This window comes from Enhydra lutris, unplaced genomic scaffold (assembly GCF_002288905.1).
Source record: "Enhydra lutris kenyoni isolate GAN:26980312 unplaced genomic scaffold, ASM228890v2 scaffoldscaffold23, whole genome shotgun sequence".
Taxonomy (NCBI): domain Eukaryota; kingdom Metazoa; phylum Chordata; class Mammalia; order Carnivora; family Mustelidae; genus Enhydra; species Enhydra lutris.
In genome coordinates, this window is record NW_019154107.1 from 9,909,071 (window position 1) to 9,981,159 (window position 72,089).

The following is a 72,089-nucleotide window of genomic DNA, read 5'->3' on the forward strand; positions in this document are numbered from 1 at the left end:
ATTCCAGAGTGCAGTGCCTTGATTTAATGCGTACAGCACACCAGTGAGCCAAATTTTACCAAAATCCAACAAATTTAAGGGAGAAGAATAATGTTTCTCCTGAGTATTCATTCCAGAATCTATTTAAATCTAGCCCCCCAATGTGTCATACTTCTCCAGGTGGATTGATTCGAATCTATAAGAAACAAGCCAGCCCTAATTTCTCCCCTAGATATTTCACTGTGCTGCAGTTATACTATCATTGAAAACATCTGGGATTCTATTCCCAGATTCATGAATGGTACACCACAGTCATTAGCATTGTAAAATCCCTCTTGTGGTCTCTGAGTGAGGCTAGACCCTCTTAAGGCCACCATGGATTCTCTGAGTGGTCCAGGCTAAAATGACATCTGTGATGTCAGAGGCCAGTTCAGCTGAAGACCACTTGAAGAACACATTTTCATCTGAAATTAATTCCAGGCACAACTTTTGTTTCCCACTACTTTTTATGTAGCAGAAAAGTAAAATAGTCCATTTTTTCAGGGAATGCTTTGAAGCTCATAAACAGGGCAGATCGATTAAATCTCTAAATATACATACAGTGATTGACAACATCTTTTCCCCAGTAATAATAACAGTGAAGTTTTATTAAGAGTTTACTATGCCACAGACACTGTGGTAAGACTTTACTGGCTTATTTCATTCAATCTTCACAAACATTCCACAACCCAGGTTCTGTTACTATCTCCATTTCACAAAAGTCAGTGAGGATTAGAGAAATTAAGTAAATTTCCTAGAGTCATTCCTAGTAAGTAGTTGAACCCAAGAACTTGGGTGATTTTTCTTTTCAAAAGTGTCTGTCTTGTTTTCCTTAAAGCTGTCAATGAAAGAAGTAGTGAGACAGGATATAAAGGAGGGAGAGAGAGGGAAAAAAAATGGATTTGGCTAGAGGTTGAGTCACTTTGCCCTGTTCCTTCTCGCAGACAATACTTGAGGAGAATTCTGATGCCAGATAGTGAAAGCAAAAAGATTTCAAGAGAAAGAATCTTTTCTTGGCCACTGATATGTCCCTCAAGGCCCAACTTCTCTGGTAACACAGTTAGTGTACTAAAAAAAAAATAGGAAGTATTTTAGAACTCTAGAGATCTTCCTCTTTAACTTTCTACTGTATGCCAGGAGAAAACTGATTCAAATAGATAATCTAAGTGTATTCTAAGAATGGTATGATTACCAAATATTCAGATAATCTTCTCTATACACAGCATATATATTATGTAATGGATACGTATTCTTATGTTACCAAGGAATTTTATTATAACTTAACAGGAAATAACATAGCTAGTATTTTTTCTGTCTTGAATTTAGCTCCAAATTACTAGCACTGGATTTATTTGCACGTGATAGGAATGATAGGAATGAATTTGACCAAAAGAAACATTTTGAACAACACAGGTAGGGAAAAAATATTATGCTGTTTAATTTCTGAAATATTCACCTTCTTTTTCCCTACAACTTTGTGGTTAGCTTAATGATTTCATTAGAAACATTAAACTTACTAATGCCACAGGGAACTTTAAAATACCAGAGTATCCCCATAAACAATCCATATAGCATATGCAATTGGACTGGCTCACATAAAATATTTTACCTCTTTAGTGAGTATGGAGACAGAAAAGCACCCATAATCTTCTCTTGTATAAGTATTCTTACAAGAAAAATCTCCTTACAAAGAACATTCCACTGCTCCCCAGAACTTAAGTTGAATAATTTGCCCCACTGTAGTAAAATAAGGTCTTGGAAATACCGTACTTTTTTTTCCAGAAAGGGAGGGGGGAAATAGGGTGAGAGAAAGAGAGAATCCTAAGCAGGTTCCACACCCAGCACAGAGCCTGACATGGGGCTCAATCTCACAACCCTGAGATCATGACCTGAGCCAAAATCGAGAGTCAGACCTTAACGGACTGAGCCACCCAGATACCCTGAAAATACTATATTCTTAATGGCAATTTTTTGGGGCACATTCTGAACTCTTCCAAGATGTAGAGATCTCACGTTTTCTATCTTAATGTGTAGAGACACTAACAGATCCTACCTTTAGGTTTCATTGCAATATTTTGAATGCGACTAAATAAAATGATTTGTACTGTTATCCATAAAGTAGGGGAAAACCCTGCCTCATAGAGTACTAATCTAGAATTCTACTGCTCCCACTTTTGGTCCCAACTCCAGCACCATGTATACTTGTTTCCATTGTATCACTTGTCTATGACCTCAGTTGCCTTATCTATAAAATGAACAAATGACGGCTCCTCTGTCTTAAAGAGTTATTGTGAGAATGACAAAGCAATGTACCAGTGAAAAGAAGTGTTCATATCATAATTTCATATTACTAAGCTCCCCTTCTCTCTCCAGTAACCCAGACAGCCCACCATCCTCACCCCATACCCTCACAAGTATGTTTTCCTTTATTGGCTTCAGTCTTATCCTTTATCTTTTTACTTTCCAACCTCTTTATTATTTTTCCATTCTGCCTCAGATTGATTTTCTTTCCTCTCTGGCCCTAAAATCACTTGTCTTCCTGTCCTTGGGGGTCATCAGAGCAAGCCACCGTACAGGTCTCTGTGATCAGTTAGGTCTTCCTGACAATCACGTGCTAGCAATATTTACTTGGCATTATGTCCACTAGCTCCCCACACTTCACCTACAGAATTGATTTGATTGAACATTCAAGAATTATGAGTTTATTAGGTAGTTCTTTTAAAAAAAGGAATTCAACTGAACCTAGAATTGTGCCTATGGCACAACATAATGCTTATGTCAGTTATTTTTTAAAAAGTATTCTCTACAGGGTTGCCTGGGCGGCTCACTCAGTTAAGCCTCAGACTCTTGGTTCAGCTCAGGTCATGATCTCATGAGCCATGAGATCGAGTCTTGTGTCAGACTCCCCACTCAGTGGAGCATCTGCTTGATTCTCTCCCTCTGCCCCTCCCCACACATGCTCATGCACTCTCACACTCACAAATAAATAAATAAATAATAAAAAGTATTCTCTGGTGATTATTAGGAATGTAGTGTAACCTTAAGCAAATGAAACAATCAAAACTAGAAGGCAACCAACAGAACGGGAGAAGATATTTGCAAATGACTTATCAGATAAAGAGCTAGTATCCAAAATCTATAAAGAACTCATCAAACTCTACACCCAAAAAACAAATAATCCAGTTAAGAAATGGGCAGAAGACATGAACAGACACTTCTCCAATGAAAACATACAAATGGCTATAGACACATGAAAAGATGCTCAACATCACTCATCATCAGGGAAATACAAATCACATCCAGAATGAGATACCTACCACCTCACACCTGTCAGAATGACTAAAATTAACAATTCAGGAAAAAACATATATTGGTAAGGAGAAAGGGGAATGCTTTTGCATTGCTGGTGGGAATGCAAACTGGGGCAATCACTGGAAAACAATGTGGAGGTTCCTCAAAAAGTTAAAAATACAACTACAACTCAGCAATTGTGCTTCTGCAATTGGATACAAAATGATCTTAATTGCAAAGGATACAAAAGTGCTGATTCAAAGGGGCACATGTACCCCAATGTTTATAGCAGCACTATCAACAATACCCAAATTATGGAAAGAGCCCAAATGTCCACTGACTGATGACTGGATAAAGAAAATGTGGTATGTATATATATATGTATGTATGTATGTATATATATATATATATATATTTATATAATATATATTATATAATTATAATATTATAATTTGTTTAATTATATATTAATAAATATATATTTTATTTATATATTATATTTATATAATATATAAATAAAAATTTATATATTAAATATTATATTTAATAAATATAATTAATAAATGTATTTATTAATTACAATAAATTAATAATATATATTATATATTATAATATATATTTTTATATATTATATATATATATAACAGAATATTACTCGGCAATCAAAAAGAATGAAATCTTGCCATTTTGCAATGAGGATGGAGCTTGAGTATATTATGCTAAGGGAAATAAGTCAGAGAAATACAAATATCGTATTATTTCACTCATATGTGGAATTTAGGAAACCAAACAGATGAACTTAGGGGAAGGGAAAGAAAAATAAAATATGATAGAAACAGAGAGGGAGGCAAACCAAAAAAGACTCTTAACTATAGAGAACAGGCTGAGGGTTGCTGGAGGGCAGGTAAGTGGGGGGGGATGGGCTAAATGGGTGATGTACATTAAGGAGGGCACTTGTTAGGATGAGCGTGGGTGTTATATATAAGTGATGAATCACTAAATTCTATACCTGAAACCAATACTCCACTCTATGTTGTTAACTAACTTGAATTTCAATTTTTTAAAAATGTCCTTATTTTAGTATATACATTATATATATATATACACATTAAAAGTAGATTTTATTTAAGTTTTTTAGCATTTCTTTTTTTAAATTAAATCTCCAGTGTGTACAAAACTAAAGAAAGACTTTACAGATTATTTAAGTTGTGCACAATTTAAGAGCCTATTTCAATGAGTACCTTGGGTAAAACAGTCCATGAGGCTGAGGAGTATAGAATGTTTTGTGCTCTACCAATAGAATTCATGGAATAGAGAAGGAATTTTTTTTTTCTTTTGCTGCTACCAATTCTCTCATGTATGGAAACTTTATATATTTTAATTGAACACATTGGTATGTCTTCTATATCTCTATGAAAACATATATATTATGAAAGTTTTATCATATTTCTAATTTCAAATACTGAGCCACCCTGTACAAATTCCCTGGGGGGAAAAAAGCAATTTATCAAGAAAATATACAAGGCAGGGGTGCCTGAGTGGTTCAGTCTTTAAGCATCTGCCTTCAGCTCCAGTCATGATCCCAGGGTCCTGGGATCGAGCCCTGCATCAGGCTCCCTGCTCAGCTGGAAGCCTTCTTCTCCCCCTCTGACTCCACCTGCCTATGTTCCCTATCTTGCTATGTCTCTCTTTAATAAATAAAATCTTTTAAAAAATGTACAAGGCAATTGGAGATTATGTTTTACCAGCAAAGTCTTCGTAAGAAACTAGGGTTAAATTCTGTGACTTGAACAGTTAAAAATCATCTAAGTACAAAAGCATGTACAAATTCTAAAATGTATTTATTTTTAAAAAAGTGAAATACAGTGCCTCTAGTGAGTTATAAACAAATAGCAAAAAAGAGCCAGTAAGTTTAAAATGGCTGTCTGGAATAATCCTTTCCTTCTGTCTGAAATAGTTCTATATATTTCAAATATAACCAAAAATTGGAGGTAAGCATGATTATATACATTATATTTGAGGAAACCTAGGATCTGCCAGCATGAGTATCATGCTAAGGGTTACTTGGGGTGGCTCTGGTTGTTGCAAAGGCATCTACAATTTTCCAAAGACTGTCCTGTACAAATTCACTCTTGTTTTCATTTGTTACAGAGCTTCACCACTCTCCTGGTCTTTTCAGGAAAGCAGAGTCCTGTTTCCCTCAGCGCCTCCCGGTAGAGATGGGAGAAAGGCTCCTCTGAAAGTTCTAGGACCCCTACAAAAACGTTCCTAGAAGTTTAATAATTCCTGGATCATTACAAGGGAGGATGGCCTCCTGGGACCTACTGAATGCTGACTAGCTACTGTTGGTGTGTGATCATGGGGAGGGGAACTAGAACTAGATGGCAGTGTGCAAATACCAGCTCTGTCTCCTTTTACATGCCCCACTAATCTTCCCCTAAACACATTTATAATCTCACTCTAACCCTCCCACCACTGGATCCCAGTCTTCTTTCTGAGGATAAAGTATCCTAGCTCTTCATCTTTACTCTCATCCATGATGCTGAAATAAATTTAAATCCTATTTTATTTTGGCCCTTCAGTTTTGTTATCTGGTGATAAGTTTCTGCATGCAAAACAAAACAACAAAACTTTTGTTTTCTCTCTCAAAAAACTTGTCTTAAAAATCAAGAGCCTGTGCCTTTAAAACCCCACATACATTAAAAGAGTTTATTCTTTTGTTGTTTCTGAGCTTTTCTGTGCCCTACCTTCCCTAGGGCAAATAATTAAATGCCTTACTAAACTCAATGGACTCAATGGGATCAAAAGAATGTGGGAGAATTAGGGGAAGGATAGTGAAGAATATTAATATTGGTTAATGTCATCCAAATGTCATTCTACCCACAAGAGCATCTATTCAAATGGCCCTCTGGGCTGACCTGAATTAGTGATGAAGATCTGACTCAGTAATAGCCACCTGTAAATGTACCAATAGCCAAGGGTTATAAGGTACAATAAAAGCTCCACCTGATATTAGTCCTCACTGTACCTGGTGAATATTGGAGCTCATCGAAGTATCACTCTAACCTGTAAACAACTGATTGACAGTAACAGGAAAACAACAGCTAAATCACAAAAGTGTCAGAGAACTAGAGAAGGGAAAATAACATCACTCACTAGCGATCTTTCTTATCCAGAATTATCTTCCAATTATATACCAGTGTTTCTAAGCAAATGTTGTCACTACTTCACCCTTTCTCATCCCAAAATTTATATCATAAAATTCCAAAAACAACTTAACTGAGTGAGCCTCTGCATCTTGTAACATGAAAGAGCTTAAATAATTCTGGCTGACTGTAAATCCATTATTCAAACACAATATTTCAGTGAAGCTTGTGTTTACATCCCATATGACCTACCTATGGTAGAATGTTAACACTGGCTCATAATTTGTTCATGTTTCCCTGTATCCACAATCTCAAATAGCATAATACCCCTTTCAAAAAGTTCAAAATTTATCAAAACTAAATAATATATATTTAAACTATTGTGTTTAAAGAGTGTGATAAATACCAAATTCAGGATACCTGAAGGTAGAGGGGAATGGTGGAAACACAATAAAGAAAGAGCCTATGAACTGTAAGCTAATTGTACAGATGTCTTCTGGGGTTGGGTGGTGGGTTCTTGGGTGTTCATTATGTAAAGAACAAGTAAAAATGAAGTCCAAACATGAACAAGTGGTGATAATGCATCATCAACCAATAATTATGTTTGACCAGTTCTGTTCAACCGAGGCTCCACAAAATTAACAAATAAATGAATGGCAAAGTTACATAAACAAATGCAAACAAAATGGAATCAGGGTACTAGTCTTAATATATCAGTTTAAGTGAAATTCAGATCATAAGTTTTAAAGGAGACAAAGAAAGGCATTTTATAGTTTTTTTTTTAATATTTTATTTATTTGACAGAGAGAGATCACAAGTATGCGGAGAGGCAGGCAGAGAGAGAGAGAGAGAGAGAGGAGGAAGCAGGCTCCCCACCGAGCAGAGAGCCCGATGCGGAGCCGGATGCAGGGCTCGATCCTAGGACCCCGAGACCACGACCTGAGCCGAAGGCAGAGGCTCAACCCACTGAGCCACCCAGGCACCCTGGCATTTTATAGTTTTAAATGGTAAAGAAGTAAATGAAATATTATAGTACTAAAGAAGAGAATACAAGTTCTTTTTAAATACCCATTCTGAAAAATCTTAAAATATTTTTTAAAAATCAGTAATATGTTAGTCACCAAAAAAAAAAAATCTCAACAAACTACAAAATGCAGAAATAGGACAAGTGACATACTGTACTCTGATGAGACTACATCTAGACATCAATAATAAGAGCAAAAAGAAAAGGTCCTTATCTACTAAAACTTTTAAAATGCTTTCTTATACCAGTTAAGTCAAAGAAGGAATACTAACCAAAATTGCAGAATATCTAGAAAATAGTCATTAAAAATTACATATCAAGACATATGGGATATAAGTGGAAAGAATACAAATAAATAATTTAAATATTTGACTTATTTTGCTTAAAACTTGAGAAAAAAATCACAACAAACAAAAGAAGAAAATGATAAGGATAAGAGCAGATGTCAATAGCATTATTAATTCAAACTATCTCTTTATTAAAAATGACATAGATAATCTCTGAATTAAGCAAATCAAGAAAAGTAGGGAAAGCACAAATAAGCAATATATGCAATAAGCAAAGAAATTAAAAGAATCATAAAAGGCTATCTTGTTTATGCACAAACAAATTAAAAATTTGGAACAAAATAGGTAATTTTCTAGGAAACATAATTTACCAAACTAATCTAAAAGAAAGCAAGCATATAAAATGTTGGATTTCCACAGAGAAATTAAAGTAAATTTTATCCAATGGCTATTTCATAAAGTGCTACTGAAGATACTTCCAAAGTGTGAAAGTATCTTCCATCCAGGTTCTCCAAGAAGCAGATGTGCAAACAAGACTTGAAGTGTATACAATCTATTGGAGAACTGCCCATGAGAGATATAGTGTGATGGAGCAAGAGAAGACAGGGGGAGCCTTCAGACCTCAAAGCAGGTAGAACACCTCTGATAATGGCAAGAGAAGAAACAAGAATTGACTAGCAAGAGCCTCAGACTGGAAGGCGTTTCTGAGAATCTCTTGGCCAGGTTGATGGGAAATCACACATACATTGCTATTATAAGGAGTCACACATCTGTCAGAAATGGCCAATTTCTAACATACCTGTCACCAGCTCAGAAACATTTTTCCAAAAATTACCTTCCATCTAGCCTACATCATCATTTTTCCTGTCTTTACTAGATCATTCTGATTAGCAGACAAACACACTGTATTATGTCTCATCTTATAAAAATATTTCCTGATACCCTCTCCTAGAATAGTCACTACGTCATTTCTGTGCTATCTCTGGCACCAAAACCTCTCCAAAAATGTTGCCTATGCTTACTGTACTTGTCTCTCCTCCAATTTTCTCTTGAAAGCAATTCATTTGTTTTTGTATCTCCACCACTCCAACAAAAGCATATTTGTCAAGTTCACCAGTGACCTCCAAGATCTCTAAAACCAATGGTTAATTCTCAGCACTCATCATATGTGACAGATCTACAAATGTTCTTTCTTTCTTCTCCTTCCTCTTCTTCATATATGTATATACATTTACTAGCAATTCATATTTATATACATACACATACACACACACACACACACACACACACACATACTTCTTGATTCAATATCGCTTGTAAATTTAGGTGGTTCCTAAGTCAAAATTATAAAGTGTTGCATATTCAGAGATACACAATTTTTATTTGTCTCCTCATTGGTTTTATCCTTTCCCCTTTAATAGTCATTTTAATTGTTTGTTAAACATTTTATGTTTGAAAATATAAGTAAATATGTAAGCATTCATATTTCATTCAGTGTCTTATAAAATGGTGGCATGATGAACATTCTCTTCTGACCCTTCCTTTTTCTCTTTCATGCAACAAATCTTATGAATCATTCCATAGAAATGTCTAGCAACCATATTTGTTCATCTCCCTTTCACTCCATCTCTCCAACCTGCTACAGAGCATGCCCTTGCAGATGTTCTGTGTTTATTTAAACAGCACCTATTTGATGGACCTTTGAGTGATTTGGGCCTTTTTCTCTTGCGAAGAATGCTACAACAAATGCCCTTGTGTCAGGATGACCAATTCTCCAGGTTTACCGACAATTGATGAGTTTCCTGATCATGTGAGGCTTCCAGCACTAACACCAGGAAACTCCTGAGCACATCAGAACAAGTTGGCCACCCTGGTATATGCACACATCTTTTCAGAGTCAATATCTGTCCTTCAAGTTTTGTTGTTGTGGTGGTTTTAATCGAAGTACATGGTAAGTCTTTCTATTTGTTCATACACACTCATTTGTCCTTCAAGTGCACTTTAAGGTTACTTTTTCACATTGCTCTTGGACATTTTTTATTAGGTTTAATTCTTAGGTCATTTTTCTTTTTTGACATTACTGTAGATGAGAGCTTTTCTACCATTACATTTTTAATTGATTTTTGTTTTCGTGCATTCTATAAAAGCCATTGACTTCTATAAATCTAATTTTACTTCCCACTTCCAAGTGTTGACCAAGCCTCTGGGTACCCTTTCCTTGTAAGATAACTTTCCCTCAGGGCATCCTTGGAATTCCTTACTGGATCCCTCTGTCTGGTCTTCCAATTAGCAAAGGGAAAGAGAGAGGTAGGGCTTGCAAGGGACACATGTCACTTCTGATCAGATTCTATTAGCTATAATTCAGCTAGTGCCCCTGATTAACTTAAGCAGGGATACTGGGGAATAAGTCTTCATTTGTGCCTAGGATGGAGAAGAGAACAGTAAGTCTCTACCTCAGCACTGCACTGGAATACAAGTGCGACAAGAGCATAGAATTTTGCATTTTTGGTTCTTTAAAAAATCTCAAACACCTTGAACAGCACCTATCACACATTAAGTGCCCAAGAAAGACATGTTGACTAAGTAATGAACAGGTCCTCAACATGAAAACATTTATCTGTCTCAGACCACTTTTCTTTTTCTTTTTTTTAATATTTTATTTATTTATTTGACAGAGAGAGAGATCACAAGCAGGCAGAGAGGCAAGCAGAGAGAAAGGGGAAAGCAGGCTCCCTGCCAAGCAGAGAGCCCGATGTGGGGCTTGATCCCAGGACCCCGAGACCATGACCTGAGCCGAAGGCAGAGGCTTAACCCACTGAGCCACCCAGGCGCCCTCAGACCACTTTTCTAAGCAGTGAAGAAACACAATTCACATTAAATTCAGGATCAAGGCAGAGATATTCTCATCTTTTTTTTTTTATTTAACACTCTGTGGGAGATATTCACCAATGCAATTAAACAAGAGAAAGTAAAATTGATATGAAATTACCACTACGTTCAGAAAATGTAATATTCTATCTGGAAAGTTCAAGAGAAGCCATTTTAAAAACTAGGAAATTATAAATGGATCCCGTAGGATTACTTCTGGGAGTGGGGAGTAAGATAACTTTTTAAATTAAAAGAATATATAGAAAAACTTGAAAACAGAAAAGCAATATGGGAGAACTATCCATACCAGATATGTACTAAAAAGACTCGGTATTTAAACTATGAAATACTACCAGAGGAAAAGAAAGACTGGAATAAGAATATTAGAAATAGACATGATTCATACAGAACTTTAGAATATGAAGAGTGGCATCATCAGCCAATTGTGGAAAAAATAAAAGATTCAAAGAATAGTGATGGGAAAAGTGGACAGCAATCTGGGAAAAAAAGAAAGTTGCATCTACAGTTTGTACTTCACATGAGGGTTAATTGCAAACAGATCAAAAATTAAAATGACAAAATATGACATCAAAAAATACCAAAAGGAAACATGGGATAGTCCTTCATTGAATCACTATACATTCACAGGTTTTCTAAGTAGAAGACAACATACAGAAATGATGGATATATTTCACATTTTGATTATATATTTGATTATTATTTTGATTATTAAAAAAATCTGCTTCACAAAAAAAATCAGTGGATGAATTTAAAATGTGCCTTATTTTTAAATAAAGTCACATGCTGAAGTACTGGGAAACAAGACTTCAACATGCGAATCGTTAAGGAACACAATTCAGTCCATAACACAAAGAAAATAATAATCTCCCCTGTATATAAAGAGCCCTTCCAGGAATTCACAGAGCATCCTCTTTTCCCTTCCCTCCTTACATGGTCTGGGATAATCATTGCCCGATTATTCCCTCAGACCAAATTCAACTGGGGCCTGATTTTGTAAATAAGATTTTACTAGAACACAGCTACATCCACTTGTTCATATATTATCTAGAGCGGAGTAGCTAAGAAAGAGGCCTATGGCCCACAGTGCCTAAAATACTGTCCAGGCCTATACAGAAAATATTTGCCAATTTGTTGTCTAGGGCTCATCAAGAATAGAGGTTAGGGAATATGTAGGCTGGAGGAATGCGAGCAGCTGAGATCCGCCAGTTTTTATTGGGACTAGAGTGAACTTACATCCCAGTGCACCTGGGACAGCACCAGCTTATACCTATTATTTCAACATACTTACTAATTGCATATATCCTTTGCCTCTCAAAAGTCACCTGGATTGAACAAAATAAGGTTACTGTTTGGGTTTAATTTTGACCCCTAAAAAGATATGCTGAAGTCCTAACTCCTAATAACTGTGAATGTGATCTTAGTTGGAAATAAGGTCTCTGGTTTAAGTATACTCAAGTTGAGATGAGGTCATTAGAGAGTGCCCTAGTCCAATATGACTGTGTCCTTATAAAAAAAAAAAAAAGAAGAAAACTTGGGCATAGACACAGAGAGGAAAATACCACATGAAGACAGAGAGACACACAGACACAGAAGGAAGATGGCCATGTGACAACAGAAACAGAAATTGGAGCAAGGCATCCACAAGCTAAGAGGTGCCAATGATTGCCAGCAATCACCAGAAGCTATTAGAGGCAAGGCAGGATTCTCCCCTAAAAGTTTCAGAGAGAGCCCAGCCCTGCCAACAGTTTGACTACGGATGTCTAGCCTACAGAACTGGGAGAGAATAAATTTCTGTTGTTTTAAGCCCCCCAGTTTGTGGTCTTTTGTTATAGCAGTCCCAGGAAATTGATAGTCACCCGAGTTAATGAGGACCTTGAATCTGAGGAAAATAAGTTAACATTCAGGGATCATTACTAGTTAGAATATCCTGGATTAAGACATGAAGAAGCTAGAGGTGAGGACACCAGTTAAGAGGTTGTAAAAATAGGAGACACTGGAATTAATTGGGGCCTTGTTGCAAACAGACTCAAGCCCATTCAGTGTTGTTGCTTTTTTTAATTGTTCAGTATTTTGCCAGTGATGATCAGCCTCCATATACCACTGGGTTTTTTTTTTAAGATTTTATTTATTTATTTGAGAGAGAGAAAAAGAGAGAGAGAGCATGAGAGGTGGGAGGGTAAGAGGGAGAAGCAGACTCCCACTGAGCAGGGAGCCTGAGGTGGGACTTGAGCCAGGGACTTCAGGATCATGACCTGAGCCACAGGCAGATGCTTAAGCAACTGAGCCACCCAGGTGCCCTACCACCGGGTTTTTTTTTTTTTTTTAATAAATGAATTCATGTTATTCTCTTTTAAATTCTTATTATCATGTGTATTTTTTGGTGACATTTATATCAACCTAAGGACAATGTGTAAAATCTAAAGTCTGTTAAAAATGGAAATTTGTGCTAAAGAAGGAGGCTGATGGCATCGTCTTTGACATCGGCTTGCCTCACTTCGAGGTGGTATATTACAATTTAAGTCTCAGACCAAATACTGCCAAACATGCAGGCAGTTAGTAACAAACCAATAGGGCATATCTTTTGTTTCATGAAGTACTATCCCTTGGACAAGAAGTCTGCATGAAAGACTCACTTGAGGCACATGGACTACATTTTAATAGCCAGGTTCAGCTGACTTTGGGAATGCCACCGCAGAACCTTTGTTAACTGCAGCACACTTGGCTAAACAGAACCTTGGGGAGGGTTTCACCTGCCCATACAAGGCCAGAGTTAACTGTTCATCTGTTTCTAACCAGTGTCTCTATATTGAAATCCCATTCATCTCACCGATGCAAAATAATTTCCAATAGCTAACATGTAAATTATTAAGTCTTCTTATACTGCTTTTATGTAAGACAACTGAAGCCAAAACAGGAGAGAGTACTTTAATTAGACTGGTCCGATGCTAATTAGCCACACCTGAAGTATGAATGCTTAATTAGGGCATTTCAAAGTTAACCAAGAGTATAGGATTAAATATCACCTTCTGTGCCAAGGTATTCAAAAGAAAACTAGAAACTATATGGCAAATCTGAGCTAAGGGTATAAGAAAGTGGCTTTTTTTACCTGACCTTATTTCTCTGGCAATGGAGCAGAGAAACAGGCTTAAATGGAGATTTGATTGATCTAGGTAAAACTCAAAGCCTGATAGGCTCTGAGGTTTGCTACCAATATGATAACCATCTGTCAGGGTGTGTGTATGAGATCCTACCTGAAAGTCAGGGCTCAGTATCCTGTGGAGCAGCCTTCCAGTTTCAACAGGAGCAGAGCGCAATGAAAACCGTTGGTGGAGGTCATCAAGAGGATGTGACTAGACTAGGCAGAGGTGCCTCCCTCCCTCCTCTGTCTTTAGAATGTGCTTCCACTGGCCTGGCCCCATCTACTCACCAGGAGTGGTCTGCCTCCTTCTCTACTCTCTTCCTGCCCTCTATGAGGAGTAGCTGTTTCAGATTACACCCAGGAAGATCCCCTAGTTGCAAACTAATAGTAATGTACATGCAAGAACGATTGTTGTATATTTTAAAATTATTGTCAGTGATTTCTGCCGTGTGTGTGTGTGTATAAAGTCTTCTGGGTTTGCTACAAAAGTTAGAAGTATTTGTGTTGGTATTCTTTGTGATCGTTTTTATCGAGATGACTATTTTAACTTTCTTCTGGCTTTTACTACTGAAGATAGGAATCTTTTAAAATGTATAAAAATTCTATTTCATACCAGACATAACTTGAGATGTGATCATTTTATTAATTTATCCTTTCTACTACAGCATGCTGTGAAATTTCCACACTCCATTTAATTTCCATAGGCATCTGTTCGCATGTAAATAACTCCCAGGATACCTAACTTTCTTTGATGATTTACCCCAATTTGAAACTAATTATTATACATTCTTAATTGTGAGACTTAGCATGAAAAAGATGGTTTACCTGATTTTAATTCAGGATTTGTGTCGCCTCTAATTCAACACAAAGCTATGTCCTCTATCACTTTTTACTGGCTATTAGCTTAGTAGATTAAATTTAAGAAACATCTTTAAATTTTGGGTGTTTGGTTTTAATTTGGGGATTTTAGGTGGGACCAAGTTACAGCAAAAATTCTTATAGTAATGATTTTAAGTTCCAGAAGGCAGAGTCATATTTCTAGGAGACAGGAAATTATACCTGTAGCATGATGGACTCAGGGGAAGAGGCAGAGATGTTGAAGAGGCAATAGAGTATCATGCGGAAAAAAACCCTGAGAATTCAGAGTGAGAATTAGAAGACCATTGCTGCTATTTATTAACTGTTTAATCTTAGGCAATTCCCTTATTTTTGAGACCCTGCATTCTTTTATTCTAGGGTGGGGCAATCATATCTTGCCACACTCCCAGGATTATTGCGAAGTCGAGTGAGGTAATATATGTAACATCAGTTCCATTCCCTCTTCACTGTTTCCTCCATATTTTGAGCTCAACCTTTGACTCTTCCATTGATTGCTCTGTTATTTTCCCTTCTTATTTTGAAAGAAAGAGAAGTAGGAGATCAACATGCACACACACACACACACACACACACAAACAAGGACTGTTAATACATTATGACCATCTTCTTTCAAGTACATTTACACTTTAAAATATAATGCTGAAATTGGGCAAGTCTGCAGTGGCAGATTCCTCAAATTCTACCAGGAAGGCAGGTAGGTCTTTGGGGACAAGTGTGTGCCTCAAATCACACCACCAAAGGAATCATGAACTCAAAGGCATTTTTCCTCAGTTCTAGCTTAATAGAAACCAGCCATTTTAATTTTCAATAATTTATATACTTATTTTTCTTTCTTTAAAGATTTTATTTAAATTCAAGTTAGTTAACATGTAGTGTAGTACTGGTTTCAGGGGTAGAATTTAGTGATTCATCACCTACTTCTAACACCCAGTGTTCATCCCACCAAGTGCCCTCCTTAATGCCCATATTTCTGTATTTATTTTAAAGCAATACTCAAAAGTCAAGATTTAAGGAAAAATTCCATGGATGTAGTATTCCAGGTATCAGCTAACTTTTTCTGTTAGGGACCATAATCCTTTGTGAACTAGCGCACATCTAAGCATTGTAGCTCCAAAGCCATGGGCAATATGTAAATGAGTGGACATGGCTGTGTTCTATTAAAAGTTTACTTACAAAATCAGGCTATGAGCCAGATTTGGCCCCCAGGTCATAGTTTTCTGACACCTATAGTATTCCATCCACTCCTACATCCTTCCCTTTTTTCCTTATCACACAAAAAGTAGGTTTCACAGGAGAAGTACTGAACACCGTAACTTTATCTTTACTTCCAGTTAGCATTTGGCACCAAATAGTGTGCAGAATTTCCCCGGCCTTGTGTTCCATGTGCTCAGCCCCTACTGCAAGCATGATGCCCACAAGCTGTCCTACAACCAACTAAAATAATGATCAGGGACAAATGTGAACAAATCTTTTCCTCTACCTCTATTAGTAAAAACTCAGGTCCTTCGATGCAAGGGTGGGAAACGCTTATAAACCCTGCTTGGAAATGTGATAGTTCTCTTCTTTCTTTGGCTAAGGTGAAGGTACCTATGAATGTGTGCTTCCTATACATTTGAAACCTCAGAGTTCAGTGTACCAGCACTTACTGAGAACCAACTGCCTGCAGAACTGTATGGAAATGCAAAATTAGAGACAAGTTCCCTCAAGGATCAAACAGCCTACTTGGGGAAGCAGAACACACACACAGAAGAAAAATACTAAACAACACTTACAAAGCCAAACGTCCTAGAAGTACATCTTTATAAAGTAGAGGCTGACAGCATCAGTGCTTAGAGGTGCCTCTACAGAGGAAAGATCAGAGTTAGGTAAGAGATTCTAGAGGAAACAAGGTGGAATGACATTTTCTCCCTCCCCTAATTCTTCCCAAAACAGAAGAGAAGAATCTTTCAGGAGAAAGGAATGCCAATTTCCTTTGCTAACAATGCTTACCTTAAGTCCAAAAGGGGTAAGTACCCTGAACTGCTGATAAAGAGGGGAAGTATGGGGATCAATAGTAACATCTTACTTACAAACAGGTTTATTTTCAAATTTCATATATAATTCAGTTGGATCAAAAAATGGATTGGCTGGTCAACACACAAAGCCTATTTAATCCCCAAATCCCACACATCTCATTTGTTGACACAGTGTACATTTTAACATCTACATGAGATTATGAAATTCTATAAATTTTATTTGGAATATAACTTGCAAATTTTCCTTCACACTATGAGTTTTTTATGTTATATTGAGCTGAATGAATATAAATACAAAATTTTCATATGTAAATACTGAGCAAAAAATATATTGAGGGAAGTGCTCCTGGATGGCTCAGTCAATTAAGGATCCAACTCTTGGTTTCACCCCAGGTCATGATCTCAGGGTTGTGGGACTGAGCCCTACTTTGGGTTCCATGCTCAGCTCGGAATCTGCTTGAGATTCTCTCTCCACCCCCCCACCACCCCTCTCCCATGCATGCTCTTTCACTCTCTCTCTCAGATAAATAAATCTTTTAAAATACATATAAATATATATTACATACATTCTAGGAACTTTGGATATTAAAACTTTATATTCTACTGGCTTTTCTTTTATACTGAAGAATAGTCATTTTCTTAAACGTTTCCCAACTACTAAATTCAACTATGTCATCTCTTCTAGGGATTTTTGTTTTGTTTTGTTTCATTTTGGTGCGGGGGGTGGTTTTGTTTGGTTTGGTTTTGCCAGAAACCAGCCTGACACGGAATGCACTCTTTATCAGCCTCATCTTCCCCTCTTGGTGTTTCCTAGACTACATGCAATCAAATCTTTAGTTCATGTTCTGCTTCTAAGAAGCCAAAACTAAGCAATAACTGTGTATATGACCCTGGCCTTACCCCTTCTCTATCCCAAAAACTTGTCTGCAAACTTTCTCTTTCCAGGCTCCATTCTACAGGACTCCCTGGCCCACTCTGTCTTCAGAGTGGCTGTTCAGTCCAGGCAAGATAACTATGCTATTATGACTATCTTTTAGGTGAATTGTTTACATATACATGTCTTTATCACTAATTTTGTCAAAGCCATACATACCTTAAATTATGAAACTGCATCATCTTGGTCTTTATATTTCTACTGCCTAACACTCTATCTGGCACATATGGCATTTCATTATATGACCTCTCCTGCTTGGAAGACCTTCCCTTGCCTCATTCTCTTAAGCGGTTCCCCATATTTACAATTTAAGATTCAATCTGCTGTCTCCTTAGTAAAATTGTCCTCGACTGCTACCTACTGAAGGTTGTACTCCCTACCATATGATCCTGTGAAGACATTGAGAACATCCACTGCTTGAATATAAATTCATATTATCAGGTGTTCGCTTTTCTACTTTCCCCTTTTCTATATTTTCTATATTAGCTTCTCTATGTTTCTGTAAGCTTCTTGAAGAGAGGGATTTGGTTGTATTCCTTTCTGTTTACCCTTGCCCCTACCACAATTCCTTACCCATTAAAAACATCATTGAATATATAAAGCAGAAGGTCACTATTGGTTTTATTGGGAGTTCATACCTCCTGTGACTATCACATTTCACAAATTTGTACAACCACCATTAGGAACAAAAGAAATAGTATCCACAAAACAAAATACGTATAGTGACTGTAATGTATATATTTAGGGCAGAAATTCCTTTGCTCTGATCTGACCTGTTAAAAGCTATAGACCAACAGCTCTCTGAAATTAACCTGATAAACGTGCTAAACTATGAGGCGCTATGATTACTATAAATCCAATACATTGATTCCCATATTATTTCAGAGAAACTTATGTATGAAACCAGAAGGAGTTGATAACCACAAGTTTTGACTCTTTAAGCCAGTCTCACTGGTCATGTCATAATGTCCTTTCATATATCTCCATATATACACAGAATTTTAAGACTCTTCCTATAAAATATTCTTAAACAATATAAAGCAAGTCAGAAATTTGTCTTGAAATAACTGACGACTCATCTCTTCAAGTTTTACAAGGACATATTTATACTTGGCACATACTATAAATAACAGCTGGTAAGTTTGCCACAACCATTTTTCACTCACTTCTGTTTTCTCCCACATTTATTCTTCTGCCCATATTCAGTCTCATTTAAACTCAAGTACCAGTTTAGAGTTTGCCCTGGGTTGTGCCTATTGACTTGTTCTATGTTTTAAATCCTCTTTCTAACCCATTACAAAAGGAGTTCTATATGGCTACTTTCATAAAATTAATATTTTACAAGAAGGCACATACTTATAGACAAAAATATCAATAGTTTATAATAAACCAAAGGGATGGATTTGGGCTTTGTAGACCCCAAGAGAAGAAAAGTTCCAGTTTTAGCAAAAAAATTTCCAAAATAACCATAAGGTCTATAGAGAAGAAAAAAAAATTTTCACCATGCTTTGGAAACTTGGAATCTTGTGAAATGGACAAAAGATGTAAAATTGAATATGAGAGCATGGAATCTGGAAGGAGCGCATCACCTCAAAGATGTGTGAACTGAGGGGTAGAGAAGTAAAGGAAAAGTTAGTGTAAAATCTAATAGGGAGTTTCCGGGAAATCCCATGACATTTAAGTTGGAGGCAAAGGCATCCAGAGGGCAGTAAAGCCCTGTTATGGAGCTAGGGCATGGAAGTTAGAGAAATGGTGAGTCATTGTTTACTCATTTTGGTCCTCTCCTTCTGTTTCCCCCACCTCATACCCATTCCTAGCCAGGTAGCCCTGGACACTATTTCTGTAATGTTTTCCACTACATATTGTGAATTAGTTCACTATGGTTATTATCACATGATTTTTTTTTTCATTATGAGTCTATCTTACATCTCTATGAGGGCAGGAACCAAGTCTTTTTATTTTGTTTACCCAAAATCTATCCTTGGATAAACACTCAATAAATAAATATTACAATAAGAGCTGGAATATTAGGGTAATGTGAATAAAGGAGCTGAGAAATATAATTAAAATTTGGTGACATAAATTGGGAAATCTTTGGATACTAGTCTAAGATTGACCTTTTTCTAAAAACAACAAGAACTTAAATTTTAAAAATAAACAAAAAAAGTAAAATAAAAACAACAGGAACAATGCTAATAATAGCTTCTGTTGCTGTACCAGATCATTTACGTAAGTACTCTCATTCAATCCTCACAACCACCTTCTTGGGCTAAGCATTATTATCTCCATTTAGCAGATGATGAAACCAAGGTCAGGGGGGTTAAATCTGGTAACTTGTCTAATGTCACTGAAAACCTAGTAAGTGATAGGCACTGTTGTAGATGCTGCAGATAAACTGACCACTGAGACAAACCAGGTTGTCACTCTCTGAGCTTATGTTCTAGTTAAATGAGACTGACTTTAAATAAAGCCACCAAAAAATAAATCAGAAAATTCACACATGGTGATCAACGGCCTCAAGGAGAATAAAAGAAGCTGATGTGCTAGGAAGTGAGTGGGGATGATGCAGAAATTTGCCTTACTCAGTGGATCATGACATTCCTAATGTAACACTCTCATCGTACATTATTCAGAAGATGGAAATGATCAAGTATGAGTTTTGAAAGGATAGCTAGTGGTAATGTGGAGGATTATCCACAATAGTATGGATTAGGAGAGAATATATGATCATCCAAAATGAACCTCTGGAAGGTAAAGGAGGGGAAGCAATCATTGTAAGAGAAACCACTGATACGTTCTATAGAGAGTTGAAGTGATTTGACATAAAGAATATAGAGACGGGTAGAGGCAATGATGATGATGAAGATGATAATGTTGATGTTGATGATAACAATGACATGTCTTGAGGATTTGCCCAGTACATATCCAATGTTACACAGTTCTCTTTGATGGAAAGCTAATATTTCATCACTGTAAGAATGTTTTACCACCAAGGTATCCAAGAAGATTTGAGGTAATATTTAAGATAATTTAAATTGCAGTGGGAAAGGCATTGAAGAATGTAACTATCACATAGGAAAAATGCTATTTCCATTTAAATCTCTTTCAATCCCTCTAATTATGTCAAGAAGAAATTCTCAATTTGAGCTATTTGAGCTATTTTGACTTAACACCTCTCTAACATTTGCTAATCTCCTTTTTTAAACAAAGAGTGAGCAGGCCTTATGTTCAGAGCCTTCAGCAGCCAGCAGTATCTAGCTGAAATTTAAAAGTTTATTTTCATTGTATTTATTTTTACAGTTACCCTCTATTTATGGTCAGTGATACTAGTTTACCATTTATGGTAGTGATATATCCTTAACTTTTATGGTAAATTTAATTAAATAAAAGAAGAGTGGATTTAAAGAAAAAAATTAAGAAGATAGCAATGCAGTTGATTTGAGTATGTAACAAAAATGTTGAAGGTGATAGATAGAAGACTAGAATTTGACAATACTATAGTAAGTTACAAAAGCCACCTGGAATTGGGTGAAAGCTCAGAGGTTTTGAGCCACACTATTGAAAAAAGTATAGGTCACTTAGGAATTCTCAGAAGACTGGATCTCTGGGTGAGTTAGTAGTCATAGACTATGATAGATTCTACTTTATGCATATTGAATTTTAGATGACATTAAAATATTCTCAAGAAGTCTGGCACTCGGAGGTACATTCAAGACTAAAGCCTGAACCTAGATCTGGGTCTAGGCTTATCAGTTTGGAAGTCTCATTAGTTTTCTACTGCTGTATAAGCAATTACTATAAACTTAGGGGCTTGAAATAACACAAACATATTACCTCACAGTTCTGAACATCAGTAGACTTTTCTGCAGCGGGTCTCAGAAGGCTGAAATCAAAGCTACGCTTTTTTCTGGAGGTTCTGGGGAAGAATCTGCTTCCAGCATCATTCATACTGTTGGCAGAACAAAATTCCTTGAGATTATGGGACTGAAGTTCCTTTTCTTGTTGGCTGTTGGCTGGGAGTTGCTCTCAGTAACCAAAGACCACTCTCAGTCCTTGCCCAGCACCCCTCCATCTCAAAGCCAACAACAGAGGACCACCCTCACATGAATCCCTCTCACATTTTCAATCTCTCTGACTTCTTTACTGCTATCAACCAGAGAAAACTCTGCTTTCAAAAGGCTGATGTGAATAGATCCCTAGTTAGACTCACCCAGATATTCTCTATATTTTAAAGTCAGCTCATTAATAACCTTAATCATATCTACAAAATTCCTTTTGACATGTAACCTAGCATAATCAGGGGAGTAACATGCCCAAAGGGAGCAGAGATGAAGGGAGCCATTTTATAATTCTGATTACCACGGAAGTCATCTACATACAAATGCATCCATGTATCCATTTATTAACTCAGCAAACATTTACTAAGTATCTATTACACTACCAAGCACTGTGGTTGTCATTTGTGTATTTAACCATGGAATAATATTTCTCATACCTTTGATACAGAGCATAATGTTCAAACAAACATTCTTTGCCAATGGGATATGAGTTGAGCACTGAGAATCTGTTATAATACACCCCTTGCACCACTCAGATCCACTTGTACCCACATTCAGTTTATTCTATCCCAGTACTGCTTCTTCAAGATGGTGGTCAGTCATCATTTCTTTTAAAATTTTAGAAGTTTTTCAGTGGGAGCATCACACTGTTGTAGTTGATTTTGAAGCCAGAATTAGATTTATCATTTCTTTCCTCTATCAACATTCCTGACTCACATTACACTGACCAACACAAGTGCTGGTCCAGGTTTCCTGCCCTGTAGAGTTGGGTCACAAGAGGGTAATCCTTTTTAGGCCATTGTTGAGGCTACGGCCTATTCTCGGTTATTACTGGGCAGGAAGCATCAACGGGCACCCTGTGAGTCCCCTGAGTTTTACAAAAACTCCTCTCTGCTTTCATTATGTAGGAACAATGCTATCTGCTCATGTTCATCAGGGTCAAGCACTTATGGTCATATAGTAAGTCCCCTACAGGCATGAAGAACTTAAATGGTCAGTCAGTATCTTTGACTTGAGTTTTAGTGGATTTTACTGTGTCTCCTGGTACATTTGACACCCACACCCAGGAACTATGATTTCTAGTTCACCAAACCTAAATTTGGAGGAATGGAAAGCACAAATTCCCCATGGGCTCCCTGGGAGGAATAATGATAAAGTTAACTCCAACTTACACATTTTTGTTCCTAAATCTGTATATTCTACCTATGGAGGATACAGTACCATATATAATGGCTGTAGATTCACACATTTCTTGAATCTTGAACAGTGTCCCAAACCTATTACCTATTATCCCTAAACTCTATTTTTGTCACTTCAACATGAAAATAGACCAGGTAATAAGGTATAGAGTAGGACCAGGGAATCACATAGACCTATGCACATACATCTCAATTTCACCAGAAGGTGGATCCCTAGGTCTGAGGTTGTGTTATGTGGCATTCTATAATGGTAGATTGGATAATCCATGAGCCTTCAGAAATTAGTCTTGGCCACACCCCTGAAGGCAAGAAAGCTAAACACTTATCAGGAATATATGCCAACCCCAACAAGAATGGATTTCTGCGTCATCTTGAGTAGAACGGTTAGAGAGGGCTGAATAATGGTCCTCAAATATATTGGGTCCTAATCCCTAAAAACTGTAAATGTTACATTATATGGGGGAAAATCTTCATGGATGTGATTAAGGATCTTGGGTGGAGAATTATCCTGAATTATCCCAGTTGGCCCTAAGTGCAATCACATGTGATGAGAGGAAAAGGAGTATTTGACACACAGAGAAGAAGGCAGTGTGACTGTGGAGGCAGATCAGAGTGGTGTGCCACAAACCAAGGAATGCCAGCAGCCACCAGAAGCTGGAAGAAACAAGGAAAGGACTTTCCCATAAAGCCTCCAGAGAGAGCACAACTCTGCTTACACTTTGAATTTGGCTCATTGATTTCAGACTTCTGGCTTCCAGAACTGTGAGAGAATAAAATTTCTGTTGTTTTAAGCCACTGAGTTTGTAGTAATTTGTTACAGCAGGCATAAAAAAAAAAACCTAATACAATGGACCAGTGTGATCTACTTGTCACAAAGTGGCTAGTTGTACTACTTCATATATGGTACTACATGGAGTGTTCATTGTTCTCTGCTGCTAACAGGATGGATGTTCAGAAGCAGCAGCAGCTAAATTAGCTTGGAGGAGAAAGGCCCACCCTGCTGCACACATATGCAGTCTTCATCCCTGCCACCATGGCTACATCAATCAGAGGCCATTGTGTGCTGGTAAAACCACACAATGGATAAAGGCTGGCTGATATCCACTGGATGATTATCCTGTTTACCTAATAGTTCAGTGCCTTTCCTGCAGCAAATGGTCTCTGATAGGCATTGACATGTAAACCAAAGATTAACATACTTTGTATATGTGCCCTCCCACAGATATATCCACATGCCTTTTCACCTGCCTTTCTCTGTCTCTATTCTTCTCATCTTTCTCCCTCCAAGAGCCTTGGACAACCAACCAAACCTTTTGCCACAGCCAAGGGGTCCTTAGAGTCTTAGCTGAGGCCTCATAACCCTCCATGCAAGTTGGTGAGCAGGTGTATTGCCCAAAATTCTGGAACAATTTCATCATCACCCCTCTCATTTGAGGCAACCCCTCCGTGAGGATTTGATGTGGCAGCAGTTCATTCCAGCTTATACTAACATATCCACATGCATACCAGGACAGAACTTTCCTCCTTTATCAGCTCATCACTGAGAGTAACCTGTGAGGTCATGGGAGAAATGTCAGCACAGAAGTAGGTGATGTGGGGTTTGGACTCCTGGTTTATATAACTTCTAGTTACCTTTGTGGGATACATCATGCCTTAGAGAATTCTCTGGTTTTCCATATTGCTCACTATTCTAAGCCTTTACATGAGACTCTTAATATTCTACCAAGGTATTTCCAGTAACTTAACCTGTTTCCTACAGGCTATTGTTTCCAAGCTTCAGAGAATCATCTCACCTGGGTTTTAGGATCGATTCCAGTATCCTTGCCAGGACATTGAATTCAGATTCGGGAGAGGGCCTCAATAAAATCCCCTCTAGTATTATGCTAAGTGAAATAAGTCAATCAGAGAAAGAGAATTATCATATGATCTGATATGAGGAATTTAAGAGGCAGGGTGGAGGGTCATGGGGGAGGGAGGGAAAAATGAAACATTAAATGAAAAATGAAAAGAGACTCTTAATCTCATGAAACAAACTGAGGGTTGCTGGGGGATGAGGGGATAGGGATAGGGTGGCTGGGTTATGGGCACTGGGGAGGGTGTGTGCTATGATGAGTGCTGTGAATTGTGTAAGACTAATGATTCACAGACCTATACCCCTGAAGCTAATAATACATTATATGTTAATAAAAAAAGATAAAAAATAGAGAAGAATGTGTATTCTGTTGCTTTGGGATGAAATGTTCTGAATATATCTGTGATGTCCATCTGGTCCAGTGTGTCATTTAAGGCCTTTATTTCCTTGTTGATCTTTTGCTTGGATGATCTGTCCATTTCAGTGAGGGGAGTGTTAAAATCCCCTACTATTATTGTATTATTGTCGATGTGTTTCTTTGATTTTGTTAGCGAAATAAATCAATCGGAGAAAGACAACTATCATATGATCTCCCTGATATGAGGGAGAGGAGATGCAACATGGGGGGTTAAGGGGGTAGGAGAAGAGTAAATGAAACAAGATGGGGTTGGGAGGGAGACAAATCATAAGTGACTCTTAATCTCACAAAACAAACTGAGGGTTGATGGGGGGAGGGGGGTTGGGTGAGGGGGGGTGGGGTTATGGACATTGGGGAGGGTATGTGCTATGGTGAGTGCTGTGAAGTGTGTAAACCTGGTGATTCACAGACCTGTACCCCTGGGGATAAAAATATATGTTTATAAAAAATATAAAATTTAAAAAAAGATAAAAAATAAAATAAATAAAATAAAATCCCCTCTCTCCAGCCTTAAGTTTAGTGACTATCCCTCCAGTCCAGAGCCACAAGATCCTTTCCCAAGCACGTTTTCCCATCTTCTACTGGTACATATCTGTCTGGTATGGCAGAAACAGAACTCTCTAGCTTGGGCCATGATGAGACTTGACCGTAGTTATTGGTAGAAGCAATGAAGGTAAAAGAGAGCAGGTCTATGGGCTCAAGATTTTGAAGTGCTTATTTCCATTTGCTAGGGTTCTACTCTTTCTCTTTCAGGGCTTACTTGTAGCATAGAAGATTTGCTGGGGAGTTATATTCACCTTCCTTTGTAACTCCACCACTTTTACAACCAAATCTTGGTAGTGATGCTCAGCACATTCTGCCCTCTGGTTCTGGAGTAGAAGAATCTCCTATTAAGCTGCCAAGTCCCAGTCTGACTTTCACACTATGCCTCTAGTTGATAGTTGACTGACCTCAGATTGCAGCTTTCTTTCTTCAGGGCTCCAGTCACAACTAACAACAGCCATCAGAATCCACAATCCTTATAATTGCCTTTTTTGCCATCTCAGTAGGGTATTCCAGCTCTTGTACCCATATGCCATCCCAGTTCACCATGTGTGCAAGTCTTAGTAATCACAATGTTACAATAGGCCAAGAGTCATCAACAATACCATTCTTACCACCATCAGTGGATACCATCTAGCCAACAAGGGATCAATTCCAGCATGCCACCCTGAGGTTCTGCTTCCTAGGATCCCTTCTGATACTATCTTAGCTTGGGATTTCCAAGAAGTGGATGCTGAGACAAATATTGAAGAGAAAGTCATTTATTTGGGAGACCACTCCCAGAAAATGCCAGGAGAAGAATAAGAAAGTGAGAACAGGAAGGAAGAAAACCAATAGGAGGTATATGAACAAGCAAGCAATACTGTGGCAAGAGTGGCTCAATCCTGACAGGGATCTCCAGAAGACAGTATTAAACATGGATGAGATTTGGCCCCCTTGAATGCCGATGAAGTTGGAATGTCTTCCAACTCCCATCCCCTCTTGGCTGAGGATTTCTAGAAAGCTGGCATTCCCAGCCAGCCCCTTGAATGTATGAACTAAGATGAAACCTGGGCAGAGAGTCACAGATATTTGCGAGAGGACACTGAAAAGGTACTGGCACTCTAACAAAGTAGGTTGGGTTCTAACTGAGATATTAAAGTTGCTATGAGAAAATGGATTCATTCTGCTGGAGAAAATTCCAGCAAGGTTTGAGAAACATGGTACCATTCATCACAGCAGCTGATGTCATGAAGTAGATGCAATCTCCAAGGAGGGAAGAAAAATGTCATGAGCAATTAGGAATGTCTATTTCTGAGGAGTGGCTTGAGAAAGATGAGACAGATGCAGAGTTCCATGTCAGTAAAGCTCAGTGTTATGGTGGCAGTTTACAAACTTTCAATGTCTCTGAGCTCATAACTGTTGGAAACTTTTAATCAGCAGAAAAAATTTATTTAAATGTCCCTTATTGAATTTGTTCAATAGGTGACATTATAAAACAAAGGAGATAGCAAAAGGAAATAACAAATATTAATCTTTTATGCCATGCATAATTTTCTTTTCTTTATGAGGATTCATACAAGCTATTCAGAGGTTTTGAACACAAGCATAAATTTTATTTTGTTCTGACTTTTGTAACTGAAATAACTAAGTGATTTTTAATTCAGTAGTTATAAATCGTTCTACAAAAACATGCACACAATTCTTATTCCCACATTGCCACCCTCTTTACCACTTTGCAGATGAATTATTAGAACAAAGTTATAAGCCTGCAGATATTGGGTATCTGTAGTAGAAAATACTGACACAACCATAAAAAAATGCTTTCGTTTTTGTCTAGCTTTGCTCTCTTCTTCAACCTCTGCTCATCCCCTTTTCCTCTGGCCCTCTAACTATATAAGCCAGTAGTATTTGCTTGGCTTTGCATTTTTACTTGCCTTACTGCTTTTTCAAAAGGAGATGACTTAGATTAAGATATGCTTTAACTCTGTGAGGTTGTTGGGGGAAATATTCATGTTTGATGAAACTGACTTAATTTCTACATGCTACTGTTTTATACTATTTGTTTTGAAGAAGCATGTGAGTAAAGCAAGGGTCCCCATTTTAAAAATTAGCAAAAGAATAGAATATGTTAGTTATAATTGTCACAACTAATTATTTTTAATATCCCAAAGAAACTGGGGTATTTTTTCTTTAATCCCTCACTGTTAAAAATGTATATACACAGATGTAGTGAAAAGAAGAGCCATCTGTACCCCAGTGTTCATAGCAGCAATGGCCACGGTCACCAAACTGTGGAAAGAACCAAGGTGCTCTTCCATGGATGAATGGATAAGGAAGATGTGGTCCATATAACTATATGGAGTATTATGGAGTACATAATATGGAGTATTATGCCTCCATCAGAAAGGATGAATATCCAACTTTTGTATCAACATGGACAGGACTAGAAGAGATTATGCTGCGTGAAATAAGTCAAGCAGAGAGAGTCAATTATCATATGGTTTCACTTATTTGTGGAGCATAACAAATAACACGGAGGACATGGGGAGATGGAGAAGAGAAGGGAGTTGGGGGAAATTGGAGGGGGAAATGAACCATGAGAGACTATGGACTCTGAAAAATAATCTGAGGTGTTTTGAAGAGGCAGGAGTGGGAAGTTGGGTGAGCCTGGTGGTGGGTATTATGGAGGGCACGTATTGCATGGAGCACTGGGTGTGACGCATAAACAATAAATTCTGGTACACTGAAAAGAAATTAAAAAAATAAAAAATTATTTAAAAAAAGAAAAAATGTATATACTGTTTATATTGGTCAATTCATGGATGCATGTCTCTGAAGACTTTTTTTTTTTTACATTTACATCAAATATATGTCTTAATGACTCAGAACAGACCTGGCAATGTCACCCTTTCTTTATTTCAATACATATTTGTGTAAAAAATTGTGTTTTGTGTAATATCAAATATTTAAAGTTATGTCAATATTTTTGAGAGTAAAGATGTTTTAAGGACTTTAGTCTGGCATTGTGGCCATCTTTTGCAGAGTAGTAGAGGAGTATTCACATTATATAACTTCAAGGACATTATAGACGATCCTCTAATGGATGGTAAGGGAAGAAAATTCATCAAAATATTTTGAATAAATACTAGAAGGATATTATATGATATTCAAGCTGAAGTGAGTTCCTAAATTTCCTCTCTGGTGGAATAACATTTTCATTCTATGATTATAAAAGAAGTTAAAGTGCAGATGATAATTATGACTAATGTCTAGAATCTATTAAATGCTTATTCTTGGCCTAGCAGAATGCTAAATTTTTTTTTCAGAATGTTAAAATTTTTAAATAATTATTTTGTTTTATCCTCACAGCCATTCTGACTTGAAAGTGATCATGTCTTCATTTTATTGATGAGAAAACCAGACAGAAATTTAAAGTACTCCCTCAACTTGCATAGCAAGTAAGTGACAAACCTGATATTTAAAATAAGTCTGTAACGAAGGTACATTACCTCTCCAAATATTCTCTGGGAGCCAAGAAGTATTGACTTAATTTTAAAGTGACATAAATTATTAAAATTAGATCCATTTTTTAAAGCAGGATGAAATTGGGAGAAAGGAGCAGAAAAGCATTGGACACTTGAAAATGGGAAGGAATTTGGGATACACCAAAAATAAATGATCTGCAGAATAGAAGGTTACAGAAAAAAAGACAAGCTAAAGTCACCCAATTTCATAATTTTGCTAAAGGCTAACCCTGGAAGCAGGGACTATTAAAACTAAAAATATCTATCAAGACTAAAAATAATCCCATTATTTGACAGAGTAATTCCAAATCTAATACATGTTTTTATACATAAATCAAAATACCAACTCATCAAAAACTGCAACAAAGATGTTTATCATTATTTTAATATTAAAAATAAAACAAAAATATTTAACAGAATAAAATAAATCGCACATTGGGAAATGGTTAAGTAAAGTATAGAAAATTATCTCAACAGAATTTCCAGCAATAATAAAAATTATGTTTAGAAAATGCATGCACCAAAATGGTGTTTTTGAGAGTATTATAAAAAGTAGGGCTCAAAATTTTTTCTAAAGATTTTATTTATTTGACAGACAGAGATCCCAAGTAGGCAGAGAGGCAGGCAGAGAGAGAGGGGGAAGCAGGCTCCCCCGGGAGCAGAGAACACAATGCGGGGCTCAATCCCAGGACCCTGGGATCATGACTTGAGCTAAAGGCAGAGGCTTAACCCACTGAGCCACCCGGGTGCCCCAGGGCTCAAAATTTTATCTCCCTTATGATTACAACTATATAGAACAAATGATACTATGCTCTGGGTGCAGGGACTGTAAGAAATGGACTAAGAACAAATGATACTATGCTCTGGGTGCAGGGACTGTAAGAAATGGACTAAAAATGATTGCTTCTGTTAAATGGTAGAACTACTAATGTTCTCTTACAAACAAATACAAACAAAACCATTAGAAAGTAAAAGGGGGAGAGAGGAATGCACATGATTTTCCCCTTTACTGCATTTTCCCTTCAGAGTACCAAAAGCTAAATCCCACTTCTTTATTGTGATAGGCACTGCTAATTACCCACCCATTCTTCCCCTTTCAGCTTACCAAAAGAACTTTCGTTTGCTTTGCAGGTGGGGTGAACCATATGTCCAAGGTTATCTTGTGGATAGAAGTGGCCTGTCCATGAACAGGTTTTGTATGACGTGTAAATAGTGTTGCCATCTTTTGCAAACCAAAGTACAGGATGCCCAGTGACATTTAAATTTCAGATAAGCAATACATATTTTTTAAGTTGTAAGTATATTATGTGAGACATACTTACACTACAAAAGTTATTTGTGTTTATCTGAAATTGAAATTTACCTGGGTGTCCTGTATTTTCTCTGGCAATATGTAAAGAACTTGGAAATCTAAGTTTCTGGATGTAGCATTTATGAAAAACATATAGCCCTATCGTTTGGATTGTATTTCACTGCCTGTAACAAAAACTAGGCCATAATGGCATAAGAAAATAAGATTTTACTTTTCTCAAATGATGTTTGAAAAGAAGCAGTCCAGAGAGGGTGCAGTTACTTAAGGAGTAAAGCCATGAGGCTCCTTCGAGTGTCCAATTCCACTTCTGTAGCATGCGTCTGGACCTAAGACTAGCAATATGGTGGTTCCACTTCCAGGTATCCTGCATGGATCCTGAGGTGGGGGTGGGTGGAAGAGAGTAGGGATGAAGAGCAAATGATGACTAATACTATCTAGAATCTAACATTTTATCAGCTTTTTCTTCTTTTCCTTATTATTGTTTTTAATTGGGAAAACTGGTTTGGGAGGAAGTTTCACCTAGTAACTTAGGGTTACATTTCACTGGCCTTCTGCCATATTATTCCATTTTTCTCATTAGAAAATGCTTCCCATCCACCACCAACATCTACCCTTTATTCAACACTCTGCTTAAGCTCCAGTCCCTCCCCCACCAAAATGCTCTCTGCATGCCAGTCCTCTGTGATCCCTCAACACTGAAGTACATGGGCGTGTTCTTCACAGGTTAGCTCTAAATTAAACTTTTTTGTTTGGCGCAATTGTGTTTTCCTTAGAAGTGGACTGTATGGTCCTTGAGGGAGGGGACCATAACTTATTAACAATGTGCCTGGAACTTACCAGGCTCCTGATAAACATTTGTTGATGCGTTTACCACCAACTGTCACCAAATCTTAACAAAATGCCATAAGAAAACTTTAAGCATAAGCTTTCTAAAGCTGTAGGTAGAAAGGCTGAAATGAAAGAGAATGAGTTTTACTTTACTTTATTTATTTAATGCTTCATTGCCTGTGCACTACATTGACATGGTTGAAAATTCCAAAGATATAAAAGACCATACAGTGTGAAATATCTCCCTCCTGCCTCTTTCCCTTAGCCATCTAGCTTCTCTCCCCCATGTAACCAATCTCGTCACTTTCCTGTATTCACTCGAGAGAAATTTTATATTTACAAGCAAATACGCATATTTTAAATTTTGTTTTGAATATTTAACATTCACTATTCACTGAAATTCATGCCAGGCACTGCGATAAATGCTTTACATTTAATCCTCCCATCAACTCAGTGAGGCAGGTTTTTCTTCTTTTCATTCTTCCAGCTTTGCTGAGTTACACAAGACAAATAAAAAAATTGTACAACTTAAGGTGTGTAATGTGATGATTCGATATATGTATACAGTGTGAAATGAGTACCATGGTCAAGCTAATTAACGCATTCATCGCTTTACATAGTTGCCTTTTCCTGGGTATGGTGAGAACAGCTAAGATCTACTCTTAGCAAATTTCAGGTATATAATACAATATTATTAACTACAGTACCAAATCATAGGATAAATGCAAATCAAAACCACAATGAGTTATTACCTGACACCTGTTAGGATGGCTAGTATCAAAAAGACAAGAGGTAAGGAGTATTGGCAAAGGGGTGCAGAAAAAAAAAAAAAACACTCATACACTGTTGGTGGGAAGGCACACTGGTGCAGCCACTATAGAAAACAGCATGGAGTTTTTTCAGAAATGTAAAAGTAGAACAACCATATGATCCAGCAATTTTATTTCTGAGTATTCATTGAAATGAAGTAAAATCAGTATCTTGAAGAGAGCTGCATCCCCATGTTCACTGCAGCATTATTCACAATAGTCACAATATGGCAAAAACCGAAGTATCCACTCATAGAAGATGGGTAAAGAAAATGTGGCATATATATATCATAGAATATTATTCAAACATAAAAAAAGGCTATCTTGCTATGTGCGACAACACAGATGAACCTGTAGGATGCTATATGAAGAGAAATAAGCCAGACGTAGAAAGACAAATACTATACGATCTTGTTTATATGTGAAATCTAAAAATGTCAAACTTACAGAGGAAAGTTTCTGTACTATCTCCATTTTGCAGAGGAGGAAACTGAGTCATAGAGTCATGCCAGCAGCATAAACCACGGCTGATATTTGTACCTAGAAGTCTGATTCCAGACCTTATGCTCTTAACCACAAGAATATAGTTCCTTTCTTTGCTCAACATTTTGAGAATCACATAGTAAACCAAGTCTCAAAAGACTATATAGCCCACACAGGGGGGAAAGTTATCTCCGCATAACTGGAAAGAATAAGATATGTGTACTTATACAGTTCTTGATTAAGCAAATGTAGGTGTGAAATCTGAAGATTTCAGACTTGAATCCTTTATCTCAAGACAGAATTTGTCCCTATGGCCATATTACCATAGCTGTGTATGAATACTGTCTATCCCAAAATGGTGTTGTAAAAAGAGAACAAGTGTGTATCAAGTGGACATATTTCTCCCACTCAAGTGAAAGGAGAGTTTGCAGGAAGATCATTCATCATGTCAATGTTTAATCAGAATCTTTGTCCCTTTGCTTTTATTTTGGACTCAGCCATTCCCCTCTGATTTTTGTCCTGCTTCCCTTTGTCCCTGCCCTGATTCATCTGTCCCTACTGCTCCTCTATGCTTACTCCCTTATATTTGTCAATTAGCCCCATGATTTTAGCTATGTTATTCTGCTGTGCTTTCTTTGACTAAGGAACTGCTGGCTGCTTCCATGTAATAGGGGGGAAAGCTAACAGTTGGTACAAACACATTTTATACATAAAACTGAAAAATAAACAATTCGACTTATAGTTAACTTAATGCTAAAAGTGCACAACCAGTTTACAGGAACTTTTAGTAAAGTCTAAACAGTTAATGAACACGATTTTAAATTTTTGAAAAATCACTGGGCTTTGCAAATTTACACTATAAGTAGAAAAAAGGTAAAACAAATTCCAATGTACCCAATTAAACAACTATCTCTGCTTGAAATTATGTTAAATGGGAGCAGTTCTCGTTAATATTTTAGTGCTGATTTAAATAAAATAGTTGTAATTTAATATAGATGGTATTCACAAATAATACATGATAATCAAATGCCTCATAAAGTCATTAAATTAAAAATCGATTCCATTACCAGTAGAAATCTAGGGAAATGTTTAACTTATAAGTAATACAAGATACATTATAAAGAGGTAGTTATTTTTCTAATTGGAAGGAGGGGACTGCTGCTCTCATTTTTAGAGGCAATTTACCTCAAGAAAATTGTTTGAAAAGATAAGTTGTAGATTACCACACTGCATCAGACTGCTTTCCTTTTTTTTTTTTCCAAACTGCATTCCTTAAGCGAAAGTGATTTGCCCAGTCCGCAGTTACAGAGGCCTGCTGAGTGCTTCTCCAACATGCAAATTCTGATATAGTTTGTCTGGAGGAAAGCTGAGGTTCTGCTTTTCTATCAAACCCCCAGTTGATGCCAGTCCTGCCAATCTCTGGGCCAGCATTAGAGCAGCAATGTTCTAGATACTTCTTTTGTTGCAAGAGCTTCTTTACCTGGAATAATTATCTGAGGCCTGAGTGACAAACAGCAAGGGTAAGAGAGATTGACTAGTACTCAAAAGGGAAGGAGGTCAGAAATGTATGTTTCCTCTTATTTGACTGGAAGTGGGGGCAATAATCATTTTCATGGGCTGCAAATTTTTATAAGCCAAGAAAAAGCCAGATTTTTTTAAGGCAAGCAACAGAACTGAATTTGGAAGAGTGATGTGATGAGGTTTGCTCTGGGATAAAAAAAGGAATTTCTCCTACAAATTTGATGGGGTTATAAATTCAGTTTCCACTAATGATTTATTAATCTTTTCAAAAGGTACAAACTTCCAGTTATAAAATAAATGACACAGGGCTGTAATGTACAGTGTAGTGACTACAGTTAATAATACTGTATTGTATATTTGAAAGTTGCCAAGAGAGTTAAATGATCTTAAATGATCTCAACACAAAGAAAAAATTTGTAACTCTGTATGGTGACAGATGTTAACTAGATTTATTGTGGTGATCATCTCACAATAAATACAAATAAAGTATCATTGTGTTACACATCTGAAACAAATATATGTTAATTAAACCTCAATTTACAAAAGAAATTAAAAGGGAATGGGATTGGGGTGTATGGGTCAGAATGAAGAGCTTCAGGATGTGCCACTTTGGCATGTGGGTTATTTCAACTAAAAATAATCATGGTCCAAAAGACTTGGGAAGAAACTCTGACCTCCTCACTAACTGTCTAAAAAGAATTTAGAGAGGACCTGCTCCAGAAAGGGAATTATCGTCACAGATAACAACAGTATAATATGAACTAGGTGTGGTAGGAGACGGAGGATTTTAGCAAAGGCTGTTGTTTAAAATTCCTCTCTATGTCCCATTATTTTTGTATGGCCCAGCCAATACTGGTTTACCAAACATTCACTCTTTCATCATCCTGTGAATAGCTTTCTTTCCCTTTGGAGTCCCAGACCCCTACCCCTTCTCTGTAGCTTGGGATGACACATATACCTCATTTTGCCTGAGTGTCTTTGGAACCTCATAGCTATGTGGATTCCCCATATGTATGTAATTAAATTTTATTTTCTTCTGTTTACAGGTCTCATGTCAATTTAATTTTTAGACCAGTTAGAAGAATCTTGAAGGGTAGAGAAAAATTTTTCCTTCCTAACAGGGGGTTTTTAGACAGAGAAAGAAGAAAAATAATTTGAAGGAAACAGAGCAAAGAAAGTATTGACAACCTAGGACCTGAGAGAAGAGGGACAGGTAAAAGGTTTTCTTTCATCCAGTTTCTGTTTTTAGTGAGATGCTGAAGAGGCCCTCCTGCTGGTTGCTCAAAGAGTTACCCTAGGGAAGAAACTTAAGGGGAATCACCAAAAAGAGAAGAAAAGTGTGAGAACCTCTTGTGGTGATAGATGGAGTAGTATGTTTCTCTGAATTGGTGTATAACCATGGGGATTTAGAGTTTGGCCTGGCTGGAAGTTACCAGAGTTTTTATGTGATGGCGTTTGAAGGGGGAGGTAGTGCTTAAGGAATACTACTCTGGATTCTTTGCATTTGCCTTGTGTCTTCTCTACATGTTTAGCAATTGAGAGCTTGAGTTGAAGTGTAATCAAATAAACAAAACTGGAATTAGTTAAAGCAGTTAAAACAGATTTTATTCAGTAACTACTGCAGAAAAGGGAAGAACTGAGCTCAATTCTGATTTGCTCAGAAGAGAACAGGTGTTTCAAAGGGGGAATATGGAAGCAGGGAAAGGGTAGAGAAACCTGGGAAGAGAAAGATTAAAAAGAACAAGCAAGAAGGTTGGTCAATGCAAGGTAACTAGGTCACCACTGGCATTTATCAAAGTTTGACAAATACATTCCCATAGAAACTGAGACTGAGGTTCCATCCTTCCTGATGACTACATTTCAAAGGAATGGCTTTTAGTTCCTTGAGAAAGACACTCCAGTGTTCTGGGAGATACATATACATCTCAAAGGGACAGAGAAAGGATTTATAATTGTATGTTTTTGTTTTGTTTTGTTTTGTTTTCTGTTGTTGTTGTTGTTTTAACAAATACACTCTGAAAGGGAGGTCAGGGGCCTATCATCATATGTTGGCTAGGACAAATGGTAAATTCTTTTGGCAGCCTTGAGTTTTTCCAAATAGGAATGGGTGTGGTGGGGGAGACCAGGTTGTCCCAGGGATGTGGCCATGGACTGCTAGACACTATGCTCAAGGTGAGTCAAGGTTCTTAGTGCAGGGATTGAGGTAGAGTCATTCTTGTTGAGAGTTTTTGCAGTTCTCAGTGTACACAGGAATAAAATCAAGGCTGTTCACAAGCCCTGCACTCTTGGAGCACTAAGAAAATAAGAGGAGAGAACTGAACTTCTGGTATCCATGTTTCCACCCCTCCCTGTCTAAACACCCAAGCTGGGAGTTTACAACCTCAGGGGTGTCTCCTAATGTCATATTTTCCTGCAAGGGTAGAAGAGATGCCCATGGAAGCTGCCACCTGAGCGAGCAGAGTGACTGGCCTTGGCTATGGTAATGGGATACGTGTTGCCATTCACTTTAAGGCTTATCTACTTCTCTCCACTACATGCACTGGGGCTGAGCGAATTGAGTGCTGGCGTTCTCCTGATGTACTTCCTAACAGGGCAGTCAGTACCCTGGGAGGGTCTGGCTGGGGTGGGTGCAGGGCAGTGGGCACAAACCAAAATAACAGGACACTCTGAGCAGCCCATTTAGTTCAAAGAGAAAACATACCCTGGGATGTCAGATTCCAGTGGAAGTGAAAAGTACTAGAATGAACAAAGCAAGAATTTTTAATTTTCTGAAAAATATCATGTGTTAAAAAAAATGGCTGAAACAGAGGAAACAGAAAAGCAGAATACTGAATTCAGGAATGAAATGACGAATTTGAAGATCAAATTGAGGAAATCTTCCAGAAGTTAGCAGGATAGGAAAGGAGATTATAAAGATAAGTCAAAAGAAATGAAAGAGGGACACAAAAGTGCTAACACTCAGAATAATAGGACTCAGAAAAAGAAAGAAATGAAGATCAGAAAAATATATGAAGAAATATGGAGAATGAATTAACAATTCCAAGACTTCAGATTGAAAGGGCCCAGAAAGTGCCAAAGAGGAGAAGGAGAATCTTTTTTAAATATCACACCTGGACATATTATAGTGGAATTTTAAAAACACAAGGACAAAGACAAAATTCTAAACACAGGAAAAAAGAGCAGATGCCACACAAAGGAGGAAGAATCAGACTGATGTCAGATTTTCAACAACACTGGATGCAAATGGGTATTTTCAAAGAATTGAAGGAAAATTACTTTGAACATAGTATTTTATATCCAACAAAATGTCATTTAAGTAAGAGTATATGATAAAAATATACTCAGGCATACAATATTTCAAAAGCTTTGCCACACAAAGGCGCATTTAAAACACTTTTAGGTAAGTGCTTAAAAGAAAAGGAAAGAAAAGTCTGGAGATGTTGCAAGAGATATATGAAATAAAAGGTATCAAATAAATATCTTAGTAATGGTGTTGTTTAAATAATAAAGATTTTAAAAAACGGGAAAATATATCCATAATAGCCAATTTCTTAAACTCTAGTTTAGTGACTAAGTTTATGAACACCTAGAGCTCTAGTTTACTTGTGGATTCTGATTCAGCAGGTCTGCAAAGGGGCCCAAAATTCTACAATTCAAGTATGTTCCTAGGCCTTCTGATGATGCTAATCCTTATATGACATTTTAAGTAAAAGCTAGGGAATAGGCTTGATCAACAAGATGAGTGTTGGAAGCGGTGGGAGACAAGGAAGGAGAGAACACTTGCTTTAGTCAGGGTAAGACATAACTTCAAATAAGAAAATAAAACAGGAGTAAAAAGAAATGTAGGAAAAGAGAGCACATTGAAATTACAAATTAAATGGTAGCAACAATAACAAAGATATCAATAATTACAATAACTATATAGAAGAAAACTACCAATTCAAAAATACAGATTAGTGAATTAGGTAAAAAGCCCAGTTTTAAATTTAAAGGATTTATGTGAGAAATATTTAAAGAATTAGGACATGCAAAAGTTGAAAGTAAAAGGACGGGGAGAACAAGACCTATCAGGAAAATGCCAATCAAAACAATATTGATAGGGGTGCCTGGGTGGCTCAGTCGGTTAAGTGTTTGACTTCAGGTCAGGCCATAATCCCAGGTCTTGGGATCGAGATCCAGGTTGGGCTCCCTGCTCAGCAGGGAATCTGTTTCTCCTTCTAACTCTGTCCCTACCCCCACTCATGCTTTCTCTCTCTCTCTCTCTCACTCTCTCTCTCAAATAAATAAATAAATAAAATCTTAAAGAAAAACAATATGCCCTTCAACGGACGAATGGATAAGGAAGATGTGGTCCATATACACTATGGAGTATTATGCCTCCATCAGAAAGGATGAATACCCAACTTTTGTATCAACATGGATGGGACTGGAAGAGATTATGCTATGTGAAATAAGTCAAGCAGAGAGAGTCAATTATCATATGGTTTCACTTATTTGTGGAGCATAACAAATAACGTGGAGGACATGGGGAGATGGAAAGGAGAAGGGAATTGAGGGAAACTGGAAGGGGAAGTGAACCATGAGAGACTATGGACTCTGAAAAACAACCTGAGGGTTTTGAAGGGGTGGGGGGGGTGGGAGGTTGGGGGAGCCAGGTGGTGGGTATTAAGGAGGGCACATATTGGGGCGCCTGGGTGGCTCAGTGGGTTAAAGCCTCTGCCTTCGGCTCAGGTCATGGTCCCAGGGTCCTGGGATCGAGCCCCATATCGGGCTCTCTGCTCAGCGGGGAGCCTGCTTCCCTCTCTCTCTCTGCCTGCCTCTCTGTCTACTTGTGATCTCTGTCTGTCAAAAAAATAAAATCTTTAAAAAAAAAAAAAGGAGGGCACATATTGCATGGAGCACTGGGTGTGGTGCAAAAACAATGAATACTGTTATGCTGAAAAGAAATAAAACAAAAAAACAAACAAACAAAAAAAAAACAATATTGGTAGCTATATCATACTTAAAATATACTTTAAGACCAAAAAAAAATGTCAGGACTGAAGAGAGTCATGCCACAACAGAAAGGTTCAATCCACCAAGGAAGTATAATAATTATAAACATGCATACACCAATAAAATGGGCTCGAAAATACACACACACACACACACACACACACACACAAAATGGGCTCGAAAATACACACACACACACACACACACATATATAGCTTTGCAATTGGTGACTCAATAAATTCTACCTCTGAAACTAATAATACAGTATATGTTAACAAAATTGGATTTAAGTAAAGAATTTTTAAGAATTGATAGTACTATATTAATAAACTTGCTATTACAGTGGAGAATTTCAACACACCTCTCTTGACTATTCACAAGTTACACAATAAACAATTCAGCAAAGATATAGAAAAAATAAGTATTACAATTAACAAGATTAATTTAATGGAGATATATAGAGATAGAGAAAGAGAGACAGAGAGAGAGAGAGAGAGGAAAAACTTAGTTATTTCTCTGTCCCCTAGGGAACATACAATTTTCACTTGCACATGTGGAATATGTATAAAAAGTTGAGCATATAAAGAGATTCTCGAAAAATTTCACATCTCAAATGTAATCATAATAGAATTATGTTAGATAATTTTAAAATTAAAATTATCTCTGGGGGCGCCTGGGTGGCTCAGTGGGTTAGGCCGCTGCCTTCGGCTCAGGTCGTGATCTCAGGGTCCTGGGATCGAGTCCCGCATCGGGCTCTCTGCTCGGCAGAGAGCCTGCTTCTCTCTCTCTCTCTCTCTCTCTGCCTGCTTCTCTGCCTACTTGTGATCTCTCTCTGTCAAATAAATAAATAAAATCTTTAAAAAAAAATAAATAAATAAAATTATCTCTGAACATATATAGAAATTTAAAACACACAAGACTAAATAACTCTTAGATTAAAGAAAAAAATTACAGTGAAATTTGAAAATTTAAACAATGGATGACAGAGAAACACTACATATCAGAACTTATGAGATATGATAAAAGTGCTTTGGGGCTTCAAACACTAATATAAAAAAGAAAAAGCCTTAAAGTTAATGACTTATGTATCTATCTTAAGATGTGAGACTGATAGAATAAATCCAAAGAAAGTAAACGACAATAGACAACAGAAAACAAGATCTCAGAGAGATATCCGTAGTCCCATATTATCTGCAGCATTATTAGAATAGCCAAGATATGGAAACAATCTAAGTGTCTGTCAACAAATGAATAGATAAAGAAGCTGTGGTATATATTTACAATGGAATATTATTCAGCCATAAGAAACAAGGTAACTCTGCTCTTTGAGACAACATGGATGGGCCTTGAGGGCTTTACACTAAATAAAGTAAGTCAGACAGAAAAAGACAATTACTGTGGATCTCATTTATATTTGGGGTCTAAAAAAGCCAAACTCAGAGAAACAGAGAGTAGAGGGGTAATTACCAGGGTTTGGGGTGGGGAAAATGGTGAGATATTGGTCAAAGGGTATAAACTTCCGGTTAGAAGATTCATACATTCTCAGTAATATACAGAAAAGAAAGGATAATTATGTGACAGGATGGAGAGATTACCTAATGTATAGTGGTAATCAGTGTGCAATATATACATGTATGAAATAAATATATCTTATACCTTAAACTTACACAATGTTATGTGTCAATTATATTGCAAAGCCGGAACAATTAAATCTGATTTTTTTTAATTACAGCAGAAATAAAAATACAAGACAACAATACAATTAGAAGGTCAATAAAATATATTATGATTGCAATGGGGGATATAATCACAGAAAATATTAGTTAGAATCCAGTCCACATGTGTAACTCGAAGGTGAAACTTACAGTTCATAAACAACTTTATGGGCTCTCTCTTTTGAATTCCTGCTCCTTGTAATCTTTCTGGTACTTTCTGTTCTCTGCTCCCACCCTTTTTGTTTCCCTGGCCAGAAACTTGGGGCTATAATTACTCCATAATGGCATGCTCCTCTGTGGATCTTTGCGATTACAGCATGGCCTGGCATGAGTGTGCAGAGGACAGAGTGAAAACAAAACAAAACAAAACAAAACAATAGTTTGTCCTACCCTCTTGGAACTACAGCTCCATCGAACAGATTTCCTCCCAAGCCTTCAAGTCCAACTGGTTCCAGTAACTGCAGCTGCCACGCCCACCACCACCACCACAACCACCACCACCGATTACTTGGGGCCTGGGGCACAGTAGACTGGAGAAAGGGAGAGAAAAGTTGCGGGATAATGGGGGCAGATTTCTAAGGAGCATTGTTTCCTTTTTCCAGTCCTGCATCCAGAGGCAGGGGGCTTCTCTTGGAGCTACCTCTCTGGGCTCACTTCCATGTTTTGGTTGTGATGACCTCAGTTTGGAAGCTATCAAAGGCGGAAAAATGATCAACTCAATACAAATTCAGTTATACTCCAAATTCTGGTGCTCATTCCTGATCTCCCCACAGCTATTTCCTTTTCAAGGTTTTCAAGTAGTTGTTACATGCATTTTGTCCAGATTTTAATGCTGTATTCGGTGGATGAGGAAGAGTAAAGTGTCCTTATTGCATTTTATCCAGAACTGGAATGAATATCCTTTCATAAAGTTGAAATAATTGAAATGTAAAATCTGTATTTTTGAGGAATACCTATAGATGCAATAACACCATATGACAAAAGAGTCAAAGGAATAATGCATGTGAGATTCAAAATGGTAATTTTCCTAAGTGAGGGGAGGCAGATGGATAAGTTAACAGGGGTACCGTACCGTATGTTTGATATAGGTTATTATCAAGCTGCTTACTTTTGTTTTGGATGGTGCTTTCTCAAGCATGTATAACCACATGAAACAACTAGCCAAATAAGTACATAAATGAAACTGGGCTTCACAAAGACCAATAAAAATGACTATTAACCAAGAATCATGAACAAGACAATTCTGTACACCTGAGAGGCAAACAAGAATGAAAAAGGGGGAAAAAAAGAGGAAAAAATTTTTTTCTTGCCTTTGAATGGGTCAGAGGCTATAGATCAGGGTAGACTAAGCACTAACAAATCAACCTGAAAGCTCTGTGGCTTATAATGCAAGCTTACTTCTTATTCACACAAAGCCCAGGGCTGATGTTCCTGGTTATGCCACTCCTCTCGTAGTAATGACTAGGATCCTTCCTTAGCAAAGACTGGGGGGTATGGATCCTTCCATCTTATGATTCCACCATCTTGAAGCCCCCTCCTTCAAGCCATGCACAAGAAGGCATACACAAAAACAAGGACAGAGGGAAGAAGACAGCTCTGGAGATTTTAGCCATCTACTCTGGAAGATGTATGGAACACATCTGTCTGCAATCCAATATGGCCCCACCTAGATGCAAAAAGACTAGGAAACATACTGGTTTTCGGTATTTAAGAAGGAAATAAACATCTGGTGAACACATAGCATTGTCTCTGTCACAAGAGATTTTATAATAATGATATTCAATATTCTCTTTTTAAGTTATTGCCTGCATTATGCCATGCAATAAGCCCCCTCCAGTACCAGCTGTAGTATCACCTACTCTGTTTTATTTTAATATTCTAATAGTGCTAAACACGTACACATCACACAAAGACACTAACACAAACTGAGTATGGGCACCTAGTTATTAACAACATCTATAATATCTTTCTAGTCTCCTGTATGATTTACTTAAAGAGTTGTTTTTCTTAGTTTAAAAATTAATTCAGAAGGCCATACAGGTATTTACATAATGTTAACACACCCTTCATTGTACTATTCTTAAGTGTTCATAAAGTTGAAATATTAACGTTTTTCCTTGAAAGGTATAATTTCATCACTTTTCTCTTCATTTAACAGAAACATAATAATTCCCTTAGATCTCCTGTGGGAAAAAGATAAACAGAGCAGAGCGATGCACAGAACCAAGAATAACACACTCTGCTGGGGAAAATTGCACTCACTGTTTTTGCTGAACTGCTACTAACTCTTTAGTTTACAGATGGCCATTATTAGGAATATTAAGCCAAAAAAGGCAATATTTGAGCCAAATATGAAAGTGTAATTTTGGCTAAATGTGGCATAGAGGAAATAATCAGATGTTACAGTGGCAGATAAGAGTAGTGATTAAGAGGAGGTACCATTTCCAACTTTGCCACGCAGAGAAACTGAGCAAGCCATCTCTTTGCCTTGGTTTCCTCACCTGTAAATTGGCCACGACAAAAGTACCCATTTCTTTTGAAGATTAAGTGAATTAGCACTCATAAAATGCTTCCAAAGGTGCTTGGCACAGAATAAGCACTGAATAAATGCTAGCTATTATCATTTCACAAAAGAATTAAACAAAGCTTTGATTGACACTAAAAAGTCAAAGCCATGATTATCTTAATTCTCGAGTTCCTATTCTATGTTAAATTATACTAAATTAATTATGTTTCAAAAAGAAATCCTATTTATTTCTTGAAAACATCTTCTTTTTTAAAGACTTTTTTTTTTCAAGGATCTTTATTTATTTATTTGACAGAGATCACAAGTAGACAGAGAGGCAGGCAGAGAGAGAGAGGGAAGCAGGCTCCCCGCTGAGCAGACAGCCTGATGCGGGGCTCTATCCCAGGACCCTGAGATCATGACCTGAGCCAAAGGCAGAGGCTTAACCCACTGAGACACCCAGGCGCCCTAAAAAAAAATCTTATAAAATAAACAAATGTTACCTTTTCACATCCATTTCACAGGAAGACCTCCATATTTTAATATGATAAAATATTTAGCTTTCACAAATATCTGCCAACAGTTTAATTTTATTGATTATTCTTAATAATGTATCACTGGTGTGGGAGTTAGGCTTTTTCTTTCTTCTGGTTTTAAAACAAACTTTTAAAAAAACTCATTGCTGAGGGGCCCCTGAGTGGCTCAGTTGCTTAAGCCTTCCACTCGGGTCATGATCCAAGAATCCCGCATCCAGCTCCCAGCTCTGCGGGGAGTCTGCTTCTCCCTCTAACCTTCTCCCCTCTCATTCTCTTCTCTCTCTCTCTCTCTCTCTCTCTCTTAAGTAAATAAATAAAATCTTTTTAAAAACCTTGTTATTGAAATATGAAATATATACAAAAGTCCACACATCATATGCATACAGCTCAATGAATTTTCACAGTATAAATACAACCAAGTAATCGACATCAGGATCCAAAAAAACCCAGAACACTACCAGCACCCCCAAAGCTTCCCTTGTGCATCCTAGATTAGTTTTGTTCTTTCTATAAATGCAACCTTACAGGATGTACTCTTTTGTGTGTGCCTTCTTTTACTCAACATTTTTGTAAAAAAGCCATAGATTGTTAGTTCTCATTCCTGTATGGTAGCAGGCAGTATGAATACACCATAATGTATTCCCCCATTCTACTGCTGATGAGCATTCCATCAGTTTCCACTTTGGAATTTTTTTTCTCCAATAAAGCTACTGTGAACTTTCTAGTGCATGTTTTTAGTAAATATGTGTATGCATTTCCGTTGGATATATACCTAGAAAGAGAATTGATGGCATCATTGGTGATACGTATGTTCAGATTTAATAGGTAGGCACTGTTGAAAAGTTTTCCATGGTTGTTGAAGCGTTTGTATTGTCATCATGAGTAGATACAAGTCTGCAGCTCTTCCAACTCTTTACCTACATTTCCTATTGTCCATTACTTCATTTGAACATTCTTGCGAATGTGTCATGATACTGCCTTGTTGTTTCAATTTACATCACCATCATGTCTAATGAAGTCCATTACCTTTTTATACATTCATTTACCATTTGGGTTTCCTCTTTTACAATGTGTATAAAACAGACTTTCTCAATTGGCAAATGTGTTTCAGTATTATGTTCATTATTATTATAACTAGCTGCTTAGAAGACGTAGAATCGCCTACTTGGCTTGCAATGAACAAAGCTGGACTGGTCCCGAGACACTGTGTAAATAATACTTCCATATTCTAGTCAGAGAAAGGCTAGTCCTAATCAAAAACAACACCAGTTTATTAAAAAGAAAAAAAAATGTAAGCAAGCAATCTTACTTGAAGGGCTGGTTCCCTTCAACCCTACAGCTAATATAACAAAAGCAAAACACTAACAAAAATAAAAACATCAGGGGGCTCCTGGCTGGCCCAGTCAGAAAAGCATGCAACTCTTGATCTTGGGGTCATAAGTTCGAGCCCCACATTGAGTGTATAAATTACTTAAATAAACATAAAAAAAAATAAGAATGAAACAAAAATAAAAACATCCTTGTCTCTGCCTACACCACTATAACATTCTCTAGGAAAGAAAAGAAATGAAAAAAATTAAAGGTGAAATGAAAACAAAGCATGCTTATCTCAAACATGTACTATGTCCTAGGTTCCATGCTAGGTGCATATGCTACAAGAACCCTCAGGAGAAGGTTACCCTATTAACTTCAGTTGTTGTAGGAGGACATCGAGACTCAGAGAAGGCAAAGAATTTTCTCAAGGCTAGATAGTGATAGGTCACGATACAAACCAGGTCTTATTATATCAGATATCTCGATTATGTCCTCAATTTATCTTTTTAAAGAAAAGGCTGACAGGCAATATGGCTGAGTCTTGCCAGAAGAGAACTCCTACCACTTCCTAGCTTTGTGAGTTTAAATAACTATGTCATTTGGCCGTGTAAGACTCAATTTCCTCTGACTAAAAGAAAGAAATTATTCAAGGTTATCTCTAGAGCCCCCTTCAAAAAAGGATTCTATGATTTTAAGCACTTTTAATTTCTACTACCAGGACCAATGCTATTTCCTTCCAAGTAGAAGAAAATTGGTCTACTCAGATGTTACTCTTCATTCCCAGTCTTCACTCATTTTCTGATTTTTATTTTGTTCATCCCTCACGGTCAGTGAAATGACACCTACCTGTTCAATCTTGCCTGACTTTTTGAAGCTGAATTCAGATATCTCTCTAGTATTCACCACATTGTGTATCACATGTATTGTTGATAGGTCTCTCTCTACTTAAGGTCTTTAAGGACAGACACCGTGCCTCAGTCATCCCTACAGCCCCAACCCCTGGTGCTATCATGCTATCTAGCATGTGGCAAGACATAGAGAAATGGAGAAATGAACAGATTATCTATTTCAGCTTATAGGGCTTGACTATTTAAAAGCTAGAGATGAGGGAGGATGCCTAGGTGGCTGGGTTTGTTAAGCATCTGCCTTCAGCTCAAGTCATGATGGTGGGGGGCTTGCTTGGAGAGCAGAAATCTCCTTCCCCCTTCCCTTTGCCCCCTCCCCTTGCTTGTGTTTGTGCACTCTCTTTCTCTCTCAAATAAATAAATAAAATCTTTAAAAAGCTAGAGATGGGACCTCTATGATTATTTCTTGTTACCCTCTCTTGGGCTCCCGGACACCAAGCACGGGTGTGATTACAGGCAGAGTCCCAGTTTTGACCTGATTTCACAACGGAGTTCTAGACTGTAACTTATGCCTCAGAGTCCCTCTGGAATATAGTCAAAAGTTCAAGGGGTTCATATTCCCCTATCAGTCAGTCTCTGGCTAAGTTGGAGGATGGCTGTAAACACCCCAATCCTTCCAACCTTCATTGTAGGCAAGTCAAGCAGCACCAGCAGACCAAAAACAGTGGTTCAAGAGATTCCCACTGCTGGCCTTAAATGCAATGCACAGAGAAGAGAGTGATGGCTGTGAGCATACGGAACTGCAACCTGAGAGGGTCTGGGCTGAACTTTGACAGTGCCTGCTTTACCCTTTTCTCCCATTCTATTTCCATCCGAAAAATATTATAAAGTCTAGTACATTTTGGATACACTGGTATTTGATTCCATATTTTATGCTCAGAAACATTAGCTCATACCGCTCTTCTCCTTCACTAAACTATTTCATATTCCTTAATTACCTTGAAGTGTCCTGAATCATTTCACTGGAAGCAGTCTTCCATGTACATATAGTAATACCATTTAATTTCCCAAACCCAGAAGACATTTATATATTTTATATACATATATATATATGCATACACATCTGAAGTTATTTAATAGCATTTATTCATATATGGATACATGGTATACTTTATAAAGAAACATATTCCTTTCTGCCCTACGTCTTCCAAATCATTCAAGGCAGGAAATGTTATTGTCATTTTACCTGCTTTGACCACAATATCTGAAGCCATTTGTGTGGGTATGTGATCAATTTGAAGTCAAATACACTGCCACAGGTCATGTGTTCTGGATATCATGAGCCTGATGGAAATACATATAAAAAGTAGCAAGTGGTTTGTTTCTGTAGAACCATGTGCAGAGATCAGAAATTCACCAAGAAATAGGGCTTTTAACTCCTGAGTTCTCATCAGATTCCAATAAAACAAGCTTTAGGAGAGCAGCAAACTTGCCTAGATAGACCCACAGTGGTATCTCAGGACCTCCAACCATGCCTGGCATGTAGTGGGATTTCAGGGCACATTCCCTGAATCAATTACAATTTTACCCACCTGAAATATTGTTCTGTAGTTTTATTTAAAATAGTTGTGAGCATGGAATGACTTCTGCACTCCCTTCTGAAAGTGGGTGAATTTCCATGGTGAGCAATTCCTCTATATACAGTTTGCAAATCATTTTGGGAACCTTCCAAATGAAAGGCACTGTATAAATATACCCTCCCACCGGCAGCCAGCCGGCTTTCCACCGGGGATGCATTTACATCACTTATGTACATAGTGTTTCATTTGGGGCATTGCTTTTATTTTTATGACCATAAAAGAAATATTCACAGTATGAACAATAATGTAAAGTGCATTCAAGAAGATATATATTTGTATATTTTTATGATTTGAAACTTAGAAATCTGAAAGAAAAGCAGGCATGGCATTTTTCTTTCCCATTGCTGTTTGCTTTTTCATAGCATTCTTTATTATTTCTGAAATTTATGGTAGAATTTTGCTGAAATGCTCAAGTCTTTGTCTACACATCATTTGAGAATATGTGGTAGTAGGTTCAAATGAATGTTGCTGGCAAAAGGTCTGAAAATGAAGGGTGCTTGATTTTGCATTTATTCGTATCTGTAATAATAGTTTGCTTTAGTGTTGCCTTTTTGTGCATGGAGTCCTCTGTAAGGGGAAAAAGTGAACAGTAAGCAAACTTAGGTATAAAACATACTTTTGAAATAACTTAGCATGATAATGGGGACTTGCACAGAGAACAGAGACTTTGAAAAGATGTATTTTAGCCTTTATAACTAAAGGGGGGCTGAATTCATAGAACAATACTAGAGAACTAGACTTCGAATTTGTCTCATACAGAAAATGTTTCATGAACTTTTGGAATAAATTACCAACACAGTTAAATCAAAACCTCGATAAATTATGTACTTACCTACACAGAATCACCTGCATACAAAAGATGAACAGAATTATAACTCCTTAATTTATACACTTCCATAATTAATTAAACCTAAACAGAGTGAAATATCCCACGTTAGACCTATTTTCCAGATATTCTAGCCTCAATTTCATTAGGTTTAATTTCATTGAAAAGGAGAGCTACGGTGAATATTCAGAGTATTTTTTGCATAACAAAACATCCAAAAAGGTCGATTAAATAAAACTCTTCTTTGTGGACAATTAAATGGAGGCTACCAATGGTTAAAGGCAGAGTCAATAAGAATTTGAGTTCATTTCCTGGGTTCACAATTCTCTCTCAATACATGCACAACCTGCTGTTTTCTCACTTTGTACTACTAAAACAATGTAAGTGATTTTTGAAACCCCAGCTATAGGGTAGTCATGTTGGGAAATAGCTCGCTCAGGTTATTTGTGGCTTATAAAAGAGATGTTATTGCGTTCTCCATCTCCTCAGTCAGAATATTATTGTAGCTAAACTTTAATTTCATAGTCCCAGTAATACCAACTTTGTTTCATTAAAATGAATTTCTTATTTAAAATATCTTGACATTCTTCTTTTTTATTATAAGAAAATAAAACAGCAGTTCTTTCAGTTGAGAGAAGCTAGAAGCATGGAATTGATCTGCAGCCAGTTTTTACTACAAACCCCATAATGCTTTGGATTATAGCCTACAATCCCCACACTGCAGCACCAAACTTACTGTTAACCCTTGTGATACTGGAAAAGAAAAAGAACAGCACATCTGAAGAATTTTGTAACATGCAAAGATTCTGCTCGAATAGTAAATTATTAATTTTGGCAGTGTTTTCAGATTTGTTGGCCTTTTTCATTTATGAATACATGCACTATTTTTTCACCCTGCATGTAAAGTCATTTATTCTCAAACACTGTGCTCAGGTATCAACTCCCCTTGTCAAAGGCTCTTTTACACCTAGCATTGAGTTGTATAGATTTTAGCACCGCCCACCCCCAAACTTTGGAGGGAGGTCAGCTTTTTTTCAGATTTTAAAATAAAATCACAATACGTTGTTTAATGCTCTAAACATCTGCAAATGAAAATTCGGTGAAGTAATTAAAATTCTTAATTAGATGCACCTTGCAGCTGCTGTTAGTCTTAATTGGCAATAATGCAGCTACATTTTGTTCTGACACATATCTTCAGAAGAGTTAGAGAACTGAAGGGAGGCAAGAGGAAAATGTTCCCACACAGTTCAAGACAGTTCGCACAAAGAGGATCCCATGGCAACAAACAGCGAGGCCCACAGTTGGCTCTGTAAGATCCAGGAATAGACAATGTTTCACCTCGGATTCAAACAAATACTTCCCTTCCTGGATCTGAAGAGAAAGCATTTAAAATCATCTTTTGCAATAAGATTTAAATGGTCAAATGTTCACCTGCGTCTTTAACACACTTTTCAAAGCATCTGGAGAGTCTCTGCCTACAGCCCATGTCAAGGTAATAATCAGGACTCATGCTCTGTGTAAAGTCACAAACTGACCGAAGCTTTGCAAACAAAGGACTTGATTTTTGTACCATATGGGGCTGGAATGGACCTTGGCAACCTGTATTTTTACAGACAAGGAAACTGAGGCCAAGAGAAATTAAAGTGATTCCCTCGGGAAATTATGGCTACTTAGGAGTAGAAATTAGACTCAAATCTAGGATTTGAGCCTACAGTCCAGGACTTTTACTTCTAAACTTTGCTTGAAGCAATTAAATTTGTTAATTGTGCCCCTCCCAGTCCGCTTGAGGTCTAGTTCTTCACTTAAATGGGTCAGCTGAAGGACTGTGACAGGTGTTGAAAATATAGCTCACTGGCTGTGAGAAGAGAAGAATATACGTCCCCCTCACCTCGGTCCTCAGTTTACTCTGGACTAGAGCATGTGGAAAAGGAGCAAGAAGAGAACGACTGGCACACAGGAGGTTAATCTGGGTGAGTTACCACCAAGGAAACCGTGTCAGACTTGCCCGTACACTTTAACCAGATCTTCCCTCGCCTTGGATTGAAAACTTCAATATAATGCTCCTTCCTTAAAAATACAGATTGACCGCCCTTCCGTCTCCCAGTCCCCGCCAGCCTCACCTGTGTCCCGACCGAGCTTGGCTTGCATTTGTTAGCTCGCGTTTCACGGAATACCTGCACGCGTTTCCTTGATCTTCAGTTGTGTTTTACTCTCCAAATTAAATGAAGACCCATTTCTGCAGGGCCCAGGCGGCTTTACCTATTTATTGTTCTACGTGGGGCTTATCCTCTTAAACTTTACATTACAAAAGCTTGTGGAGGTGGGTTAAAGTTTTCTAGAATGGGGGCTACAGGTGGTGTCTGGGAAAGGTGGAAGAGTGGGGCGAGGGAGGGGTAGTGACTGCAAAAGTGTTTCTCAGTCCTTTAAATGCCCTGCCCACACCACTGTCAGAAACTAACACCGTGGTTGCCGCGTAAGCATTAAGCCTGCCCTAGAGTCTTGCTTTTCCAAGTGTGGTCCATACATCAGCAGCATTATGAAGGCTCAAGGACCAGATTATTAGAAATGCCGACTCTGAGGCCTCACTCCAGACTTAACTGAATCAGAATCTGCATTTTAACAAGACTCCCAGGTGATCAAACCTACGTTCAAGTTTGAGTAGCACAGAATCCCGGTGGGTATTATACTACCCCAAGGTAGTATAAAGGGCAAGGATCTTAAAATGCGCAAATTTTCCAATTTAATTGACCGGTACCTACTTGGTCCCTCTTTTCCCGTTAGCACTCCATCTCAGAATCCTGCAGCGAACTCGGTTACGCGATGGAGGGGAGGAGGATCCTCTTCAGTCTCCTCCTCTCTGCGCCCCGCCCCCACCCCCACGCTCCCAGAGAACCATCCGCCAGCACCATGCTCCCAAACCCCTCTCCCTTAGGGAAAATAATGCTCCTCCCCAAACTGAAAGTGCGGCGGCCGGGAGGGTTACTGCCTGAATGACTTACAGTTTACGTATCAATACAAGCTGAAGCACTTTGCAAAACTGACCTTTAGAAACAATTATCACCTTTCCCCCAGAGGTTCTGAGCAGCCCCTCCCCTCCCCTCCCGCACCGGTTCTCTTTAGCAATTCCGCTTAAAGTGATATTGAGAATGGTTCTGTGGGGGTGGGGTCGCAGGGACAGAGAGCGATCGCGCGCAGTAACAAATGTGCTTTAAAGAGAAGAGATGAAAAGGAGCTTATTGTGAGCGTGTCAGTTTAGGCATCGTTCTCTGTACTTTTCTGCCTCCGGGAGAAATGGAACCCTAATTCTAAGGTGGCTAACGCAGGAATGGGTAAGAGTCCACATTTGCCGTCCAGTTTTGCCTGGAAGGACAGATTCCCGTTATTTGAGGCCTCTCGGGGTCTTTTCCAAAAGATTTCCAGGCTACCCTCCTTCCTCTTTAGTCTTCGGAAAACTAAAACTCGCAAAGCGGTGGCGTTCTATGGATTGGCTAGTACTAAAATATCCATTGGGTGGCAGTAACACTATCCTCTTTATGACTTGCAGCAAACCCAGAGAATGCATTCAATCAAATGAACCGATCTTGTAGAAACACTGGAATCATTTATGCATTGCAGTTTCCCTTTCTTGTTTTCGCCCCTTCTTTCCTGGGATATTTTGAGTGGATTGTGGCTATTAATCAAGATCTCAAGCTATTCGTGGTTTCCGTGTCGTTTTCGCTCAGGATTAGCATCATTCAAGGCAAACGGAAAGCTGCTTTTTTTTCCCCCACTCTTTTCTGAAAAATCATTTTTGGGGGCTGCTGAAGAGAGCTAGGACCCAGGAGACATCTTCCCAAACAGCAGGGGTTGTGTGCTTTCACACAGCAGTACTGTACAAGGAAAACCCCGTCGGATCTGTTATTGCGGGATACTTGTGAAATATACATAGGATTCTTTCTTATGGCTGCATCCCGGATCTGGAAATTTTACTTGGGGACCAAGAGGATCTGAAGGGCTACATGTATACAGAAGATTTGCAAGCAAGACTCCTGTTCTTGTCATAAAGCTCTCAGACTTCCTCACTTATCGGCCTTTTTCCTTCCTCCTTAAAAAAAAAAAAAAATTCTTCCCTCTTTTTCTGCTCTCTCCTCTCTCAGTGTCTCCTTTTCTATCTGCCTCTTCTTTTTTCTCCTAGTCGTCTTTTTCCCCCCCTGCTCTGCACCTGGATTGTATCTTCACCAAACAATCGGGCACTTTGAGAACTAACTGGAGGCAGTCTTGTAGGGAAGAGCTGTATGGAATTATCTGCTTTTATGGTGAACTTGGCATTTGTGAATGGGTATCTTGTTCACGATATTAATTGCTAGCAAAAACAAGAAAAAGAACACAGGAGTAAAGCGTGGATTTTTCTGAATACGCATTGTGATGACCAGCAATTACCTTGCCGACTGATATCCAGGGGAGAATAATTTGGAAGACTGTTGTGGGTAAGGTCATTTTATATATGCAAACCCATCAGTGGTGTGAGCGAACTTGGGCGTTTGTAATGGGAATGGGTGACTTGGATGATTGCTGCATCGCATTGATGGCTGTGATGTGGCCGTTATTGGCACTGAATGGAATAACTGCAGTTGGGTGTGTTGGTGTGTGCGTGTGTGTGTGTGTGTGTGTGTGTGTGTGTGTGTGTATGTAGGTCTGTATTCTGAGTGTAATTGAAAATAAATCAAAGCATCACTTCCCCCTCCAATTATTTTGATATGGAAGAGTGTCTTGAATTAATTCCGGATAGACACTCTATTGTTTGGATGCAATATTTGTGGCTCCTGTGTTCTAGAAGGGGTAGCAGCAGTGAAAGGAACACTTACTGAAGAGCCCTATTTAAAATGAAACGAGCTACTCTTTATTCATTAAAAGAAATATGTTTTCAACTCAGTGCAGCATTCTGCTGCATTTCACAGCCGCAATGGGACCAGGGACATCCCACTTGTCAAGTTCTTAAACTTTAAGGTGATAATCATTGCTAATTATTCTCTAGGTTGTGATTATTGGAGATTATTAAGTACCCTGGGCTACTTTTTTTATCCACTGGATTATCGTTCAGAATGAAAAGAAAAGAAAAGAAAAAGCTGAAAAGGATGAGCAAAATAGAGAATCATGCAATATTATTTTAAATATCACCAAATGCTTTCTTTCTCAAGTTCAATAGCCCAATAATATAATGATTTACTTAATACCCTAAATAGCTGAAGCTGCGACCCACGTGCAGGGGAGTTGAAGGTCTGGAAGCAGAGACCATCGTTTTATTGCAATGCAGCCAGCTTTGGAAATGCAGGCAATTACACACTTCCCTTAACCTTAAGTTGAGGATGTGTCCTATCTGCTACATCTATTTTACCCTTTCAGTAAAAAGTTAGAGACTAGACCACGAAGGATGTTTAAGCATATTCCACCTGGGAAATGGGATAAAAAAAATCAATATTGATGACGTGGTTCAGTGCACTGTACTGCAATGCTAAAGTCCCATATTCAGTACCTATGCTGAGAGAATGGAGCATTTACATGCGTTATAAATCTCACCTGGTAGATTGATCTGAAGGGGAGGGGAGAAGATATGTGGATATGTAGGAAGATGGATGGAAGTCGTGCATAATCGGTGATTATGTAACTTCATTACATCAGCGAGCTTCAGTCAACGATAGTGAGATGAAATGATTGTATAGAGGGAGGCTCCATCACCCTGTTAACTTTTGAAGGCTTGTAACAGCAAACAGAGGAGGAGGAGAGCAGATAGAGATTAGCTCCGGGGGTCCTGTAAAGCTTGATCTCTGTGGCAAATTTAGCATGAGTTTTCTCATACTGAGTTTCTGAGGGACAGCAGATCTATATAAGCTTTAGAGCTGGACAGGACCAATTTTAGCCACACCCGTGGAGAGTCAAAATGAGTCCGCAATGTTTCACAAGTGCCCCGTTGAGTAATTGGGGCTGATGATCCCAGCCAAGGTCATAGTTCTGTACCCTGTGATTGACATACATGACCCTAACTGAGCAGAAAGTTAAATCGGTTGAAATGAAGACTGTGAACAGAATGACTATTCGGGGTCCTCTTGCATTTTGCCTGGTGGAGCTTAATGCAGATTTCAGCCTGGTGTTTCCCTCAGGAAAAACGATTGCTTCCACAGTGTGTCAGAAGTGAGTGTTTTGTACCTTTATCTTTGCCTTGACAGACCTCTTTCTGGGCCATTTTAACCCTCAGGGAAAAGAGAAGTAAAAACCTTCCAAGGTAATGATACCTTGTTAAATTAAAAAAATAAATGGCAGTGAGTTCATTATTAATACAAATCTCAGAAATAAAGAGCAATCCATTTTCAAGTTTTACTTACTGAATGCCTGAAAGGACATGTTGCAGCTGCCTGTGACTCTTACCATGAGATGAGATAAATGTACTGGGCTCACTGTACAGAGGAGGGAATACTGCAGAATAAAATGTCATTTACCCTGATGTTTTATTTGGATTTGTGATTTTTTTAAAAAAAGAAGATATACATCGGCTCCTTTCTGGCCTTCTAATGTTTCAGGATCTGTTCTTCCCTCACTAGATCCTAAATTCCCTCAAAAAGCAACTCTACTGGAATCCTAACACTGTGGAATTAAATCGTCTTTTCATCTAGTTGTGCTATTTCCTATTTCCCTTTACGTGTATTTCCCCAAGAAGGCTAAGGGACTTTTCTAGCACGGAGATGAGATTATTCTTTCTGTTTTTCCTGTGGAGTCAGGTGCAGGATCTAGACATCCACTAAGTAACTTTGCAAAGATCTGCTTACCCCAAATCAGAATGGTGGAATGGTGGAATGAAATTTTGAGCTCTGATATTCGAGACCACTGTCATATTTCTGCAGGACATGCCTAAACATTGATATGTTGTGCCAGTGGATTTGGAGGTTTGGTGTTCATATTGTGGAGAAAATTGGATGTGAAGTTAACTCCTGATTCCTTCCTTCAGGGGTCAGGGTAACACTACGGCTGCTTCTAGGCTGTTAGTCTCCAGCTATGTGCAGAAATACAGTCCGTGATGATATTTCATGTACTCCTTATTGTAATATTTTATAAATGACTTCCTCATTTGTTTTCTGACATAAGCTACACATATGTTACCAAACAGGGCAAATTCTGGAGGCTTTATAAGCTCTGTAGGGGATAGAAATAATACTAGAAAGAAAAAGAAGTCTCTGAAAAAAGATCCCGACCATCAAACATATGTACCCATGTAACTGCTGTCCTTTTACTTGAAGACCACATATATTTACATTAGGAAAGATAGTTTCAGTCATTTTAATGGCACTTCGTAACCTGTTACTTTCTTTTCATAGACGATTATGTAACCGAAACAGGTTATAGCATTTTTCTTCCGTGTCCTACAAATCAGTGATAAAAAGCTTTGCTTAATAGGAAAGCCCTTAAACACCAAGTCAGTGAATAATTTAAAATACGGTACCTATTTCTCTATTTCATTGCCCTTTTATCAACCCAAGTTATGTAGTTAGATTAGAAAACATTTGGGGAAAATAGGAGAAGAAATACCATTTATAAATATGGAAAGTACTCATTTTATTTCCTGACTAGTTGCTTCAACAAAGTCAACATGTCTCGCTGTTAAGTAATCACAGTATTCTTCAAAGTAGGAAAAAATTTAGAAGAGATGTTTATTATGTTTGCAATGTCTGTGAACAAATCGTGTTATTGTTGAAATGACTAATGCATAAAACACTTAAGAACAACCGAACTTTTAGGATTAATTTAAGATTTATATTTTGGATTCTTTCAATCTGTTATAAACTGAAGTGTTTGGGATCTACTTTGTCTCACAACAGATACGGTCTTTGCTGTTTGGTAAATCTCATGTTTTTATAAAGCAGACTACTCTAAAATGTGTGGCACCCAAAGCACCCAAGTGTTGATTAATAAGATTTAAACGTAGCAAGTTTTCTGGTCATACTCAACTTACAAAACATCATTGTAATAGCAGCATTTGGGCAGCTATAGATAAGACGGTGTCAGCATTTTTATTATTAAATTCCAATCTTATTTCCATTTATTGTATCAGGAATGTCAAAGAGGGAAGAGCCCAGTTCTTGGAGACATCCAGGTATTGTGGAATTTGGGGCCGAGTCCGAGGGCCCCCCCGTCCCCGTTGTACTTCAGGTTCAGGCTCTGTCAGTTACCAGCCTTGTGACTCCTGACCCCGAGTTTCACCTCTCAGGATTCAAGCTAATCCTTTAAAATCAAGAATCCTTTAAAATAGGATAGTTAACATTTTGCACTGGAGAAAGGAGACGTGTGTCTAAGGGCTCACCATCCAGCCATGCAGTTATTAGAAACACATGCAATTATTATTATTCAGGATTCTCCAAAGTCGTATGAATTTAACAGTGCATTTTTTCCCTCAGACTCTTATTGTAAATCTTTATAGGCTCTCTCTAGTCCCAATTACAGTTAGCTGGTAGGTAATATTGTTCAGTGAGTAAGTAACAGACGAATTAAAGGCTTTGGTTGCTAACTTTCACTCAGTACTCCTTTTTTTCAGCAGTGCTCATATGGGAATATAGTTGCCTTAAGTAACTGAAAAAACAGTTGCCTTTGAATAACATTCAAAGAATGGTAACTAAGGGTTTTGTGTGTGAGAGTGTTTTCAGCTGATTATTTGTTGTTGTTGTTTTTTAATGCTCCTGAGTACTCAGGTGTTTCTGGTTTTGGTACCAAGAATACACAAACAAACGTTCACAAGCCAACTTGATGCTACTACTTTAAATAAAAAGCTACTCTCTTCTGTCACTTTATTACCAAAAGCACAATGAGTTTGAATACCAAGTGTAATAGAGGGCATAAGAATATAAAAATAACAGTTCTGTTTTGGAGATTGCTCATTGCAATAATTATGAACGTTCTTTAGGGGGAGGCAATCCCCTGTGTGTCACCACTAACACTGAACTTCTTTAGTGTTCTTGTATCTTGGCATAAATATATTTACACATATAAGAAGGGCATAGATGGTGATAGGAACTTCTATAGATGTTTTTAAGTGACTGGATAATCAGGTAAAAGAGTAATTTATATTTTGGTGAAGGTAAAATTGGAAAATAGAAAATTAACCCCGTAAATAAAAATAAATGTACATGGACTTAAACAACTTTCCTGCTAAAGCACAACCTTCTCTTTCTTAATTCCCAGTGTCTTGCTTTTTATGTTAAGTATCTCTGATATTTCTTTGTTTCAGATGGATTTGAGCATGCATATTTATTTTATCTGACTTCACTGATACGTACAAATAGCCAGCATTTTCTTGGTTTCCTCTATTTCAAAATTGCATATTCCCTTATGACTTATGGAAATGCTTTAGATTTGCTCAGGTATATTTACAAAGGACTATTATAGGAATGTAGACAGCCTTGTTTATTTGACAAATTCTGCTAATCACCTTACAAATATGCTTTTAATTTTCATCCAGAGAACGCCACCCTGGAGTATCTTACACTGCAGACAGCATTCCATTACCGGCCAGCCACATGGCTCAATGGACATTCCCTTGCTGCTTACCTGACCATTGGCTTACAGTGAAAGAGCCTTAATTGACAGGGTTTTGGGATTTTTTGTTTTTTGGTTTTTTTTTGTTTTTTTGTTTTTTTGTTCTCCTGTGTAGAAACAATATGCAGGTGTCAAAACTCTAAGACTCCTCAGTCTTTTAGCTTTAGAGAAGGGATAACTGACCAGCCTGGTGTTGCTTGCCTATCACATGATCTGAAATTGCAGAGCAGTGAACTGTGGATAAAGCAGAGGGAGAAAGGAAAGCACTTTTAATATTTTTCTTCTGAAAATCTGCTCTTTCCTCTTTTCATATTAAAGCATTCAAAGTAATTTTTCTCTTGATAGGCTATTCAAAGACTGGGTTATAGTTATTATTTTTATGCATACAAAATGCAACAAATGGAACTGAGCTATTTTTTTCATACAAGAGCTGCATATCTAAGAACATATATTTAACAGTAAAATTAGATTGCATTTTGTAATATTTCCTAAGTCAGGAAATAGCATGTGGAGTTTAGACTCAGCAAAAAAAAAAAAAATGCAATGGACTATAAATTGTGATCATATAATTATAGACTATCACTCTTTCAATATGTTTGTTAATTATGTAGCTTACACTTTATGTGAATTATAATTATAAATAAATCATGGTATGAATAATCATAAAATTATTCATAGCAGTTTATTTTGTGATGGCCTGATCGAAGTGAACTAATTGGTAGGTTCTTGCCCTATCAACATTTCCATGTAATACAACTGTGAATTAGTATAGTGATCTTCATAATTTTCTGCTATAAAGTTTCCCTTTATAATTAAAAAAATTGGGAGGCCACCTGATCATAGTTGTACTTTCAGTATCCGTTGATTGAACAAATGCATAATAATAATGATGTAATTATGCATATGATCAGTCTTTTAAAAATGAATTTGACTGTGTATAGTCACAACAGTGTCTATTTTCATCTTTGAAATACATTATTTATCTATAAAAAATTTGGTGTATGTTCTAGATTCTAGACCTCTTGGAGTAACTCCTGCAGCTCTGGTAAATAAAAGGTCTGTATGTCTATATTCAAAATACTTGCATTGCATATGCACATGCAACGTGTTATCTTACATACAAAATAAAAAGCAAGTGCATATGATGGTGAAATGTGGATCCAAGGAATTAGATTTTTGGATGTGTAGAGTTGGGAGTATCTAATTTCCTAAGAATATACATTTAAAATTCCAACACAGGTTAATTCACTTTGAAACTTTAACATTGAACTAGTATAACATAAAAGTGTCTGCTGTTGTGGAATATTTGCATTTTAAAATATAAAATAAACATTTTATTTTATTGCAGTCAAATGGAAATGAATTATTATAAGTGTAGCCAGAGCTGATTATGGCAGCCTCACACAAATGTAACAAAATTACATGAAGTGTAGAAGTATACAGATGCCCCATTATGTCATTTTAGCCAACAAGGAAATTTTGAACCAAAGGAATGAAATTAGGTTCCAAGATCTCACAATTCGTTTGCTCTCTCTCCCATGATATGTTATTCCACTTTTCTGACATGATACAAGCCCTCGGTTGAGTATCTTAGTTATACAGCGATATATCCAGCCATAAGACATTTTTTTTAGTAGTATGAAGCATAAGAAAAGTAATTGTTCTTGTTGAAGCTAATTTTAGTGCATCTCATCTTTTGGCCTCTCGCTCGTTTAATTGACTTGCGATCACTCACATGGCACACCCACTTGGAATCTGCGGACTTTACTTTTCCTATATGCACACCATACACTCTTGACCTCATTTGCTCTCTGGAGACACAGGACAGGAAAGGTTGGAGAAATAGGTCACTGGTGGGGCCCCCTTGCTTTTCCATACTGTCCTCTTTGCCGTTAGCTTCCTAGCTCCCCACCTGTAAGGAATTGCTCTTCTTTGGAGCCCCTCCTTTTTCTTGACTTTCCCACACATCCCACAATGGACGTCTCTGGCTTTTAGGATTGTACGCTGTCTTTTTGCTTCCAAAGTCATCCCCCTAGAGGTCTTATCAAAATATCTTTTAGGGGCACCTGGGTGGCTCAGTGGGTTAAAGCCTCTGCCCTCGGCTCAGGTCATGATCCCAGGGTCCTGGGATCGAGCCTCGCATCAGACTCTCTGTTCAGCAGGGAGCCTGCTTCCTCCTCTCTCTCTCTGCCTGCCTCTCTGCCTACTTGTAATCTCTGTCTGTCAAATCAAATAAATAAAATCTTTAAAAAATATATCTTTTAGCCACATTGGACCCCTCTGAGGAGATGGAATTCCATACTTCATTTCTTCACCATCAGGGTCACTCTGCTTACATAGATGGTAATAATAAACCAATTTGGGAGTAATGATGGCAATATTATTTATATCCGGTTTGGCGAGCTACCACCACAGAGCTACTAAGTGAAGGAGATACAGCCAGATGGATCTCTGATTTTTGTTAAGATATATAACATATGAGCCATTGGTAATATGCTAAAGGACAAAGTTGGGAATAATAGGCTTCACCCCTTCATATTCGTGTCTTTTGGAGAAAATATGCCTTTTTTTTTTTCTGATCCAGAAAAAAAAAATGGCTTCAGTCGATTGTATTGCAGCTGATAAGGTGGACAGGGGGCTGTGGAGGACATCTTATTCTGGTTGGATTTTGCAGTGCCCTCGTCTTCCTGAGTAGGCGGCTGTCGAACATACCTGTTTGGAGAAATGACACTGGCTCTGCGTACCACAATGTTCCCAGCCTTTTGCCAACTTTATTTCAGAAGGAACACAGTCAGAGGAGCTAAACACAGCAGTAAAAATGGAAAGCCGAGCGACTTAAAATGGTATCAGCTATTTTGTGTAAACAAAGCTTCATGTGGCCAAGGGAGAAAATTTGAATGTAACAAATGAATCTGGTGGCTCCCAGTGCTAGGCTTTTGAATACCCCTGTTAAAGCCCCTAATTGTTCCCACCATGACTGAACTCCTGAATGGTACTCAAGAGGTTTCCAGAGCCAGAGTGCGTAGAGTAAATGCATTCAAGGGGTCTCTAGGGGGTTTGGACTCTGCTACTTTCCCTTGTTGGGTTCTCCTCCAGGCCCATAATAACACAGTCACAGAGCAAGCCGCTCACGTCAGTGGATGTGCTCATCACAGTGAGCGAACAGTTTAGCTTAGCTCCAGGAGTCCCGTGCCTGTCTGTTTCGTATTTCCAGGTCCCAGCATTGTGCATGGCTTAGAGTAGGTCACCAGTACACCATTGTGACATGAACAAATGCTGAAGCATTTAGTGACAACAGATCAGTTTCAGGTGAGAGTTCTCCCAACCCCCTGATGCATGAAACTGCTGATTTAAGAAAGCCATGAAAGAAAACTGAGTAGTAAAGGAGAAAGGATTAGTATTAGTAATTTGTAATCCACAAATATAAAGAAAAAAATGGCTGACCCTTCTTTCCTCATTCCCTTCCTCCCTTTCTTCTCCTTCCTTCCTTCTACTTCCACCATAAATATTTGAGTGCCTTCAGTGTACAAGGAGATGTAAGAGTATGTTCAAGGGATATTGAGACGAGGGATGGCATATATTGGGGCCCAAGATGGCTAATCAGGGGTAGTGGTGATAAACAAAATCATATATAGTTGTAATTCACGATAGTCTACTTTGTGTTCTTCAGAGAGAGGTGTCAAGTATGGTACAGGCTTGGAAAAGGGTCAGAACACGTGCCCATGGAGGGGTTAGGAGAGGCTCGTTAAAGGAAATGAGGTTTAGCTAGACTTTGAAGGAGCTCACAATGGTGTGGAAAAGAAAAACATTCCAGGCAGAGGAGAATCAAGAACAGAGATAGCATAATATCATGGGGTACATGATGCAGAATGTAAGAAGTGTCCAAGTCTGGCATCCAGGAACAAATAGAATGGGGTTTCATGGGCATAAGGAAAACAACATTTATGACCTACTCAGATTTATACTTTAGGAAAAAGAGGAACAAGTTAAGATTCTGTATCTCCAGGGTACCTTTGATTCCCAGTTTTGTGAATTTCCCAAGGACTCCCAAATTATATCTCTATTACAAATTTCTTTGTGTTGAACCCCTGTTCTCCAACAGCCTTCATGGGCTCTCTTCATTTCCTTTTCTCTTTCCTCTTTTCTAAGACTGAACCACTGTTACCGTGCTAGATAAATACAGAGCCAAAGTTTAAAATTAACTTTTTTTTTAAAGCAGAAGGCAACATTCTATAATGGAATGTATCCATTCAAACTCTCTTTGCTTAGTTAGAAAGTTGCCACCCACCCTAGCAAAAATGCTGTGGTTTATATGTAACTCTTCAGTGAGAATGTTTGGCAATTCATTTGGGAAGAAGGGGAAGTTGGAAAAGGCAGCTGGGGAGAAAAAGAAAAAGGAAAGTGCTTTATGTAATGTAATGGCTAGGTAGAAATATAAATTCCAAAATGGTTTTGTATTAAGATCATATAGCAAAAGAGTATTGCTTTGGAGTATAATGTACATTCCGTAATAAGAAAATAGGATTTGGGCCCCTGGGTAGCTCAGTCCATTAAGCATCTGACTTTGGCTCAGGTCTTGGTCCTAGGGTCATGAGATCAAGGCCTGCTCAGCAGGGAGTCTGCTTCTCCCTCACTCTCTGCCACTCCTCCTGCTTGTGCTCTCTCTCTCAAATTAAAAAAAAAAAAAAAATCTTAAAAAAAAAAAAAGAAAGAAAAGAAGGGGGCGCCTGGGTGGCTCAGTGGGTTAAAGCCTCTGCCTTCGGCTCATGTCATGATCCCCAGGTCCTGGGATCGAGCCCGCATTGGGCTCTCTGCTCAGCAGGGAGCCTGCTTCCTCCCCTCTCTCTGCCTGCCTCTCTGCCTACTTGTGATCTCCATCTGTCAAATAAATAAACAAAATCTTAAAAAAAAGAAAAAAAAATAGGATTTATTCCTAGGGAATATGAACCATTTTGTTAATTTGCAATAATTATAACACCTTGAAATTCTAGAAGGACATCAGAAAGTGGTCCTCCTAAAATAAAAAAAAAAACCCTCATTTTAGCTGAGTTTAAATTCTTTCTCTTGCCGAATACTTTGTTTATACTTCTACTACATAGAATGAAACAAACCCGTAAGGAGTGTTTTTTCCATACTTTTTCTGATCGTTCTATACTGGAAGTTCTACTAAGTTGGGAAATGGCCAAACACTGAACATAAAATGAAAAGGAATACAATTTACTTAGGCACAAGCTAAAAATTATGTGCATGATCATCAGGATTCATCTAAAAGAACAAGTAGCACAGTCTAATTGTCAAAACTCAGTCTGTTACCCTGAGGATTGGATTCTGTGGTGGAATGGAGTGTAGGAATTTGTTCTTTTAAAAACTGTTGAGGGGCGCCTGGGTGGCTCAGTGGGTTAAGGCCTCTGCCTTTGGCTCGGGTCATGATCTCAGGGTCCTGGGATCGAGCCCCGCATCGGGCTCTCTGCTCTGCGGGGAGCCTGCTTCCCTCTCTCTCTGCCTGCCTCTCTGCCTACTTGTGATCTCTCTCTGTCAAATAAATAAGTAAAATCTTTGAAAAAAAAAAAAAACTGTTGAGGTCATGGGCACCTGGGTGGCTCAGTGGGTTAAACCTCTGCCTTCGGCTCAGGTCATGATCTTAGGGTCCTGGGACTGAGCCCCACGTAGGGCTCTCTGCTCAGCAGGGAGCCTGCTTCCCTTCCTCTTTCTCTGCCTGCCTCTCTGCCTACTTGTGCTCTCTCTCTGTCAAATAAATAAATAAAAATCTTAAAAAAAAAACTGTTGATGTCAGCGGAGTACCGAGGTATGCCTTGGAGGGGTTTCAGCGATCCCTCTCAAATCTCTGTCGATATTCCCTCTCCCCCCACCATAATTTCTGATGGATTTTGGATGATTTCTCAATATCCTCCAGAGTGCACAACCAACTGAGCTTCAGCTTTCAAGTTTGAAGCCCTTGCCAACCACAGTGGCACAAGCTAAGACCTTCCTGTGCTAAAATGTGGGTGTGGCCATTCTCTCAGATGATCATTGAGCATGATTTATGTTTATGTTGGCCCTTGGTCATCACTGTTCTTTGATCCTGTTAAATTAGCAGAATCACTCCTTCCAATATGCCATTAATTGATTAACTCTTTCATGTGAATGAATGAAATATTTGAGGGTCCTGTGTTTTATAAGGATTGTGCTTAACACGGGCTGAAGATGTTAAAGAAAGTTCTTAACATCAAAAGTCTATGGGCTAGTGGGGAAAACATCTATGTTCAGTTGGATTTCCTATAAACAGATGGTTTAGTTGCTTCTGAGGCAGAGGAGGAAAGTGATTGCGGTGTGGTTGCACCTGAAGCCCCAGCAGATCCCATGGGTCTTTCACAGTTGTCCACAATTGAGTCAAGGGTCAAGACTTTCTACTCCCCCATCCAGCAGTTGCTGGCTGCGGGCTGCCCCATAGAAGGTGGCATAACCATGAACAAGACAGCTTCCTGGGGCTGAGGGCAAAGCCCAGTGAGGAAATCAGCTGTGAGGGGTCAGCGACAGGATGGGTAGGGCCATGAAGAGGGGAATGGAAGCTATTTGGAAGCTCTGACAAGGACATTTTATTCCTTTGCCTCTTGAGGCATGCTGTAGTAATGCTGTAGGAAATTACTTAAGAAATACTGTAAAATATTAAATATTTGTTAAAAGGGGTAAAGATGCTAAATATTATTGAGTATAAGGGTTTGCTCTATGTAGTTAAATTTTAGAGACTGGTTTTCTGAGGAATGTAGTTGAATCCATATTATAATTGCTCTTGTTCATAAGTTACCAGATCATCAATATTAATGAACATCTCCTATGTGTCCTGGACTTCCATAAGGAGAAAGGAAGGAGTCAAAAATCCAGGCCTGGAGTTTTTACATAGGACCTGTTTTTCTATGGTTTATGTGCTTGATTCCAAGGTCAAAGGGAAGAGTTGGTGGGAAAATTTGAATAGGAATGAACTTAGTACACATCCTTGCAGGTATATAAAATCTCTCGACTACAACTCAAATAATTATGTTAGTTAACTCATATTCACTTTAACCAACAACCAGGCTATTTTTCTCTTCAGTTGACCTGACATTCGACATTCAATTCAGTTCAACCAATACTCCCAGATTATGTACCTTCATGCTAAATGCAAGCACTAGTCTAGAATGAGCAATTCACTCATTGCCAAAGCAAATAAAGGTGTAGATTGCTAAGTATTTTTAAAGATTTGTCTTAAAAGAAACAAGTAGTTCTTATCACCACCACTAAGTCTGCTCTTAGAATACTGGATCCATATCTTCTCTCATCCCAGCATGTCTTTGGTAATTAGAAAATTTTATGGTAGTTTTCAAAGACCAGTAATTCAATCAAGATGATACTCCTTTTCTATTACAACACTCCCCTTGTGTTTATGGATGTAAATGTTTTATTTTTCAAATGCATATTATTAAGCTTATTAAGGGGATTCAGCATCTCTACATAATGACTGTATTTTTTTAATTCACTATAACTTCAAGGCTTCAGGCTCATAAGTTATTCCATTTTTACTGTTTGCATCATGCTATTTGTCCACAACACACTTTTCCTTTATCCTCCTAGAGTTGAATCAATTGATTTTAGCTTTGCCACACAATGTATCACATTTCTTAAAGTAGGTAAGTCATGGAATTTTAAATTTCCTACTCAGGAGCTATGTAGGCGGTATGGGAGAGGAGTGATGCCTAGTGGAACAGACTGTGCATCAGAAGCTCATTAAACCTCATCTACATTTGTAAGTAAAAAAAATAGAATTATTATTTCCAATTTCCAATATTAAAGTTAGCTTTAATTTGTTAAGATCATAATCAGAGCAGGTGTGGATTATTGCTCTAAGCATCTTCCTTGGCCTTACCCAATTTCTTGGAACCAAAGATTCAAATCCTGGTAGATTTAAACTCATCTTGTATTGGTTTTGGTACTCCTGCTAACCCAATCTTATTAGTCATATTATTTGTTTTAATGTTACTGTGGCTATGATTACAAAAGTATAAAAAGAATACATATGATAGAATCTCATCGTGTGGCGTCAGTCCAGATTTTCGGATCTGAAGGATATTAAAAAATTGAGGGTTCATTTTAACTTCACTGGAATCATTAGTTAAGTCATGGATGTTAAATAGACCTAGCTATTACAATTTGGTTCCACTCTAAGAAAGAATTATAGCCCTCAAAGCATATATTTGTATTTGCGCAAAATTTCTTTTTGAGAATCTCGAAAGATATGTGGAAATTGTTTAATATTAAAAGATAGTCTCTCAGAAAACTTATTTGTGTGAGACCTTTTCTAATTTTATGTTTGGAATATTAAAGTGTGGGATAGCTTAGGACAATCGACAGAATATGTTGAATTCCAAGTCACTGTCCAAACAAAGAAAGAGCTATGTAGACCAAGACACCAGTCACTGAATATAAGAAGCTTAAACCCACAACTGCACAGCCCCTGACAATACTATGAAGTTTACAGACTTTGCCTGTGATATTCTTCTGCCTCAACTTAAGCAGCTCTCTATCTCTTTTGACCACCATGAGTTAACTGAAATAACTTTGATTTTTGAATGTTAAGAGATCCCCACCATGGAGAAGAGTGTTCTCCTAAGAATATTATGTGCTCCCAAGTCACTGCTAACTGTGTCTTTTTCTCATAAAATTTACCACTTAAAAAATTTGCTTCCTCCCTGACTTGAATATAAGTCTGTGAGGGTAGGACTTTAGCTGTCTGGGTCACCACATATCTTTGGTGCCTGGGAAAGTCCATTGACCCTAATATCACTCAATAATGATCAAAGAAATGGAGGAAGGGAGGGAGGAAGCAAAGAAAGAAGGAAAGTTCTCCAGAGGTATCCTGGTCTCAGCAAGATAAAAAAAAAAGGAAGAGGAATTTGTTGAAATAACACAAGAAGCCCAGCTTACTACATATAACGGAATTCATGATGAAGTATTATTTATGTAGTAAAGGTAGTGTTTATTCCATCACTTAGGTCAGAGCACAGGCTCTACCACATGCTTTGAAATGTCAGGTCAGTTGATACAACACCCTGCAAGCCAAGCTGAGAACTTAGAACCTCCAGCCAAAGGTTTTGGTTACATCAATAATGCAGAAAACAGTGTTTTAGGACCATTAACCTGATAATTATTTTGAAGGTGAGTGAGACAGAAATGGACTGGAGCCTATACTTAGGTAGCTACTGCATTTTTATAAATTACAAGGTGATGAAACTCCTCATATTTTTTTTAGCTTTGTGACTTCTTTCTCTATAATTTTTCCCCAACATGTAAGTATTAATTAAGAGGAAGTTTTTAAGAAATCATTGAGGGGCACCTGGGTGGCTCAGTCAGTTAAGTGTCTGACTTAGGCTTGTTTATGATCTCGGGATTCTGGGATCAAACCCAACATTGTTGGGCTCCCCACTCAGTGGGGAGTCTGCTTGTCTGTCTCCCTCTCCCTCTGGCCCTCCCCCAGCTCATGTGTGTGCAAGTGTGCGCATTCTCTCTCTGTCTCTCAAATAAATAAATAAAATATATTTTTTTTAAAAAAAACAAGGGTGCCTCAATTTTAAAAAATTGAATTTTCATCTTCACTCTTCTTGGTATTAATATATCATCTCCTAATTGCAGAAGATCTCACAGTATACTAGAATTGACATTAGGATCAAGACAAGTCTGATTTCCAATTTTGGCATTAACATCTACTAGCTGTGTAACCTTTGACAGGTCGCTTAGTGTTTCAGTTTTGGTTTCCAGATCCCTAAGAGAAAAAAAATGCCTACATTTAGGATTACTTGGGAAAGTAAAAATAATATTTAAAAACTTATAGTGCAGTGCTTGATAAATAGTAGCTATACAGTAAATGGTAATCCTTATTATTTTAATATTTTCACATGTGTTATGTTATTAAAATATAGCAGTTAAGTTTTCTCACCATACCCAATGGTCATTTTTCCATCCTTATCTTAATTGATCTGTGAGCAGCATTTGAACAATGGATCATTCTTTCTCCTTGGTACTTTTTTTTCACTTGGCTTTCAGGATAACACAATCTCTTGGTTTAAGCTCTACTTCATAGGATGCTTCTTTTCAGTCTCCTTTGCTGGTCTCTTCCCTTTCCTCTTCTTCCTGTTGGAATGACCTATGGCTTAGCTCTCAGTGGTCTTCTCAGTCTATACTTACTCCATTTGTGAGTTCATCAGCCATTTGCGTGGTTACAAATACCATTTTTGTCACCACTTTTTAACATTTATACCCTCACCTTGGTCTCTCCTAAACCCTAAACATGTACGTCCACCTGCTTATCTGACATCATTCACTTATTTGACATTTGTCAGTTACCTTGTCCAAAACTGACTTCTCTTTTCCCCCTACTCTACTCCGTGCTCCCAGCTCAACTGATGTCAGTTTTATCCATCTATTTGTTCTGGCCAAAAATCTTGGAATCATTCATCATTCCTCTCCTTCTCTGACATACTACATCCAATGGGTCATCAAGCCCTACTGGTACTATCTTTACACATATCCAGAATTTAACCACTTCTCACCATGTCTACTACTATCACCTTTGTTGGAGCCTCCATCATCTCTTTCCTAAATTTCTTCAGTAACCTCCAAACTGGCTCTGTGTCTCTGCCATTGCCCTCTACAATCTGCTCTCCATATAGCAACTACAGTTGTCCTTTGAAAATGGAATGCAGATCACGCAAAGCTTGCTAGTCTTACTCAGAGTCAAAGCAAAATACTTGTGATGGTCTAGAGACATGGACTACATTAATTCTTTGACTTCATTTTCTCTACTCATCAAGGTTTTTTCAACTTTCTTATTTCTATCTTCAATTGGATATTCTTTGAACATGACAGGTAAATTCTTGCCGTAGGACCTTTGCGCTGGCTGTTCTCTTCATCCGGAGCAATATTCCCCAGAGGTCTCAAGGCTCACTTTCTCACCTCCATCATTGTTGCCTTTTATGTGTCATTTTGGCATTTATGTGTCATCTTTTCCATGAGACCTACCTTGATCACACCCTCTAAAATTGCAACACACCCACCTCCACACTCCTGATCTCCTTGTCACCTTTCAGTGTAATTTTTTTGGGCATTTCCTAGCCTGTAACATATTTATAAGGTACTTCTTTATTATACTTATTGGTTATCACTACAATTTTAACTTCACAAGAGCAGAGATCCTCATCAATTTATTTTACTGTGGTGTCCCAAGTACCAAGAAGTGTAAATTTGGTGAAAATATATAAAATGAAAAAATATTATTATAAAATGGAGGTAATAATCATACCTAATGATACCATTGTGAAGATTTAAATAAGATGGTGCAGTTAAAGTATTTTATCCCGAGGCCTGGCACATATTAGTGTCTCCCAGCAGTTAACTCACATGATGTACTCCAAAAACCAAAAGTATTACAGCTTTTGAAACCTTTCTTCCAAATTGAAATTTTAATAATTGGCACCATGGGAAGAGAATGTCTGCTTTAGGTATGAACAAGCAGATCCTATTTTGTTAGGTTCATCGAGTAAAGGACAAAGAAAGGATATACAAAAAAAAGAAAAAAGAAAGAAAGGATATACAAAGAATATACAAATATTCGGCAGTAGTCAATAGCTCAGTATGTCACTAAAATAAAATGACACTGTTCTTTTTACTTTATACAAATTAAATTTCATATAATTTTTAAAAAGTTGGTGATAATTAAATATTCTCTAACATGGGAAATTTTTAAAAATATGCAATGAAATGGTTTACAAGATTACTGAGAACTCTTCAAGAGTTAAGGAGCTGACAAAAATGATATTCCCACCATACATTTTATTTGTCAGAGAGAGAGAGAGCACACAAGCAGGCAGAGTGGCAGGCAGAGGGGCAGGCAGAGGCGGAGAGAGAAGCAGGCTCCCTGCTGAGCAAGGAGCCCCATGCGGGACTTGATCCCAGCACCCAGGGATCATGACCTAAGCCAAGGGCATTGGCTGAACCGACTGAGCCACCCAGGTGTCCCTCCCACCATACATTTTAATGACGAACCGATTTCTTTTTGTAGATTCCAATGACAATTTGAATTGTTGAACATATTAAAAGTTTTTGGTTCTTTCACAAATTTCATAAATAGAAAAAATAATAATTGAAATGAGATACTCTTATGTGTATCACAAATGCAGGTTTTAGTGTGGGGGGGATTCAATAGAAAATAAATACTTTTTTTTCTGTCTTTATTTGTGAAAACATTGAATAATAGTTATAACTGGAAGCCTTTGTAAGTCAAAACAAAAAGTATTATTTCCAGCTATTGAATGGATATTCTCATTTTGTTTCTTTCCCAATCATCAGTTGCCTATTCTAATAAAATACACTCATTCTTCTATATTTCATTCATATAGCTTAGTCTTTTCCAGAGAATTTACAAATGTTTTACTGCCTGCCAAGCCTTGTGTAATTAAAGTAGATGACAGAATGTGCCCATAGTTTATTCTGTGGATTTCAGCCTATAGATGCAGAGATTTACATTAAGTCAGGGGTAAATGATACATTTGTATGTATTTCTTCTTCCACTAAAAATACTTTAAGGATGTTGGCTCTGCTATTCACTAAATAGGCAATTTGTGAATAAATCTATTGCCAGTTGTTCTTATTCTTTCATTCTTTTGGGTGTTCTTCATACAACTTCATTTCCTTTCTCCAAGCTTGATATGTTCAGATATTCACCTCCTCCTGCCAAAGTTCATTATTTTTCTTTGCATCAGAAAAAGGATGAGAAATGAAAGAGTGAAGGGGAAAAGAAGAATGGCAAGCTTCTATAGTCTGAATGCTACTTTGATCTAAACATTGTAAGTTTTCTTCTAACTATTTTAGAAGAACCACTTTTCCTAGCATTTTTATTGCCACTCATGCCTACTTCACTTTGTTACTCCTCTGCTGGTTGTGGGTGGATGGAGTTTGACTATTTCAGAATAGTTACTGGTGGGTGGGTTCAAGAATCTCTAGTGGGTTGAGAAAAAAGCCATGTTTATATAGATAGTGATCCTTCTATTAAAATCCTGGGAGTGAGTAATATTTAATGGCTATGTTCACCACGCACATAGGGGAGTCCATCTGTACAGGATCCGACAATATCTGAAGAGAATTCCATGGGGTCTTGGTATTCCTGTAAAGGCTTTGTGTGCAGGGGCTCTAATCTTCAAAGTTTGATTCTTTTACTTGGTAGACAAAGTGTCTCTCCTAAAGGCATGATTCCTATGCCTGGATCATAGGCCTAGATGCCTATGGGTCTCTACAAGTACAAGATGCTATGGCTCTGTCAAGACTTTGCTTTCCCACTGCAGCAGACCAAAGGACACAGCATTAGGGCCTTGTCTACATTGCTTTGACTCTAGATGTAATACATTTATGTTGATTAACTTTATAGTATGGATAACTGTGGTAGTCCCATGATCGGCTTAGATGCCAAGTGAGTGCATTCTGTTTTTTGATTTGTAGTTCTTTTATATTTTGAAATTCAGAGCTGGTAGAGACCAGTGATACTGTGTATACATCAAAATCACCATTAAACTTAGCAAACACTTTCTGTGTGTCCAGGCTTTCAAAATATGGAAGATTTTTGCTTGTTGTTCTGGAAAGACCACTTCACTTAAGTGATATTTAGATTATAATAAATTCTAAGTAGGTATCATTATATTCTCATTTCTTGTCTTTTCTGTATCTGAGAAAATGTCTTACCTTAATCTTTACCACTTACCTTAATCTTCAGAGATTGAGTAGTCATTGCTTTTCATGACCTACTTCTTTGAAACAATACTACTATCAAAGCTTGGTGTTTGGGTAACTATAGTAATGTGTACAGCTGAATCATAACTTTTGTTAGCAGAGAGCCAGTAGTCAAATTACATATATTGTGTTGTAATTATCATTCAAAATCTCAACATACTAGGACAATTAAATGTCTAAATGATTTGAGACAG